The sequence below is a fragment of the Mirounga angustirostris genome, unplaced genomic scaffold (genome assembly GCF_029215605.1).
Source record: "Mirounga angustirostris isolate CCGP_5_RB_7025 unplaced genomic scaffold, mMirAng1.0.hap1 SCAF_16, whole genome shotgun sequence".
Taxonomy (NCBI): Eukaryota; Metazoa; Chordata; class Mammalia; order Carnivora; family Phocidae; genus Mirounga; species Mirounga angustirostris.
Genome location: NW_026991724.1, coordinates 59,386,935 through 59,442,007, shown reverse-complemented (window position 1 = coordinate 59,442,007; position 55,073 = coordinate 59,386,935). Strand labels below are relative to the sequence as shown.

Here is a 55,073-nt window from a genome sequence, read left to right as displayed (position 1 = left end):
CCTCGGTGTAGTTTTAATTGCATTTCCTGAAAGATTCATGATTTTGAGCATTTTTTTTTTAAAGATTTTATTTATTTGACAGAGACAGCAAGAAAGGGAACACAAGCAGGGAGAGTGGGAGAGGGAGAAGCAGGCTTCCTGCGGAGCAGGGAGTCTGATGCGGGGCTCTATCCCGGGACCCTGGGATCATGACCTGAGTCTAAGGCAGACGCTTAACTACTGAGCCATCCAGGTGCCCCGATTTTGAGCATTTTTAAAATGTCTTATTTGCCAATTGCAAATCTTTTGTATTGCTTTTCCATTAACCTCATTTGCCACTTTCTTGTGTGTAAGTTACAGTGATTTTCCTTTTCATTTACAAATAAGACAATAAAACAACAAAGACATTTTAAAAGAAAACCACAGGCCCCGAGTGGAGTCACTTTGCTACCACTGCATCACCAAATCCGGGCTTAAGAGCTAACCTGATTGTAGTTTTCACTTTCCGTCAGTCAGCCTGAAGCTTCCTGGTTACGGTGGTGATGTAATCCTCCTAATAAGTCCCTGTTGTCCCCCAAAAGGAGGTGACTTTGCCCAAATAATCCATTTTTGTTTTCACAATGTCCTTGTCCTGCTTGTCCTGCCTTTAAAACCTTTCTGCCCCTTTGAGACCCTTTCTGTTAGATGGGATGCTGTGGAGATAATCTGATGTTCAAATTTACTCAGTTGAGTATTGTTTTTTATTTTATTTATTTAATTTAAATTCACTTAGTCAACATATATCACATCATTAGTTTTAGATGTAGTGTTCAAGACTATTGTTTTTTTAGTAGACATATGTTGGAGTTGTCCTGGATTTTATATTGGTTGATCATTTTTCTATATGGAGTAATTGTTTCTAAATACTGGAAGGCTCTTTATTATTTTTCCTCAGATTTTTTTGTGTCCTATGTCATGACCCAAAACACCATACATGTTTAAGTTTAGGGTGCATTCTTACCGTCACGTCCGGACTTTAAGTGCAGAATTCAGAAATACAAAAATCCAGCCCCACTTTATAGTATTAGGCTATTTACAAACTGTAAATTCTCCCATTATGAGAGCGGGATATGCTCAGAGAAGGCGCTGAAAAACTACTTGGGTGTTAGGTGGAAAACTAAAGCTTGGCGTGTGCAGGAGCCTTTACAAGGCCAGGCAGACAGCTGTGGGGGCTGTGAGCTGGCTGGAGGTCTGCAGGAGCCTCACAGGCAGGAGACCTTAATCCTGACAGGCCAGAGGGGAGGGACGTCCCTGAACACCCTGACTGGTGACTGAAAATCTGGCTGGTCTCACGTTAGTAGTGACAAGGTTGTCATGTACAGCCACTCAGGTCAGAGTCGCCTCCTCCGATTCCACCCAGTACACTGGGAGAAATTCTCACCGTGGGACGCCAGCCTCCAAGTGATTTAATTTCTAATCTTTCTGTAATAGTTGACTGCTGGTCCCCAAACAGTCGACATTCCGTGCCTCTCACCACTGTTCTGGGATGTCTTACCGGACCGCTATCTCCGGAGAAGCCAGCGGGTCGGGGTACGGGGCGCGGGCGCGGGCGCTGGGCCACTTCCGTCCTCACCCCGGCCAGGAAGGCCAGGGAGCTAGGTGGGGCGGGGCCTCTCCCGGAAGAGAGGGATTTCCGCTCCTGGGCGGGGCCTCACCCAGAACTTCCGGGTCAGTGCTGGCCTCCCTCTCCGCCCGAAAAACGAGTCCAGAAGGAAGAGGGCCCTAGGTCAGGCCTGTGGGAACTTGCGGACGTTTTTCCCACCCTCGGGACACACGCGGGATCATGGTCTCATCTCGGAGATTATGCCAGGAAGGGGCCTGCAGGGCGGCCTGGTGCCGGGTGGGAAGGCAGGGGTGGTGCAGAGACAGAGGAGACACCTGGAAGTTGTTGAGTACATCGGCAGGGAGCCCGATGTGGGGCTCGATCCCAGGACCCTGGGATCACGACCCGAGCCGAAGGCAGACGCTCAACGACTGAGCCACCCAGGCGCCCCACACTTTAGGGTTTAAAGAGGGAAAACGTGGGGGCGCCTGGGTGGCTCAGTCGTTAAGCATCTGCCTTCGGCTCAGGTCGTGATCCCAGGGTCTTGGGATCGAGCCCCGCATCGGGCTCCTTGCTCTGCGGGAAGCCTGCTTCTCCCTCTCCCACTCTCTCTGCTTGTGTTCCCTCTCTAGCTGTGTCTCTGTCAAGAAAATAGAATCTTAAAAAAAAAAAAAAGGAAAATGTGGGGCCAAGGTGGATGGGTACGTGCAGGTAGGCAGTGAAAGTCAAATAGATCATTGTCTTGGAGTCCGTCATGGGTCGGGACTTGCTGGCTCAGGGCAATCCTTAGTACTTGAGGGGCTACTCTTGGTTCCCGTCGGTTCCCGTCAGGGGACGCTTTGCTATCGGGATCTTCCATCTGAGTCAAGAGACAAGATGAACCTGACTAGAAAGTTTGACGTCAAAATGGGGCCAGCCGAGGTCTTCTTTCAATAGTAAGAAAAACTGTATGGGTGAAGCCACCTCGGGCCCTCCAGCCAACCTAGTAATCTTGAAGGTTTAACAAGCACCCTTAGCCTACATGATCGATTCACCTTTCTGTTTTATCTATAGATCATGCATTCTCTCCTAGAAAACTGAGCACTTCTGAATGCCACAAAGCAAAACAGAGCCTCTTGCACAACCCCAGGGCACTAAGGAACCAGACCCCTTGCACAACGTCCCAGCACTGTGATAACATCTATAGCTAGCACCATCGAGTGTGCATGTAGTCAAGAAATGTTATGGTTCACTGTCCTAACCTTAAAAACCCGTGGGCAGGCAGAAACCTTGGAGTTGGCGTTTGTAATAGAGCCCACCTTCTCCCTAGGTGGCCAGCCTCCTAAATTAAGATTATGTTGCTTTCCAATCACCACTTGTCTCTTCAGTATTGACTTTTGAAGTGCTAGAAAGCCAAAACTGGGTTTTGGAAACATAGGGAGATATTTGAACACAGAGACACACACAGAGTGATCCATTCATGTGAAAAAGCAATTCTAAAAGGACACCATACTGCAAACATTGTTTTTCTGTACCAGGTAGAGTGGCTAGAAGCTTTTCACTTTCAACGTTCATAAAGGAGTAGTAATCCATTAATAACAGAAAATCAGACATTCTAGACATTACTTTTTTAATGAAGAGAATAAACGTGTGCTAATAAATTTTGCAGCATCTGTTCTGAAGTCCTGCAGCAATAGAGGAGATTAAATGACAAGAATAAGCGCCCTGTCGGGGTGCCCGGGTGGCTCAGTCGTTAAGTGCCTGCCTTCGGCTCGGGTCATGGTCCCAGAGTCCTGGGATCGAGCCCCACATCGGGCTCCCTGCTCGGCGGGAAGCCTGCTTCTCCCTCTTGCACTCCCCCTGCTTGTGTTCCCTCTCTCACTGTGTCTCTCTGTCAAATAAATAAATAAAAGCTTTAAAAAAAAAAAAAAAAAAGAATAAGTGCCCTGTCTTCAGGAACCGCAACTAGCGGATGGAATGTTTTACTCTGCATCTATTTTACCCAGACACTTCTTTAAAAACTAATTCTTGGGCTACCACCAAAGTGTCTGAGTCAAGAGGTCTCGGTTGTAGGCTGACAATGAGCATTTCTAATGAGTTGACGTGAAGCTGATGGAGAGGGTCAGTGTAGAGATGAAACTGTGAAAACAAGTTATTTAGGGAAGGCCAGGCTGCCTCCCTCTAGGCTCCAGGACAGGAGGCTGTAGATGTACAGACTGTGATGAGCTACAGAGCTAAGGGTTCTCATGCACAACTGCTGAGTGCTTCTGCAGTGAGCCAAGCAGGCCAAAGGCTTAAAGTGCTGGAGTCCCAGGGTCTCCACTGCAGAAGAGTCCACAGGAAGCCACCTAGGCACCTGCTTCTTTCGTGTGGAACTGCCAATCAACAAAGAGGCCACTAGGTGTGGGTGGCTACAATGTCCTACCACCTAGATAGGCAAACTGAAACCTAACCTGGAGCAAAATCTTCTAAATGCCTCAACCTAAAAACACCGAATCACACAAAGCTGTCTACGTTGGTCTCCATGCTGGGCATGGAGCCTACTTAAAACACACACACACACAAGTCAACTAGTTTCCCAAATAAGACACTGCCTTAACTAATAGCCAATCACATAACTTACTGCTTTGCTTCCCTTTTTTGGTCTACAAAAGCCTTTACCTAATTTGGTTTGGTGCTGTCTGAATGGATTTGGTGTTTGTACAAATAAGCTCTTTGAAATTTTCATGTAGCTCATTTCATCTTTTAAGAGAGCTAATGAAAATAAAAACCCACAGGACTCATCCTTGCTCAGTGGTGCTCTTAAAATCAACGAGGGTTCCCTTTCTGCCCAGTGGATTATTACACCTGGACCCCTCTTCTCACAAAATCACCTCTCCTTGTTTCCATTTTACCTACCTCATTCTAACATAGAATATAACTTAGTAATTCTGCTTTCCTGTTTCCTGTGTTTTCCTTGACCATAATACAAGGCATTTGAAGGCAGGGCTGCTTGTCTTGTGCCTGAGTTTCTCCCATGCATCTACCAAAGTTCCTGAGAAACCAGCATGTGCTCAATGCACATTTGTTAGGAGAGTGAATAAACATTACATTTCTTTTTTTAAAAGATTTTATTTATTTGAGAGAGAGAGAGGGAGAGAGCACAAGCAATGGGAGGGGCAGATGGAGAGGGAGAAGCAGACTGCCCACTGAGCAGGGAACCTGACAGACATAGGGCTTGGTTCCAGGACCCCAGGATCATGACCTGAGCCAAAAGCAGACACTTAACTGACTGAGCTACCCAGGCGCCCCTAAACATGACATTTCAATTTCCTTCTCATTTTAACTACTTTGGGTATCGTAAATTTCCTCAAGTCTCTCTCCAAAGTGGTGTGAAAATTAGTAAAGGAAACCACATTTAAAATGGAGCTCTAATGGGGTGCCTGGATGGCATAGTCCTTTAAGCATTTGACTCTTGATTTTGGCTCAGGTCATAAACTCAGGGTCATGAGATCTAGCCCCACATCAGGCTCTGCCCTCAGCGGGGAGTCCACTTCAGAGTCTCTCCCTCTAACCCTCCCCCACTCCTCTCTCTCATGCACAAATAAATAAAATCTATTAAAAAAATAAAATGGAGCATTCACACGGGGAGGAATGGAAAATCAGCAGGAAAAAAAGAATATTACTTTTATCTTGACAAGGAAGGACACTTTCCCAGTAGGAATTTAATCTCCTGCTTTGAACAAGAAAGGATTATCTCTCCTTACCCCAGCAACCACACACTAACCAGGGACATGCAGCCAATGAAACACTGTCACAACTAAAACCTCTTTTTCTTTTTTTTTTTTTAAGATTTTATTTATTTATTTGAGAGACAGAAAATGAGAGACAAAGAGCACGAGAGGGTAAAGGGTCAGAGGGAGAAGCAGACCCCCTGCTGAGCAGGGAGCCCGATGCGGGACTTGATCCCAGGACTCCAGGATCATGACCTGAGCCAAAGGCAGTCGCTTAACCAACTGAGCCACCCAGGCGCCCCTCAGATAACCCTTTATTTCAGGGCTCAGATTCTCCCCTTGCACACTTGCTCCAACTGAAAATGGCAACATGTGTTTGGTACCAAAAATAGCATCGATTAAGTTGCTCTATGTTTGGGATGATGTCAGATTCCTAAAAGGAATTGAGTACATAGAAGTACATGGATAAAAGTGTTCCTTGATAGGGACACCTGGGTGTCTCAGTCGGTTAAGTGTACGCCTTCAGCTCAGGTCATGATCCAGGGTCCAGGATCGAGTCCCTCATTGGGCTCCTTGCTCAGCGGGGGCCTACTTCTCCCTCTGCCTGCCGCTCACCCTGGTTGTGTGCACTCTCTCTCTGACAAATAAAATCTTTTTTTTTTTTTTAAAGATTTTATTTATTTATTTGAGAGAGAGAATGAGAGAGCACAGGAGAGAGGGGAGGGTCAGAGGGAGAAGCAGACTCCCTGCCGAGCAGGAAGCCCGATGCGGGACTCGATCCCGGGACTCCAGGATCATGACCTGAGCCGAAGGCAGTCGCTTAACCAACTGAGCCACCCAGGCGCCCTCTGACAAATAAAATCTTAAAAAAAAAAAAAAAAAAAAAGGGTCCTCGATAGATGTTACATAATCACTATACAGGCAAGAGAGGTTTAATGTGGAACCAGAGCCTGACCGCGTCTTTGACCACTTCATTGGGGGTGGCCTACCATCCCTGTCCTTCAATGTCACAGACCTGTAATGGGTGTGCAAGAGGAAACCACGGGCCCAAATGGAGTCACTTCCACTAGGCCTTGTCACCAAACCAGGGCATAATACCGAAGCTCACTGAACTTTCAACTTCCCCCAGAAATTTAGTTTCCAAGCTCAGTCAGGGATTTTCTGGTCAGTACCAAAAAGATAATCTACATGGATAGGCCCACTCCATTCCCCAAAGAAAGATGACAGAGTCTCCTAATAAGACTCTTTTGTCCTCACAATAAGGTGACCTCATGTGACATGATCCCTTTCTCTGTTAATGATGTTTTTGTCCTACCTTTAAAAACCTTTCCCTTTCCCTGCGCCTGGGTGGCTCAGTCCTTAACCATCTGCCTTCGGATCAGGTCAGGGTCCCAGGGTCCTGGAATGCAGCCCAGAATCAGGATCCCTGCTCTGCGGGAAGCCTGCTTCTTCGCCTGCCTACCGCTTCCCCTGCTTGTGTTCCCTCTCTCCCTGTGTTTCTCTCTGTCAAATAAAAATCTTAAAAAAACAAAAACAACTTTCCCTTTTCATAGCGCTTTGGAGCTGCCATCTACTTGTTAGATGCGGTGCTGCCCAATCCACGAATCCATGAATAATGCCAACAGACCTTTACAATGTACTGGGCTGAATTTTTGTTGTTAACAGGGACTTTTTTGTGTTCTTGCTAACCAAGTCCAAAACTGGCGGTAATGTTTCAGGGTGCAAGCATTTGATGAGGAACAACATCTTTCTAGCTATGCACAGACTCATTTCTTTTTGAAGTGCTGTACAAAATAATATGTCAATGAGCTCAGTAAAAGTATTTAAGAGCATCTAAAATAGTAGTTTTCTCTGGAAGCTGACTGACATTCACGGAGTCTGAAAGCATAGCTCTTCTCTGCCTTTAACGAGGAGCAAATGCCGTCCCCCCGGCGAGGAGCAGCGCTTTCCAGCGTCCCTCAGGGCGCCACGTGACCACAGCTCGGCAACTCCAGGGGGGGGCACCCCCTGCCGGAGACCGCCAGAGCTCCGGGAGCCGCCCCACCCGGAAGAGCCCGGCCCGCGGACGCGGCGAGCAGCCAATGAGGGAACAGCACACGGCGTTTCCAGGCGAGCGCAAGCCCCGGGGGCGGGACTTCCGGTCTCATCCCCCAGGAGGTCTCTCTGCCTCAGGTTGGGTCTGTTTGTCCCGTAAGCTGCCGGAGCGCGCGTCAGGCTCCGGTGACCGGCCGTGAAGACGCGAGGGGAGGCGCTGTCCTCGCCGCACGCGGTCGAGTCCGGGTGTCCGCCCACCTCCGGCCTCGCTCGGCCCAGCGAGTCCGATGGCGGCGGCCGCGCGCAGGGGCCCGGCTCCGGTAAGCGTCGTCCCCGCACCCAGACCCCCGCGGCCCAGGCCCCGGCGTCCGGGACAGGCGGGCGGCGGCGGGCGGGGGCCCCGTGCGGGAGCGGGCTCCGGGCCGAGGGCGGCCGGGGCCGAGGCGGGAGGGGGCCGCGCCAGCGGCGGGCAACAGCAGCTCGCCGTCCTTCCTGTCGGGAGCGCAGTGCCGCGCGGCCGTGAGGCCCGTCCCCTCGCTGCCCGAGAAGCCCGTCTCTCCTGGCGGGCGTGAGGTGGGCTCGGCCGGGTGTGAATAGGCGTTCTCCGGCCGCCAGAGGGGAGAGCCCGCCGCGGGGCTAAGCGAGGAGGCAATGGCAGGAGTCGGTGGCACTGTCCGCGGACTGCTGCTCGGCCCGCCTCGGATGTCGGAGGACTGGTGGACTCCTGGGGTACGTTCTGAGAAGGGCTACGGCAAAGGGTGGGTGTTGCAGGTGAGGAGAGAAGGGGGAGCGAGGGAGGCCCCGGGGCTTCGGGTCCGTGACCCTAAGAACGAAGCAAGAGCGGACAGTTATTTTACCCGCACGAACGGGTTTCTGTGGAGACGGAAGAGAAGTGCAGTTTGGAACGGAGAAGCGGAGTCCAAGCAGTAGGTCGGCGCGGAGGGCAAGAGGGGTGGTCTTTTTTCAGGGGAAAGGGGTGAAGTCGGGAAGGTGTTGTAAACGTAAGTCCCCTGGAGGCAACGGGAAGTGCTGGTACAGTGGCTTCTCATTGGCTGAGCCGTTGGGTGGGGCGCTCAGGACAGACTGTCTTTTTGGGTCTGTGCTTGTGAAGAAGTATCCCCATATAAGGTCAAGTCCGTCTCTGTGGGTTGCGTCTGCAGTTGATCACTGGCAGTGCCTGAGAGCTCCCTGTGCCTCAACCTCCCGACTCCATTTCCGTGAGGTTTCCCATCACTGATTTTCACAGGTCCTGGCAGCTGAAGGGACGGAAGCGCCCATCAGCCTGATGGAAGTTAGCAGTCGGTTGCGTATCCTTGGGGATGTCCTACCTTGTTTTGACATTGTTAAGCGACTTAGATGTTCGGAGAAGTGTGAGTGATGGTGCCAAGTGGGCAGCTGGACAAGATGTTTTGGGAAACTGGGGGAAGGTTTCAGGATGGAGGGTTTGAAAAGTGATGGCTGCTGTGTGGCCCGGGTGGAGATCTGGATCACAACTAGGAAGGGAATGCAGAGTATCATGGTAATACTGCTAGTAGGTCAGAGGGTCCTAGTAAAGTCTGCTGAAGAGTGGTTTTCTTCCTCAGCATGTGCTTGGGGTTGCTGGGCATTGTGAACACAGGTGAAGGAGAGAGAATGATCTGGCAGAAACATGGGCAAGCCTTCCCTGGGATGATGGGACAAGAGGTAGCTGAGGACAACTAGGAGTTTTGTGGGTTTTGTTTTGTTTTTTAATTTCTTTGTTTAAGTAGGCTCCATTCCCAGTGTGGAGCCCAGCATGAGTCTTGAACGCATGACTCTGAGATCAAGACCTGTGCTGAGATCAAGAGTCAGATGCTGAACCCAGTAAGCCACCCAGGCGGCCCCTCCTACGAGTATTTGAGCGGTTGGGGATTCTCTTTATTTAGTATTGTAGGGCTTCACCAGAATCTTGTGGTCAGCTCTTACGGTGTCTGCGGTATTGCAAAGTCTTGCCGCTGGGAAAGTTCTGGGGCAGATGTCATTTGTGGTTCGCTTTGCCTGGCAAGGAGACCTTTAGCGCTCGGGTTTTCACAAAGGTTCAGTGGAGAGTGGTGGGTTCTGATTGTTGAGGGACAGTATGGGTGGCACAGAAGTAGAAGAGGGTCTATGAGTACTCTAAGCTGACATGTGGTTGTGAGTGTCTCTTATTGAAGGGAAGATTACAGGCAGGTGAGGAGGGCTTCTCAGCAGCATTTGAGGCTTTCCCTCATTTGGGATCCCTGAGAGTCCTGGGGTGGGACTGGAACCTGTTTGAGTTTGTCAAACATCCTTTGGATGTCATGTGACAAGCACAAGTGTGAGTCAAGGGAGGATCCTTTGGTGTGGGGAGGAAGGTGTGGGAGTTCATCTGTGGGGCCTGAAGACGTGAGAGTGGTACAGTCTACAGAATCCTGTACACATGGAGGGGAAGTGTGAGCTAAAGGCCTCAGCGCCCAGGTACTGAAGACTTCCGGGTAAATCAGGGCCTATAATTGGCTGTCTTGAGGGCACAACTGGGAGACTCCATGGGAATATCGTGGCAGAGGGATGGGACCTTGCAGGCCAAACCCAGAGCTTAGAGTGCATCCATGTGTCCCCCTGCCTGTTACTGCTGAGGACTGAACACAGTGATTGATGGGAAGGTGAGAGGAGAGCAGCATTAAAGGTACCAGGACCTGGTATTTATTCTGAAGTGGGGAGACTGGGGTGGATGTTTGGGGGGTTGGATTATGTGTTCTCAGAGAGAGAACGTTCATGGTTTCATTTGTCCTTTTCATGAAAGTGTGGTGTGACCTTTGAGGACATTGCTGTGTACTTCTCCTGGAAGGAGTGGAAGCTTCTTGATGAGACTCAGAGACGGCTCTACCACCATGTGATGCTGGAGAACTTTACACTTATATCCTCACTGGGTAAGGCCCTCAGCCTCCCCTTTGACCTGGACTAGACTCTGTGCTCCCGAGTCCCCCCTCTGCATTTTCCAGGGTAGGTTAGTCCTTCCCTCGTGTGGACTGTGGGCACTGCTTGCTTCCCCAGCTTTCTGGTTAGTTGCTTTTGTTGCTAGCTCTGAGTTGTTGGTGTGCCCTTTTCTCTGCCCTGCAGCTCCCAGTACCCTCTGTGCTGAGCCCTGATCGGGTAAGATTGGAGGTTAGTAGTCATGCAGTGAGGCTGATGGATTGCACCTTGCTTGCCCTCTCCCTGGCTGGGTCCGTGTGTTCAGATCCGTGCCATTTCTGTGGCCCGGGTTTTGAACCCTTCCTTTAGGTGCCATTTCCTTGTGCCTGCCTGTGCCTGAAATTGCAGACATTGACATGTTTTTGTTTTTTTTTTTTAAGATTTTATTTATTTATTTGACAGAGAGAGACACAGTGAGAGAGGGAACACAAGCAGGGAGAATGGGAGAGGGAGAAGCAGGCTTCCCGCAGAGCAGGGAGCCCGATGCAGGGTTCGATCCCAGGACTGAATGCAGACGAGTAACGACTGAGCCACCCAGGTGCCCTGGCATGTTTACTGCTTATGTGGACCATGGGTTACTTCTCAAGACTGTCCTGTATGGTTCTTTTAGTAGTGTTTACATCTCTTCTTCTACCTGCCCTCCTCCCATGAGCTTTGTTGAGGTATGGTTATATTACATGATAGTTTGATATACATTATGAGATTAGTGTAATTTCTTTTTAGATTTATTTATTTGAGAGTGAGTGAGAGCGAGAGTTTGTGTGCATCCATGTGCAAGCGGAGAGGAGGGGAAAAGAAGAGAGAAACTCAAGCTGACCCCGTGCTGAGAGCAGAGTCTGGGGCAGGGCCTCGGTATCACAACCCAAACATCTGAGGTGAAACCAAGAGTTGGGTGCTTAAACCACTATGTCACCCAGGCACCCCTACCTTATAAAATTATTAACAAGGGGCGCCTGGGTGGCTCAGTCGTTAGGCGTCTGCCTTCGGCTCAGGTCATGATCCGAGGGTCCTGGGATCAAGCCCCACATTAGGCTCCGTGCTCAGTGGGAAGCCTGCTTCTCCCTCTCCCACTCCCCCTGCTTGTGTTCCCTCTCTTGCTGTCTCTCTCTGTCAAATAAATAATAAAATCTTAAAAAAAATAAAATTATTAACAACGTGAAGTTATGGGCGCCTGGGTGGCTCAGTCATTAAGCGTCTGCCTTCGGCTCAGGTCATAATCCCAGGGTCCTGGGATCGAGTCCCACATCGGGCTCCCTGCTCGGCGGGAAGCCTGCTTCTCCCTCTCCCACTCCCCCTGCTTGTGTTCCTGCTCTCGCTGTCTCTCTCTCTGTCAAATAAATAAATAAAATCTTTAAAAAAAAACAACAACAACATGAAGTTACAGCACACCATCACTTGACATAATTACCTTTTTTGTTGGTGGTGGTTCAAAAACTTAGTATCTATCCTGTTCGCAAATTTCAAGTGTAGAATACGATATTAACAACTGTAATCAACCTCCTGTACATTAGATTGTTAGAAATTACTCATCCTGTATGTGAAAGTGAGTGTGTACCCCTAACCAACATCTTCCCATTTCCCTCAACCCTGAGCTCCTGGCTTTCTACTCTCCGTATCTATGAGTTTGATTTATATCTTTTTTTAGGAATCCTCATGTAAGTGATACCGTACAAAGTTTGCATTTTGCTGTGTGGCTGATTTGACTCTACATAAGGTTTTCCAGGTTCTTCTGTGGGAAGTGGCAGTGTTGCTTTCTTTTTTTATGGCTGAATATTCCTGTATGTGTGTATGTAGTAATTGTTCTTTGTCTCTTTATTTATTTATTCATTTGACACAATTTATTTTTTTATTTTATTTTTTTTCATAGACTCCATACCCAGTGTGGGGCTTAAACTCACCACCCTGAGATCAAGAGTTGGATGCGCTACCAACTTAGCCAGTCAGGCGTCCCTTCTTTGTCATTTTAAACACTCACACACACCTACCGATGTTTCCATATATTTGCTATTGTGAATAATACTGCAGTAGATATTCGTGTTCAGATACTTTGTGGAGATACTGATTTTGTTTCCTTGTGATACATACCTAGAAATAGCAGTGGTGGACTATATGATAGTTGTATTTTCAATTTTTGGTGGGTATCCCTAATATTTTCCATAATCACTTACCTATTTACATGCCCAGCAGCAGTATTCAAATGTTATTTTTCCTGCACATCCTAATCAATGTGTTACCTCTTGTCTTTTTGGTAATAGCCATTGTGACAGGTAGGAGGTGATATCTTGTGCTTATGGGTTTTTGTTTTGTTTTGTTTTTTTAAGATTTTTATTATTTGAGAGAGATAGAGCACGAGTGGGGAGGAGGGGCAGAAGGAGAGGGAGAAGCAGATTCCCAGCTGAGCAGGGAGCCTGACATGGGACTCAATCCCAGGACCCTGAGATCATGACCTGAGCCGAACATAGACGCTTAACCCACTGAGTCACCCAGCGCCCATGGTTTGGTTTTCATTTCCCTGATGATTCGTGACTGTGACAACATGTTAGTCACTTGTACATCCTTTTCACTCTCTTGTGTGTTTCATTGGCCCTGGTGCAGCTTTTCAATTTGGTATGGTAGTACTTATAGTTTTTAGCTACTGTTGTGTATGCTTTAGATGTCATATTCAAAAAATCATTGGCAGGAATAAGGTTAAGGAGGTTTTTCCCTATGTTTTCCTAGGAGTTTTCGGGTTAAAGGTCATATGTTTAAGTATTGATTCAATTTCAACTTCATTTCCATGTGTGCTATAGGATGAGGATCAAGTTTCATTGTTTTTTCATTTGGATATTTAGATTTCACAGCAGTATTTTATTGTTATTTTTTTTTTAAGATTTATTTATTTATTTGAGAGAGAGAGCAAGCAGGGAGGGGCTGAGGGAGAGGGAAAATGAATCTAAAGCAGACTCCGCACTGAGCGTGGAGTCCGATGCTGGCTCCATCTCAGAACACTTAGTTCATGACCTGAGCTGAAACCAGAAGTCATATGCTCAACAGTCAAGCCACCCTGGCGCCCTTCACAACAGTATTTTAAACATTTAATTACTGGGTGGGGGGATGGGTTAGCCTGGTGATGGGTATTAAAGAGGGCACGTACTGCATGGAGCACTGGGTGTTATACGCAAACAATGAATTGTGGAACACTACATCAAAAACTAATGATGTAATGTAGGGTGATTAACATAACATAATAAAAAACATGTTGTAGCCAAAAAAAAAAAAGTATATCATATAGAAAAGAAAAAAACCCCATTTAATTATTTATTTTAGAGAGAGACACAGACAATGGTGGGGAGGGGCAGAGGGAGTGGGAGATAGACAGTCCCAAGCAGGCTCTAAGCTGAAAGATGTGGAGATTGCTCTCATGACCCTGAGATCACTGTCTGAGCTGAAACCAGGAGTCGAAGCTCAACCAAATGTGACCCCCGAGCTCCCCATAGATTGCACAACATTATTAAAGAGATTATTCTTCCCTAGTGTAGATTTTTGGCATAATTGTCAAATATTAGTTGACTCTATATATGAATGTTTACTTCTGGAGTTTTTATTCTGTTCCCTTGGACTGTTTTTAAGCCAGTACCCTGTTGTTTTGAATACTATAGCTTTGTAATCTAGTTTGAAATCATAAATGTGCTGCCTTCAGCTTTGATCTCTCTCACTATTGCTTTGGCTTTAGCCTTTGGTTGACTTGGTGGCAGGGGTGCCAGTGTCCCCTGTGGAGCCGGCAGCCGGAGTCTGTGCTGAGCAGGGACTGCAGGAGCACGCGCCCTGTGGCTGATGGAGGTAGCCCCAGCCCTTATTTCCCACCTACCCCACAGTCTCTGCTACAGCAGGCTCCAGTTATCTTTCCTGTGTGCTTGTGCCCTTCTTTATGCTCCACTGTGCCTACTTAGTCTTAATGGCACTGTTGAGCTCGCTGAGGTAATGCCGTGATTTTTGTTGCCGTGAAGGATGGTATCTCCTATTCTCCCATCCTGCTGCCATCAGTCACATAGGATGTTTTTCTGTGTCTGCTCTCCTGAGTAGCTCTGGGACAGTTTGGTTGTCCACGTGCCCTGTTTTCCTTCAGTATTTCTATCCTCCTGGTATCTTGTAGTTGCTCAGGAGGGCTTATAGGGAGGAGTCCTTTGTGTGTCATAGCATGGACATTCTCCACACATGACCAGGTGGGCTCACAGGGGCTCTGTTTCTGGTGAATAGAAGCTGGGGAAGGGGTGATATCAGACCTGTGTTCAGATCATACCAGGCACCTTTGTTTCTTCCACCATAGTTTGGTGTGATTGCTGATGGCCACACCCTGTCTCTCTCTTTCCTTCTTCACTGTTGACAATTTGTGAATTCTGGGTTCTGTTCCATTGGTAATTCCATGACATCCAATATAAGGGTAATCAGTGCTTCTCAGGCCTCCATATCTCACCTCTTACTGTCACTGCTCTTTCTGTCTACTCCATTCACCCCCAAACGTTTTACCATGAGATATTCACATGTCTTTTTTTTTTTTTAAGTTTTTTAAAAAGATGTTATGTATTTATTTGAGAGAGAGGGAATGAGCAAGGGGAGTGGCAGAGAGAGAGAGGGAGAATCAGACTCCCCTCTGAGCAGGGGGCCAGATAAGGGGCTCAATCCCAGGACTTTGGGATCAAGACCTGAGCTGAAGGGAGATGCTTAACCGACTGACATACCCAAGCGCCCCATTCATATGTCCTTAAACTGACATTGAACAGCAGCAAATTTATGGGGATTGGATTTTCCTACAGCCTTGTACTTAGATATCACCAGCAGAATTGGTCCTACGCTAACTTGTGGGAAGAGAAGTAAGGTTTCGACCTGGCTCTCTTCCTTCTGTCATACCCTAGTTTCCCATTCTTTTAGTGAGCTCTCCACATTACTTTGACTATCAGGGCCCAATAATGCGCAGCAACCACTCCAGCTGTTTTCCATCTCCAGTGTCTGGAAAAGCATGCCTAGGTGAGACCCATGTATATTATGTGATGGGCTCATCCCTTCACTATTGTCAACACAAATTTCACCAGCGCTTCTTTGCCTTCAGGTTGTTGCTGTGGAGCAGAGGATGAGGAGGCACCCTTTGCCCAGAGCACTTCTGTAGGCGTGTCACAGACCAGGACGCCCAAGGCAGCTCAGTCTTCCCGGAAGACCCACCCCTGTGAAATGTGTGGTCCAGTCTTGAGAGACATTTTCCATTTGGCTGCGCACCAGGGAAAAGAAAACAGCCAGAGACTGTTGAGGTGTGGGGCCTGTGGGAAACGATTTTATTTCATTACTGACTTCAGAAAACATGAGAAACAGCACATGGGAGAGAAACCCTTCAGAAGCCGTGTGGACAGGGCCTCTGTTGTGAAGAGCTGGGGATTCCATGGTGCAGGAAAGCCCCTTACCTGTGGAGAAGTTCAGAAGGATTTCCTGTCTGGCTCAGGGCATCTGCAGCAAGAGGCCACTCGTACTGGGGAGAAGCCACACACGATCACCCAGTGCAGGGCAACTTTACAAAGCAGAAAAAGTCATGACACCTGGGGAGAATGCAAGAACGCCTTTGGTCCCAAACACACACATAGTCAGGACCAGGGTGTCCACCTTGGAAGACAGTCCTTTGTGTGCAGTGAATGCGGGAAAGCATTCAGGTACAAATCCTTATTTGCCATACATCAGAGATACCATATTGGAAAAAGACATTATGAGTTTGGCAAATATGGAAAATCACTTAGGCAAAGGTCAGCCCTGAATGAACATGGTAAAACTCACAGTGGATCCAGGCAATACATGTGCAGCAAATGTGGGAAATCCGTAGGCTGCAACTCTGTCCTCATTCATCCCCAGGGATGGCACAATGGAGCGAAGAGTTATGTTTGCAGTGGATGTGCAAAACCTTTTATCCATAGATCAGTGTTGATTACTCATAGGGTTCGCCCTGGAGAAAGGTTTTATAAATGTTGTGGCTGTGCAAAATCTTTTCCCTCTATGTCTGCCCTTTGTTATCATCAGAGATCTCACACAGACTTAAGACCGTATGAGTGCAGTGATTGTGGGAAATCTTTTACCACTAGTTCTATCCTCCATGCTCACCAGAGAGTTCACACTGCAGAAAGGCCCTATGAGTGCAGTGAATGTGGCAAGTCCTTTGTCCGAAGGTATAGTCTCAAAGTACACATAAAGGTTCACTCAGGTGAAAGGCCTTATAAGTGTGATGAATGTGAGAAATCTTTTAAGTGGAAGTCCACATTGATTAAACACCAGAGAATTCACACTGGAGAAAGGCCTTATGAGTGCAGTGAATGCGGGAAATCTTTTATCTGTAGGACTCACCTCCATTATCATCACAGAATTCACACTGGAGAAAGGCCTTATGAGTGCAGTGAATGTGGCAAGTCCTTTATCCGAAGAAATATCCTCAAAGTACACGTAAAGGTTCACTCAGATGAAAAACCTTATAAGTGTAATGAATGTGGGAAATCTTTGAAGTGTAAGTCAACACTGATTAAACACCAGAGGATTCACACAGGAGAAAGGCCTTATGAGTGCAGTGAATGTGGGAAATCTTTTGCCACTAGTTCTGTCCTTCATTCTCACCAGAGAGTTCACACTGGAGAAAGGCCTTATGAATGCAGTGTATGTGGGAAATCTTTTACCACGAGGTCTGTCCTCCGTGATCACCAGAGACTTCATACTGGAGAAAGGCCTTACGAATGCAGTGAATGTGGGAAATCTTTTACTGCTAATTCAGCCCTCCATTATCACCAGAGAGTTCACACTGGAGAGAGACCTTATGAGTGCAGTGAATGTGGCAAGTCCTTTGTCCGAAGAAATAGCCTGAGTGTGCACCTAAAGGTTCACTCAGGTGAAAAGCCTTATAAGTGTAATGAATGTGGGAAATCATTGAAATGTAAGTCAACATTTGTTGAACACCAGAGAATTCACACAGGAGACCGGCCTCATGAGTGCCATGATTGTGGGAAATCTTTTGCTACTAGATCTGCCCTTCGTTCTCACCAGAGAGTTCATACTGGAGAACGGCCTTATAAATGCAGTGACTGTGGGAAGTCTTTTACCACTACTTCTCACCTTCGTTCTCACAAAAGAGTTCACAATAGTGAAAGGCCTTATGAATGCAGTGAATGTGGCAAGACCTTTTGCCGAAGGAATAGTCTCAATGTACACATCAAGGTTCACTCGGGTGAAAGGCCTTACAAATGTAATGTATGTGGGAAATCTTTGAACTATAAGTCGACGTTCATTCAACACCAGAGAATTCACACAGGAGAAAAGCCTTATCTGTGCAGTGAATGTGGGAAATCTTTTAGTTACAGCCGCGCCCTCCGGTATCATCGTCAAAGTCACCTTGCAGTAAGTCCTTACGATTGTAGTGATTGTGGGAAATCTTTTACTTGTAGTTCTTATCTCCGTGATCACCAGAGAGTTCACACTGGAGAAAGGCCTTATAAATGCAGTCACTGTGGGAAAACTTTCACTTCTCGTTCCCTCCTCCGTTCTCACCAGAGACTTCACACTGGAAAAAGGCCTTATGAGTGCAGTGAATGTGGCAAGTCCTTCTTCCAAAGAAATACCCTGAATGTACACATAAAGGTTCACTCAGGTGAAAAGCCTTATAAGTGTAATGAATGTGGGAAATTGTTGAAGTACAAGTCGACATTCATTCAACACCAGAGAATTCACACAGGAGAAAGGCCTTATGAGTGCAGTGAATGTGGGAAATCTTTTTTCAGTTATGGTGCTCTCAGTTACCATCACAGAGTTCACACTGGAAAAAGACGTTAGGAGTACCGGGGATGTGGGAAATCTTTCAGCTAAATTTGCAGTCTCATTCAAGATGAGAAAGTACGCAGTAAATTGTGTCTTTATGGGTAGTAACATGAACTAAATGGTTCTGTTCACTGATGTTGATATGTTGACTCCCTGTCCTGTAATGCAATAGGAGTAGCAGGTGATGTCTTTGGGAGGTAATTGATACTAGAATGGATCATGTGTGTGAATTCCTAATGAATGGTTTTAATGTCTTCTAAGTATTCTGAGACAGCTTGCTTCCCCTATCAATCATGTGAGGACCCTTTGGGGAGATCTATAAATCCGGAAGCTGGTCCTCACCAGACACAAAACCAGACCGTATGGGGAATGTTATGGGACATATCCAGCCTCCAGAAGTGAGAAATTTCTGTTGCTTACAAGCCACCCAGTTTATCATATTTTGTGAGAGCGGCCTCAGCTAAGACACAGGTGAAGAATGTGGGTAATGTTTTGGGCAAAGATAACCGTTTCATAAAAATCCGAATTCACCTTGGAGCATGACCACATGAGTGAGGTGAAGGACACCAGTCCTTCAGCTAGACATCTGTCTTCATTCCACACTTCAGAGTTCACACTGCAGAAAGACTTTAAAATGGTGGAGAAGGTGATAGTTCCTTCCTTAGTGTATTATGCTGAGGAGAACCTTATGAGGCAGCCACCTTCCTGAATTGAGTTTTGTTCACCTGCCTGTCCACAGTGGAGTGACTTCCCGTAAGTTCCAGCTATTTGGGAAAGTTCAGAAGTTGTATTGGGTGTTCTGATGTGTCTGAAGTCATTGCTGGAAGTCACTGTCAGATTCTGTGACAGAAATCATTTCACTTCTGCCACCTGGATGGTCCCAGTAACGAACATCTGTCACCACCCAGCTTAATGACGCTGACCACTTTGCTTTGTCGTTTGCTGATGGAAGTTATGGGTACTGGGATCTCCTCATTGCCTTCTAAGTTAGTGCATGGATGTGACCCAGTGTTGACCCTCCGTACCTCTTGAGTTCTGGATGGTGTTTTGCAGAGAAAGAGTAAATATTTTAGGGACGTTGTTAGTCTCCTGAGGATTGTGATAAATCTTTGCAGCTTCTAAGTCAGCAACACAGGAATTGGGTGCTATGTGCTGCTCTGGTTTATGCATTACTAAATGCCTTTTTTGTTTAATTACCATTAGTCTTAGGTGTTAAATTCACTTTAAGGGGTGGTGTGAAATTAGAATTGAGCTCTGCCAGACATAGGAGTGAACAGAGTTCATTGCCACCCAAACTTACTGTGTCTCAGAGTGGATGATTGCAAATAAACAATACAGAGGTCAGTTCTGCTCTCCAGCTTGGGCTTTAATTTGCATTAAAACTCAAGACCTTTGTTATGGGCTGAATTCTGTACCTAACATTCATATGTTAAAGTTGTAAGCCCCAGTACCTCACAATGTGACACTGTTAGCTACAGCATCTTTAAAGAGACCAGAAGTTGAAATGGGTTATTAGGATGGACTCTTAGGCAGTATGACTGGCTTCATGATAAGAAGAGATGAGGATACAGGCACACACAGATGACCATGTGAAGAAAGGGAATCCCCAGATCTAAGCCAAGGACAGAGGCCTCAGAAGAAACTAACCCTGCTGACCCGTTAGGTCTAATTTCTAGACTCCAGATTTGTGGGAAAATAAATTTCTCTTGTGTAATCACCCAGTGTGGGGTCCTGTGTAATACCAGTTCTAGCTAATACAGCCTCCCAGGATCCACATCTGGGTTTTGTGGTCTGGATCCTAGCAAGTTTTGTGTGCTCAGAGGTCACCATGAAAAGGGAGCAGTTGAGACCATTCCAGTGCTGTGGAAACAACAGGAATATTTTGCTTCTCCACAGCTGATAGCACAGGATGCCAGGCGCTGTTGAGTGGAATCTCTACCCCAGATCCTTCAACGGAGCCTTGTGACCTGGTGTACAGTATTCACTTGTAACACCACAGGCAGGGGAACTATAATTGGTAATCTGGATGATTGGGCAATTAGGGAGCAGAGGAGACACCAGCCACCTAGGTGGTGTGTATCTCTTAAAAAAGTGTATCCACATGGGGCGCCTGGGTGGCTCAGTTGGTTAAGCGACTGCCTTCGGCTCAGGTCATGATCCTGGAGGGAGTCCCGGGATCGAGTCCCATATCGGGCTCCTTGCTCAGCAGGGGGTCTGCTTCTCCCTCTGACCCTCCCCCCTCTCATGTGCTCTCTCTCATTCTCTCTCTCAAATAAATAAATAAAATCTTTAAAAAAAAAAAAGTGTATCCACAGATGTTGTAGTGACTGGCTGGGCTGGATCAGTGTGCACAGAAATTCTCCACTTTCAGACACACGTATCCTGTGTGACAGAGGTCCTTGTCATAAAATAATCCCAAAGTCTCTGAATTCTTCTATCCTCTGTGGTGCTAACATGTCAAGGCCGCTGTGACAAGTGAAGGCAGGAGAAAGGTAAAGACAAGGGAGAATTCATCCTCCAGGGATGTAGCTTTTGTGACCCTGCCCAGTCAGCATTCTTGTTGGTATCCTAAAGGACTGTGGCAGACACCTGTTCTGAAACATCCTCTTCCCAGGGTGTCTCCCAGGTACTCCCCAGCCTCTAGGGCTAAAAAAGCAGATCTTTCTGGAGGTGGTGGTGCGGAGTCCTACTCATGTTATGGTTGCTCAAGATAGTCTTCTGCCCCAAAGTCCATAAATAAACATTTCTCCTCTAGGTGGACTTCTCAGCCTTTTTCGTTGGCCTGAGGGCTGGAGGTGGTTTTGCACGTATGTCCCTTTCATTCAACAGTACTGTTTTCTTCTCTGGGTGTACCACTATTGATCTCTTCATCTGTTTGGAGCACTTGGGTTATTTCCAGTTTTTGACTTTTGCATATTTACCCCTCTGTATGTATTCTTAATGCAGGTAGAGGTTTCATTTCTCCTCTGTTAAAACTCAGAAGCACAGTGGCTAAGTCACTTGTATGTGAGTGTTTAACAGTTTCATGAAAGGGCCAAAGTGGGATCTGAGCTGTTCACTATTTCATTCCCACCAGGCATGTATGAGAGCTCCAGCATTTTCATTCCCTGCCAGTACTTGAGAGGGAGGGTCAGTCTTTAATGTCAGCCCTTTTTTTTTTTTCAAATTTTTTATTTTAAAGATTTTATTAATTTGACAGAGAGAGAGACAATGAGAGAGGGAACACAAGCATGGGAAGTGGGAGAGGGAGAAGCAGGCTTCCCGCTGAGCAGGGAGCCTGATGCGGGGCTTGATCCCGAGACCCTGGGATCATGACTCGATCTGAAGGCAGACCCTCACCGACTCAGCCAGCCAGACGCCCCAATGTCTGCCCTTTTAATATGTGTGTAGTGCTGTGTTGTAATTGCATTTCCTAGGGATTTTGCCTTTCAGCATTTTTTTCATGTGTTTATTTACCCCCTGTATGTCTTCTTTGGTACAATTTCTATTTGTATCATTTGCCTGTTTTCTTTGATATGAGTTATGGCTAACTCCCTTTCAATTACAAATAAGACATGCATACAACAAAGATAAATGTTAGAATTTTTCTCATTCTTACATGCTATGACATTTTCTCTATGGGTTCATGGTAATACTGGGAGGCTATTTCTTCATTATTTTTCCTGAGATTTTTTTGTGTCCTGCACAATATCATTCCCCAAAACACCTTACACATTTAAGTCTATGGTGCATTCTTACCATTACATCATCATTTTCCTAAGTCCAGGCATTCAGAAAGACAAAAAATCCATCCATGCTCTGCAGTGTTTGCTGATTTCAGAGTGTAAATTCTCCCAATGTGAGAATGGGATATGTTCAAACAAGGGGCTGAAAAACTGTACTTGGGTGTTTGGTGGAAAACTAAAGCTTGGCGTGTGCAGGACACTTTACAAGGCCAGGCAGACAGCAGCTGTGGGGGCTGTGAGCTGCCTGGAGGTCTGTAGGAGCCTCACAGGCAGGAGACCTTAATCCTGACAGGCCAGAGGGGAGGGACGTCCCTGAACACCCTGACTGGTGACTGAAAATCTGGCTGGTCTCATGTTAGTAGTGACAAGGTTGTGTACACCCACTCAGGTCAGAGTCGCCTCCTCCGATTCGATCCAGTACACTGGGAGAAATTCTCACTATGGAACGCCAGCCTCCAAGTGATTTAATTCCTTCTCTTTCTGTAATGGTTGACTGCGGGTCCCCAGAGGAGTCTACATTCTGTGCATCTCAGCAGTAGCCTGGGCTGTGTTTCCAGACCTCAGATTCAGGGAAAGACCACGGTGGGGACGGGGTTGCATTGGGGCCACTTCCCACCTCCCCTTGGACTGGAAGGGCTGGGAGTCAGGTGGGGCCCAGTATCAACCAAATAGTCAGGGATCAAGGCAGAAAGTCTCCTCTAAGATCAGGAGTCAGTGTTGTTGCAGTTTTTGTTTGTTCCCTCCCTGTGGTGATTTTGAGCCTTTGTTTGACCTTTGCCTTTGACCTTGTGCCTCTTTTTATCCACTATCAGCCTCCATGCCAAGTGGCACCCCCTCCACCTGAGGGCTTGTGTGTCAGATCCTTTGCATTTGCAGACTGGGAGATGCACAAGAAGGTCAGGTTTCCTGCTTCAACCTGCAATTGCCACCTGGGCTCTGCATCTCTTGGCTAGTCCTGCACCGTCAGCTTGGCTACAGCAGGGGACCATCTCACCTGTAGTGTACTAGTTCTCAGACTTTAGAAGTCTGGACCTGACCTCTGCCAGCTGTGCAAGAGAGTGGATAGAGGGGGAAACAGCCAGTATAAAAATCTTTAAGGGGGCGCCTGGGTGGCTCAGTCGTTAAGCGTCTGCCTTCGGCTCAGGTCATGATCCCAGCATCCTGGGATTGAGCCCCGCATCGGGCTTCCTGCTCAGCGGGGAGCCTGCTTCTCCCTCTCCCTCTGCCTCTCTCCCTGCTCATGCTCTCTCTCTCTCTCTCTGTATCTCTGTGTCTCAAATGAATAAATAAAAAAATCTTTTAAAAAAAAAATCTTTTAAGACTGCCCTTAATGCGTGGGCTGTAAAGTCAATGCCTCAAAACAAAATTTTTCATTCCCTACGGTTTTATTAAAAAAAAAAAAAGAGGAGCGCCTGGGTGGCTCATTCGGTTAAGCATCTGTCTTCAGCTCAGGTCATGATTCTGGGGTTCTGGGATGGAGCCCCACGTTGGGCTCCCAGCTCTGCGGGGAGTCTGTTTCTCCCTCTCTCTCTGCCCCTCCACCCACTTGTCCTCTCTCTCTGTCAAATAAATAAATAAATAAAATCTTTAAAAAAAAAAAAAAAGGACAGGAGACTAGGAGGAGTTCAGACTCCTCCCTAAGGAAGAGGTTATTTAGGTCGGGCGCTTTAGAATGGGAACCTGCAGAGGTCTTTAACTCCGCAGGCCCACGTGTGAACGAGGTCGCATCTTGGGGGGTCAGCCTGAAAGGGGCTGAGCATGGGGAGATCAGGGTGGTGTGTCCCGAGGACCTCAGTACCAGGCCGGAGAGCAGGGCTGGCACAGGGATAGAGGAGACACATGGAGGGAGTCAGCACCCTGGGTAGAAGATTTAGGAAGGACCCTCTGGAGGCTGAGTTCCCACCACTGATCCTCTTTTTTTTTTTTTTTTTAAGATTTTTATTTTATTTATTTATTTGTCAGAGAGAGAGACACAGCGAGAGAGGGAACACAAGCAGGGGGAGTGGGAGAGAGAGAAGCAGGCTTCCCGCGGAGCAGGGAGCCCGATGCGGGGCTCGATCCCAGGACCCTGGGATCATGACCTGAGCCGAAGGCAGACGCTTAACGACTGAGCCACCCAGGCGCCCCCCCCCCCTCCGATCCTTAAGGCAGTGCCCTGCCCAGAGCTCTGGCCGTCCTTGCTCCTCAGGGACATAGCACAGTCCACAGGCGAGTCCTCCATTCCTGCCGCGCGCACCATCGTGACTGCTCGGGCGCCCTCAGGTGGCGGTACGGTGTAGAAGTCTGGACTAAACTCAGAGGATTAGGTTGTCGATTATTTTAAGGGGAAAAACCTCAGGAGCCGGTTGGTCCACAAATTATGACTTTGTTGCACTGTTGGGGCACAGGGATGCAAGAGCACCTCACCTAAGGGTCCCAAACAGACTAGGTTTGGCTGCTCCCTAGTGAGAAAATCTAAAGGCAGAGGAAGAGATGTTGGTGAAACAGGGAAGGAATTTTTCTCAGCGAGGCCAATGCAGAGAAGACCCTGGACTAACCTCTCAAAGACTGACTCCAAAGTGACAAAAGTAACTTCAGGTTTATAGAAGGAATACGTGGGGCCAAGGTGGATGGGTACATGCAGTGAAAGTCAAGTAGATCATAGTCCTGGAGTCAGTCATGGGTGGGGACTTGCTGGCTCAGGGCAATCCTTAGTGCTCAAGGGGGTAGTTTTTTTTGTTGTTTTTTTTTTAAGATTTTATTTATTTATTCATTAGAGACAGAGAGAAAGAGAGAAGCAGAGGGAGAAGCAGGCTCCCAAGGAGCAGGGAGCCCGATGCGGCACTCGATCCCAGAACCCTGGGATCATGACCTGAGCCGAAGGCAGACGCTTAACCATCTGAGCCACCCAGGCGCCCGAGGGGTTAGTTTTTGTTCCCATCAGGGGATGCCTTGCCAGCAGGGTCTTCCATCTGAGTCCAGAGACAAGCTGGAAAGAATCCAGCTAGAAAGTTTGAAGTCAAAATGGGGGCAGCCACGGTCTTCTTTCAGTCCTACGAAAAACTGTGTGTATGGGTGAAGCCACCTTGGGCCCTTGGGCCAACCGAGTAATCTTAAGGTTAAAGAAGCATCCTTAGCCTACATGATTGATTAACATTTCTCTTTAGCTGTAGATCATGCATTCTCTCCCAGTTTAGCGCTGAGCACTTCGGCATGCCACAAAACAGAACATACCCCTTGCGCAACCTCCCAGCATTGTATGCTAACGAGGGCCTACAAAATACTGGAGGCGTTGTCATTGTCCAGTTAAGGTTGTTCTGCTTGTCTGCTTCTCCCTCTGACCCTCCCCCTTCTGGTGCTCTTTCTCTCTCTCATTCTCTCTCTCTCAAAGAAAGAAATAAAATCTTAAAAAAAAAAAAAAAAAGGATGGTCACTGTATGCTTGGTGAAAGCCTCTACTTGGAATTTTACATAAACAGGTGGCTTCTAGGGTAAATATGGCTTAGGAATAAAACCATCTTGGGACGCCTGGGTGGCTCAGTCAGTTAATCAGCTGCCTTCAGCTCAGGTCATGATCTCAGGGTCTTGAGACTGAGCCCCACATCAGGCTTTCTGCTCAGCGGGAAGTCTGCTTCTCCCTCTCCCTCTGTTGCTCCCCCTGCTTGAGCTCTCTCGCTCACCCTCTCTCTCCCAAATAAATAAATAAAATCTTTTTTTAAAAAAAGCCGTCAAGAAGCCTTCTTTGTTTGAGGTCAAGCCTTAATAATAATCCTAATTACAAGGAATCACTGGCAAGTGGGAGAAGACTTGTCTCAAGAGATAAGGGCATCCCCAAGTGCATCATCCAATCCAATCATAGGGAAAGTGGAGTCATCCATTATCTCTACAAGTCCATAGTTAACCCCATGGAGTGGGGTACACTCCAACTTTTAAGGAGAAATTGCATCATTCTAGCCACACGGAATTGGTCAAGATGAGAGCTGAGTTACAAATTTCTTGGGGGACTGAATCCCATTTTTCAGCTGTTCAAATAATCATATGCCCATGGGGTCTTGTTATTATCCCCAGAGAATAACAAGCAAGAAGATTGCCTATCATGAGCTATTGTGGCAATTTCTCTGAAGTCTACCTCAAGTTGTCTAACTCAGGTAAACAACATTCAAAAACAATGAGAACTAGGATTTAACATCCGCAAAGGTGGGTCATTGAAACATAATTTTTCTGTATAATAACCCTCATTTTTAATCAAAGATAGCCAAATCAGGACTAATTTGTTTGTAAAACAAGTCCCAATTTTATTATTATTTTTTAAAGATTTTATTTCTTTCTTTGAGAGAGAGAGAATGAGAGCACGAGAGGGAAGAGGGTCAGAGGGAGAAGCAGACCCCCTGCCAAGCAGGGAGCCCGATGCGGGACTCGATCCCGGGATTCCAGGATCATGACCTGAGCCGAAGGCAGTCGCTCAACCAACTGGGCCACCCAGGCACCCCAAAACAAGTCCAATTTTAACAAACATGGCCTAATCATTTACATAAGCTCAGCAAGAATAGTGATTAATTATAGGTCGTATAATTACAATCTGCTTTGCTGGAACTTTTTGTAAGGAATTTCTAGGTTGAACTCTTAGTAGACTCCAGGCCAGAAGCCAAGCAAATACTTGCCATCAGACATGCTTGCAGTACCTGTAGATTTGGGCAAATTCCTTTTCACGCGGTCCCCAGTATATCTTGAGGTTCCTGCACCTGCCAGGAAGTGACACTGTTTACTCCCACCTGAGAAGGCTGCTGGGAACTCTGTAAGCAAGGTATCAGGCCAACAATTCCAAGGGGCTTTATGGCTCCAGGTTTCATAAAGTCATCTTAGTTCCTTAAAGCTGTGTGGTCATATCTGAGTCTATGCACGTCTCTCTCAAATATGACATTCCGGTCAAAGCCTTGGTAAAATAACCAATGTTTCCAATGGTGTCCTGTTACAAGGAGAACAGATTGTTATTGAACTTACGCAAATGACTCTGATTGCCATGGAAGAAAGAATGCTGAGACCTTGTGAATTTCAGAGGGTTCAGGTAAAAAGTTAAATGCTTCAATTTGTTCACAAAGGAATAGTCACATTTCTCTAAGTCATAGATATCTTAAGAGAAAGTTTCCTTAATCTGGAAGAGCAAACATTAGAGAACCAGCAATGTTTCAAGCAAGAGTCACAAAACTATAATCATTTTCCCCAATTCACTTAGTCCCACATTACTATTCTTGTTCAGTTTGAATGCAGCTTTAGTTAGTTCTGGAAGTTCTTACCCATTTTAGTTTTGATCTTAAAGATATTGAATACCTGTATTTGTCCTAAAAATCCTTGAATCTCCTTGAAGATGAAAAATACTTCATAAGAATAAGAATTATAAATGACAAAAAACCCTCAAAAATGGACATGGTTAAAATTCTGATGACAGGTTACAATATAGCTGACAAAGAAATCCAGTTATTTCTGTGACAGGTAACACTTCAATAATCAGAATATCAAGTGATAATGACCTTATATCAGAGGGTAACTTACCGGGCGCCTGGGTGGCTCAGTCGTTAAGTGTCTGCCTTCAGCTCAGGTCATGATCTCAGGGTCCTGGGATCGAGTCCCACATCAAGCTCCTTGCTCGGCAGGAAGCCTGCTTCTCCCTCTCCCACTCCCCCCTGCTTGTGTTTCCTCTCTCGCTGTGTCTCTGTCAAATAAATAAAATCTTAAAAAAAAAAAAGGTAACATACCAAATAAACAAGCCTAATTAATCAGAGACTTGTTTACAATTCAAATCTTGGGAAGTTTGTTTTAAAAACCTCAGAAAGTTTTAAAGCACATGCCTAAATAGGATTACAGATTATTCAAAACTTAAAACTTATTTATTTAACAAGGTGACAATAAGAGATTCCAAAGGCAAAATGTAGGGTTATATAGTTAGCAAAACTTAGCTCCTTTAACATTTGGTAAGTTTTAACTAAACTATCAAAGACCTAATAAAGACAAGACATAGAAACTGGTTTTCTAGGCAGACAAAAGAGAAAAAAAACTGTTTACATTTTTTTTTTAATCAAGTGCAAACCAACAATTCAAGAAAACTTTTGTCTTTTGAACAGAGAGAAAAGCAGAATTTCAATCTTATGCCAGCGTACTTTTAAAATCTATTTTAGGGACGACTGGGTAGCTCAGTTAGTTAAGCGTGTGCCTTCAGTTCAGGTCAGGTCATGATCCTGGGGTCCTGGGATCGCATCCTGCATTGCGGGGTGGGGGGGTGGGGCGGTCCCTGCTCAGCAGGGAGTCTGCTTCTCCTCCCTCTGTGTGCTCACTCTCTCTCAAAGAAATGAGAGAGCGAGCACAAGCAGGGGGAGTGGCAGGCAGAGGGAGAGGGAGAAGCAGGCCCCCCGCTGAGCAGGGAGCCTGATGCAGGACTTGATCCCAGGACTTGGGATCATGACCTGAGTGGAAGGGAGACGCTTAACCAACTGAGCCAACCAGGCACCCTAAATTATTTTTTAAAAAACTAAAATCCATTTTATTTCTTAGTCCCTCCTGATCACACATAAAATTCCTTTCCAAAGATTTGCCTTCACAAACTTTCTACAACTTTCCTTTGCAGCTAGATTTTTGTCCCAAGCCATTTATTTTCAAACCACAAGTCTCATTTAGGACAAAATTACCTTCTTTTACCTTCAACAAAAATGTGTTCTCATTTCTTATTTCTTTCTTACATATCTCCTACTTTTCTTTTTTTTTTTTTTTTAAAGATTTTATTTATTTATTTGAGACAAAGAGAATGAGAGAGAGAGCACATGAGAGGGTGGAGGGTCAGAGGGAGAAGCAGGCTCCCCGCCGAGCAGGGAGCCTGATGCGGGACTCGATCCAGGGACTCCAGGATCATGACCTGAGCCGAAGGCAGTCGCTTAACCAACTGAGCCACCCAGGCGCCCCTCCTACTTTTCTACATAGAGAGTTGCTTCCCTTATTTCCATCAGTCTTAATTACATTTAGCAGAATTTTAACTTAGAAACCTTAGTGTCCAGTGAAGACTAAGCAGTAACCAAGTGTAAACTATCACACCAGAACTTTTTTTAGATGGCAGACTTAGCAATTAAGCACAAAGCATGTTTATCAACAGACCCAAATATCCTTAGTTTTTCTGCAATAACTTAAAAACACAAACCTGTGTTCAGTAATCAATGCTTTAGCACTCCATTCTATTTGGAAAAGACCTAGATGTCCAATGAATTCAATCCCAATTATCATCCAAGCAAAACAAGACTTTTTGAAAGCTATCTTATTTACCCACGAAAGCTTCGAGACAGACAAAATGAACCATTTTAGGGCACAACTCTAAAGACCTATCTATTTAATTAAACTAAACTCAAATTAGTTTACCAAATTATATACCACCTGGATCCTCCTTTATTTTATTTTTTTCAAGAATGTTTATTTTTAATTTTTTTTAGTACATCATTAGTTTTTGATGTAGTGTTCAATGATTCATTAGTTGCATATAACACCCAGTGCTCATCACATCACTTGCCCTCCTTAATACCCATCACCCAGTTACCCCTTCCCCCGCCATTCACCTCCCTTTCTGCAACCCTCAGTTTGTTTCCCAGAGTCAAGAGAGTCTGTTATGGTTTGTCTCCCTCTCTGATTTCTTCCCATTCAGTTTTCCCTCCCTTCCCCCATTATCCTCTGCTCTTATTTCTTAATGTTTCACTGGATCCCCTTTTCTAAAAGTCAATTAGTTTGTTCCCCAATGTCAATTTTTACATGAGACATGGGTGGGGAAATCTGAAGTGGGCAGTGTTAAGTCTAGGGGGTGCTGTTCTTGCTCCTTGACAGTGAGGGGAGAAGGAGCCATGGTACCATGGCACCGAAGCTGGTCTAGAAGCAAGTTATGCAGGCCACACCCAAGGTGGTGCAGAAACAGGAGGAGGGTGAATGGGAGACAGAAGAAGCAAAGTGCTGCCAGAAGTAGAGAAAAGGGGTTCCTGGTTCTAAAGCTCAGACAGTTGGACAGATGAGCAAACACCATGTTTTGTTTTGTGGGTTTTTTTTAAAAAGATTTTATTTATTTATTTATTTATTTAGACAGAGAGAGACACAGCGGGAGGGGGAGCACAAGCACGGGGAGTGGGAGAGGAAGAAGCAGGCTTCCCGCGGAGCAGGGAGCCCGATGTGGGGCTCGATCCCAGGACCCTGGGATCATGACCTGAGCCGAAGGCAGACACTTAACGACTGAGCCACCCAGGCACCCCAAACACCATGTTTTTTTACCAGCAAGTGGAAGTAAGCAGTCCATGGTCAGGCCGGAGAAGCCTTCCCCGAAAACAAAGGGAGTTTCAGCAGCTGCTTGGGAATATTCCTTAAAGTCCCCATCCTGAGGTAGACTAACCACAGCTGGCTCCAATAATAGCCATTGACCCGGGAAATGAGGGAGAAGCCCCCGCATTGGGGGGAACAGTAAGAGAGAATAAGAGTCAGCATTCCCTTTGTTAGGGATGGCCTATGTTTCCTCCAGCAACCGGGGTTTATTTGGAGGTCTACTTAGATAATTATCATCCAATAAATCAGGAGGGAGCTTACTGATCTGGTTACTGACCAAACATGTTCTGCAAGAGGCCCTTTAGGTCCAGGTCCTGATTTACAGCCCCGAAAGCCTGGATGGACCTAGGCAATCTCCATCTATTTGCCCTGTTTTCCTGCATAAGAGATCTGATAGATCCTACTGAGGCCATGCAGCGCCTTTCTTAAATTTTGGTTTTTTTTGAAGATTTTATTTATTTATTTGAGAGAATGAGAGAGAGCACATGAGAAGGGGGAGGATCAGAGGGAGAAGCAGACTCCCCGCTGAGCAGGGAGCCCGTCGCGGGACTCGATCCTGGGACTCCAGAATCATGACCTGCACCGAAGGCAGTCGCTTAACCAACTGAGCCACCCAGGCGCCCTCTTAAATTTTTCAATCTGAATTGTTTCCAGTGGGTTAAAAGACATCCCAAGGGAGAACCCTTGGGAACTGAAGAAGAGAGATGGTGCATTACCAAAAAGCACCACCACCACTACCACCCCCCTCAATGCCTGGGTGGGATCCCACGCAGGATGTGTCAGAGGTTCCGGGTGTTAAAAGCAACTAGAGGCATCCCTCAAATGAAAATCGCTGTTGATCACCATCCTGTCTTGCCAAGAAGGCAGGCCTGCCATAAAAGGCCCCATAGGAGAGTTGCTAGCATCACCCCCAAACCTTTCCCTACTGCATTCTAGGCTATAGATGGGTGCCTGGCATATGGACCAAAATACCGTGCTTTGGAGGTCATGCCTCGAAGGTCAAGCCTTATTTTACCTTGTCTTGAAAAACCCGCCGTTTTTAACCCGTGGAAAACACTAGAAAAGTTTTACAGGGGGAAATTACCCAATTTTGTAGTTTAAGTAGTTAGTAGAGGACACTGACAGAAAACAGTTAAGATAGAAATCCATCATGGCCTAAGGGACATTCCAACACACGCAGTATTTACAGCCAACTTGTCTAGGAAACGTGCTGGTTGGGTTTTAATTCAATCAGGTACTGGTTTCGGCCAGCTCCCAGTGGCGTTCTCACAGCCAGAAGCGAGTAAACCAGAGATGTGGAGGGGATCACATTAGACCAATGAAGAGGAAACCTCACATGGGAGTCAAGATTGGCAGCCGTCCTGCTGACTTAGCTAGCCGTCCCATGCCCAAGACAGACAACTTTGCATAAGGACAGGAATAAAGAGAGGGCATCAAGTTTCTGGGTCTTATTACCATTCCAGTCATGGTACTAACTTCCAGCCAAAAGACAGTCTTTCTCCTCCTTGAAGAGAGGCAGTGGGCTGGAGGATTGTAGCCTGAGCAATCGACATGACGGTGTGCCAATAAGACCGTACTCCCTGAAAAGCCCCTGAAATGAGAGTAAAGGAAGAGGAGAGAAACTACTCACCAAGTTTGCACCAAAACCCAGTCCAGATTAAAAGACTCAAAGCCCCACATTTGGGTGCCAAATGATGTAGTTTTGGAATGTTGATGAGGTCCAGAGCCGACAGCTAAGAAATAATTCCTGAGATGTCTTTGGTGCAAAAAGGTATTTTATTAAGCACGGGGACAGGACCCATGGGCAGAAAGAGCTGCTGCACAAGGCGGGGTGGGCTGGTGGGGGGCGGGGAACGGTGTATGAGGACTGGCTGGTTATATACTTGAGAGTTGGGAGAGGTAAGGAAAAAGGGAGGTGTCCAAAAGGAATTTCATATGCTAAAGAAGACCCTGAGGATCCTGGACTCCTTGCTATTATCAAGCTAATATTGTATTTTCTTCTAGCAGAGCATTAACCTTAAGATAGTTGGAAGTTTCCTGGAGGAATGTCACACATTATCATACCCTGGGGGGGGGGGGTTGTGAGGTGTTAGTTTGTGCTTTCTCCTCAGCTTGGCTTGTGCTCCCTCAAGACTAATAAGACCCTTCTGTCCCCAAAATAAGGTGACTTCACCTGACATAATCCTTTTTTTTCTGTTTATGACATACTTGTCCTTTTTTTTTTTTTTTAAGATTTTATTTATTTATTTGACAGAGAGAGAGACAGCGAGAGAGGAAACACAAGCAGGGGGAGTGGGAGAGGGAGAAGCAGGCTTCCTGTCGAGCAGGGAGTCCGATGCGGGGCTCGATCCCAGGACCCCGGGATCATGACCTGAGCCAAGGCAGACGCTTAACGACTGAGCCACCCAGCCGCCCCATACTTGTCCTATCTTTAAAAACCTTTCCCTTTCTGTAGAGCTTTGGAGCTGTGCTCTACTTGCTAGATGGATGCTGCCCAATTCACAAATCAATGAATAAAGCCAGCAAACCTTTACAACGGGATGGGTTGAATTTTTGTTGCGTGACAGGAACTAATCTATTGTTCCCACTAATCCTACTGAAACTTATGAAACTGACTGTAACACCTCAGGGCGCAAACATTTGAGGAGCAGCAACATCTTTCCACCTCCGCACAGACTCTTTTATTTCTGAAGTACTTCAAGGGATGATTTGTCATTTACCTCAGCAAAGGAATATGGGAGCATCTAAAATAGTAGTTTTCTCTGGAAGCTGACTGACATTCACGGAGTCTGAAAGCATAGCTCTTCTCTGCCTTTAACGAGGAGCAAATGCCGTCCCCCCGGCGAGGAGCAGCGCTTTCCCGCGTCCCTCAGGGCGCCACGTGACCACAGCTCGGCAACTCCAGGGGGGGGCACCCCCTGCCGGAGACCGCCAGAGCTCCGGGAGCCGCCCCACCCGGAAGAGCCCGGCCCGCGGACGCGGCGAGCAGCCAATGAGGGAACAGCACACGGCGTTTCCAGGCGAGCGCAAGCCCCGGGGGCGGGACTTCCGGTCTCATCCGCCAGGAGGTCTCTCTGCCTCAGGTTGGGTCTGTTTGTCCCGTAAGCTGCCGGAGCGCGCGTCAGGCTCCGGTGACCGGCCGTGAAGACGCGAGGGGAGGCGCTGTCCTCGCCGCACGCGGTCGAGTCCGGGTGTCCGCCCACCTCCGGCCTCGCTCGGCCCAGCGAGTCCGATGGCGGCGGCCGCGCGCAGGGGCCCGGCTCCGGTAAGCGTCGTCCCCGCACCCAGACCCCCGCGGCCCAGGCCCCGGCGTCCGGGACAGGCGGGCGGCGGCGGGCGGGGGCCCCGTGCGGGAGCGGGCTCCGGGCCGAGGGCGGCCGGGGCCGAGGCGGGAGGGGGCCGCGCCAGCGGCGGGCAACAGCAGCTCGCCGTCCTTCCTGTCGGGAGCGCAGTGCCGCGCGGCCGTGAGGCCCGTCCCCTCGCTGCCCGAGAAGCCCGTCTCTCCTGGCGGGCGTGAGGTGGGCTCGGCCGGGTGTGAATAGGCGTTCTCCGGCCGCCAGAGGGGAGAGCCCGCCGCGGGGCTAAGCGAGGAGGCAATGGCAGGAGTCGGTGGCACTGTCCGCGGACTGCTGCTCGGCCCGCCTCGGATGTCGGAGGACTGGTGGACTCCTGGGGTACGTTCTGAGAAGGGCTACGGCAAAGGGTGGGTGTTGCAGGTGAGGAGAGAAGGGGGAGCGAGGGAGGCCCCGGGGCTTCGGGTCCGTGACCCTAAGAACGAAGCAAGAGCGGACAGTTATTTTACCCGCACGAACGGGTTTCTGTGGAGACGGAAGAGAAGTGCAGTTTGGAACGGAGAAGCGGAGTCCAAGCAGTAGGTCGGCGCGGAGGGCAAGAGGGGTGGTCTTTCTTTTATTTTTTTAAAGATTTTATTTATTTATTCATGAGAGAGAGAGAGAGAGGGGCAGAGGGAGAAGCAGGCTCCCGCGGAGCACGGAGCCCGATGCGGGGCTCGATCCCAGGACCCTGGGATCATGACCTGAGCTGAAGGCAGACGCTTAACCGACTGAGCCACCCAGGCGTCCCGGGAGGTAGTCTTTCTTAAGGGGAAGGAGGCGAAGTTGGGAAGGCTGTTACAAACTGCAGGTACACTGGAGTGAAAGTGGGAGTTGCGGCTTCTCATTGGCTGAGCTGTTGGGTGGGGCGGCCAGGACAGACTCTTTTTGGGTCTGGGGTAATGAAGTAGTATCCCATATAAATAAGGTCAAGTCCCTCTTTTGCTGTTAGGTTTGCAGTCCAACAAGGAGTAGTGCCTGAGAGCTCCCCGCCCCCTCAAGCCTGCAACCTCCTGATACCATTTTAGTGAGGTTTCCCACTGTTAATATACGCAGGTCCTAGTAGCGGAAGAGATGGAAGCTTCCATCAACCTGATGAAGTCAGCAGTAGGTGAACTGTCCTTGGGGATACCCAGGGTTTTTGACGTTGTTTACGATCTCTGATGTTTCAGAGAAGTGTGATTGATGGTATCAAGTGGGCAGCTGGACAGGAAATTTTGGGAAACTGGGGGAAAGTTTCATGATGGAGGGTTTGAAAAGTGATGGCTGCTGTGTGGCCCGGGTGGAGATCTGGATCACATTTAGGAAGGGAATGCAGAGTATCATGGTAATACTGCTAGTAGGTCAGAGGGTCCTAGTAAAGTCTGCAGAAGAGTGGTTTTCTTCCTCAGCATGTGGTTGGGGTTGCTGGGCATTGTGAACACAGGTGAAGGAGAGAGAATGATCTGGCAGAAACATGGGCAAGCCTTCCATGGGATGATCGGAAAAGAGATGGCTGAGAACTTCTAAGATTAATTGAGACAAGATGACAGTGAGGCTGGGGCAGCTGTTTATTGAGTGCTGTAGGCTTCACCAGAACTTTGTGGTCAGCTTTTATGGTGTCTGGGGTATTTCAAAGTCTTGCTGCTGGAAAAGGTCTGGAGAAATGTGGTCATTTCTGCTTTGCTCTGCCTTTAGTGCTGGGGTTTTCAGAAAGGTTTGGAGGAGGGTGGTGGGTTCTGATTGTTGATGGACAATATGGGCGGCATAGAAGTAGATGGTCTGTGAGTATCCAAAGTAGACATGTGGTTGGGAGTGTTATTGAAGGGAGGATTACAGGCAGGTGAGGAGGGCTTCTCAGCAGCATTTGAGGGTTTCCCTCATTTGGGATCCCTGAGAGTCCTGGGGTGGGACTGGAACCTGTTTGAGTTTGTCAAACATCCTTTGGATGTCATGTGACAAGCACAAGTGTGAGTCAAGGGAGGATCCTTTGGTGTGGGGAGGAAGGTGTGGGAGTTCATCTGTGGGGCCTGAAGACGTGAGAGTGGTACAGTCTACAGAATCCTGTACACATGGAGGGGAAGTGTGAGCTAAAGGCCTCAGCGCCCAGGTACTGAAGACTTCCGGGTAAAGCAGGGCCTATAATTGGCTGTCTTGAGGGCACAGCATGGGAGACTCCATGGGAATATCGGGGCAGAGGGATGGGACCTTGCAGGCCAAACCCAGAGCTTAGAGTGCATCCATGTGTCCCCCTGCCTGTTACTGCTGAGGACTGAACACAGTGATTGATGGGAAGGTGAGAGGAGAGCAGCATTAAAGGTACCAGGACCTGGTATTTATTCTGAGGTGGGGAGACTGGGGTGGATGTGGCGGGGGTTGGATTATGTGTTCTCAGAGAGAGAATGTTCATGGTTTCATCTGTCCCTTTCATGGTAGGGTGGTGTGACTTTTGAGGACATTGCCGTGTACTTCTCCTGGAAGGAGTGGAGGCTTCTTGATGAGGCTCAGAGACGGCTCTACCACCATGTGATGCTGGAGAACTTTACACTTATATCCTCACTGGGTAAGGCCCTCAGCCTCCCCTTTCATCTGGACTAGACTCTGTGCTCCCGAGTCCCCCCTCTGCATTTTCCAGGGGATGGTTAGTCCTTCTCTCGTGTGGACTGTGGGCACTGCTTGCTTCCCCAGCTTTCTGGTTAGTTGCTTTTGTTGCTAGCTCTGAGTTGTTGGTGTGCCCTTTTCTCTGCCCTGCAGCTCCCAGTACCCTCTGTGCTGAGCCCTGATTGGATAAGATTAGAGGTCAGTGGTCATGCCGTGAGGCTGATGGATCGCACCTTGCTTGCCCTCTCCCTGGCTGGGTCCATGTGTTCAGATCCGTGCCATTTCTGTGGCCCAGGTTTTGAACCCTTCCTTTAGGTGCCATTTCCCTGTGCCTGCCTGTGCCTGAAATTGCAGGCATTGGCATGTTTACTACTTAAGTGGGCCATGGGTTACTTCTCAAGACTGTCCTCTGTGGTTCTTTCAGTAGTGTTTACATCTCTTCTTCTACCTGCCTCGCTTCATTCATCTTTGTGAGGTATGATTGACAAAATTATATTATTGAAATTATATTACATAATAATTTGATATATACATTATGAAATTAGTGTAATTTTTTTAGATTTGTTTATTTGAGAGAGAGTGAGAGAATGCGTGTGCACGTGTTCATGAGCAGAGAGGAAGGGAAAGGAAGAGAGAAACCCAAGCTGACTCCATGCTGAGCGGAGAGCCTGAGGCAGGGCTCAGTATCACTACCCTGAGTCTAAACCCGAGTTTAGACATCACAACCTGAGACTAAACCAAGAGTTGGACACTTAACCGATTGTGCCATCCAAGCGGCCCCAAATTATGAAGTTATCATCAAAATGAAGCTAATCACATCACCATTACTTGACAAAATTACCTTTTTTGTTGGTGGTGGTTCGAAAGCTTAATATCAACCCTGTTAACAAATGTCAAGTGTACAATGTAATATTAGCAACTGGAGTCAATATGCTGTACATTAGATCCTCAAACTTATCTTGGAAATGAAGGTGTATATCCCTGACCAACATCTCCGCATTCTTTCAGTCCTTAGGTTCTGGCATTCTACTCTCTGTTTCTATAAGTGTGATTTATTTCTTTTGTTAAAGATTATCCATATAAATGATACCATACAGGGTTTATGTTTTGCTGTGTGGCTTCGTTGACTAGCATAATGTTTTCTAGACTCATCCATGTTGTGACAAGTCGCACTACTGCCTTCTTTTTTATCGCTGAATATTCCTGTGTGTGTGTGTGTGTGTACTAAATGATCTTTGTCACTTTATTTCATTTATTTATTCATTTAAATACAATTTGTTTATTTATTTATTTATTTATTTATTTATTTAAAGATTTTATTTATTTAAGAGAGAGAGAACATATGAGAGGGGATAGGGTCAGAGGACGAAGCAGACTCCCTGCCGAGCAGGGAGCCCGATGCGGGACTCGATCCCGGGACTCCAGGATCATGACCTGAGCCGAAGGTAGTCGCTTAACCAACTGAGCCACCCAGGCGCCCTACAATTTATTTTTCTATTTTATATTTTTTACATAGACTGTGCCCAGTGTGGGATTTGAACTCATAACCCTGAGATCAAGAGTCACATGCTCTACCAACTGAGCCAGCCAGGCATCCCTTCTTTGTCACTTTATTTTTTATTGATTTATTTTTTAAAGATTTTATTTATTTATTTGAGAGAAAGAGAGAGCACAGGCAAGGGGAAGGAGCAGAGGGAGAGGCAGGCGCTTAACTGACTTAGCCACCCAGGCGCCCCCTTTCTTTGTCACTTTAAACACTCACACACACTTAATGATGTTTCCATATATTGGCTATGAGAACAATACTGCAGTGGATATGCATGTTCAGATACGTTGTGGAGATACTGATTTTGTTTCCTTGGGATACATACCTAGAAATGGCAGTGGTGGACTGACTATATGGTAGTTGTATTTTCAGTTTTTGGTGGATCTCCCTAATGTTTTCCATAATGATTTCCCTATTTACGTTCCCAGCAGCAGTATTCAAATGTTATTTTTTCTGCACATCCTGACCAAGATGTTACCTCTTGTTTTTTTGGTAATAGCCACTGTTAACACGTAGGAGGTGATATCCTGTGGTTTTGGTTTTCATTTCCCTGAAGATTTGTGATTGTGAGCACGTGTTAGTCACTTGTACATCCTTTTCACACTTGTGTTTTACTTTTTTTCTTTTTTAAAGATTTTATGTATTTATTTGACAGAGAGAGAGAATTAGCGAGAGTAGGAACACAAGCAGGGGGAGTGGGAGAGGGAGAAGCAGGCCTCCCGCCGAGCAGGTAGCCCGACGCAGGGCTCGATCCCAGGACCCTGGCATCGTGACCTGAGCCAAAGGCAGACGCTTAATGACTGAGCCACCCAGGCGCCCCAACACACTTGTGTTTTTCATTGGCTCTGGTGCAGCTTTTCAATTTGATATAGTGGTATTTGTTAGTTTTTGCTTTTGTTGTGTATGCTTTATTTTTTTTTTTTTAAGATTTTATTTATTTATTTGAGACAGAGAGAATGAGAGACAGAGCATGAGAGGGAGGAGGGTCAGAGGGAGAAGCAGACTCCCTGCCGAGCAGGGAGCCCGATGCGGGACTCAGTCCCGGGACTCCAGGATTATGACCTGAGCCGAAGGCAGTCGCTTAACCAACTGAGCCACCCAGGCGCCCTGTTGTGTATGCTTTAGATGTCATATTCAAAAAATCATTGGCAGGAATAAGGTTAAGGAGGCTTTTCCCTATTTTTTTTTCCTAGGAATTTTAGGGTTTGAGGTCATCTGTTTAAGTCTTTAATCTATTTCAATTTCATTTCCATGTGTGCTATAAGATGGCAATCCAGGATCCTTGTTTTTTCATTTGGATATTCAGATTTCACAACAGTATTTTATTTTATTATTATTATTATTTTTTAATATTTATTTATTTTATTTTATTTTATTATTATTATTTTTTAAAGATTTTATTTATTCATTTGAGACAGAGAGAATGAGAGACAGAGAGCATGAGAGGGTGGAGGGTCAGAGGGAGAAGCAGACCCCCCGCTGAGCAGGGAGCCCGATGCGGGACTCGATCCCAGGACTCCAGGATCATGACCTGAGCCGAAGGCAGTCGCTTAACCAACTGAGCCACCCAGGCGCCCTAATATTTATTTATTTTAGAGAGAATCTCAAGCAGACTCCAAGCTTAGCACAGAGCCCGATGTGGGACATGATACCACAACAATGAGATCACAACCTTAGCCAAGACTAACAGTCAGACGCTTAACCGATTGTGCCCCCCAGGTGCCCCCTCATTTTTTAAAATGAAAACATATTTTATTTATTTGAAAGAGAGAGCAGGGAGGGGCTAAGGGGGAGAGAGAGGGAGAAAGAATCTGAAGCTGACTCTGCACTGACCTGGAGCCCTATGTGGGCTTGATCACCACGACTGTGAGATCATGAACTGAGCCAAAACAAAGAGTTGGAATCAACAGACTGAGCCACCCAGGTGCCCCTCAATATATTTGAAAGGTTCATTTATTTGTTTGGGAGAGAGAGGTAAAGAGATCACCGCAGGGAGGGAGTAGGGGAGAGGGAGATAGACAATCCCAAGCAGGCTCTGACCCTGAGATCACAACCTGAGCCAAAACTAAGAGTTATAGCTCAACCAACTGTGCCCCAGGCTCCCCATAGATTTCACAGCATTTTTTTTTTTTTTAAGATTTTTTTGTTTTTTATTAGGGAGAAAGTATAAGCAGGGGGAGCGGTAGGCAGAGGGAGAGGGAGAAGAAGGCTCCCTGCTCAGCAGGGATCCCCATGTGGGGCTCGATCCCAGGACCCTGGGATCATGACCTCAGCCGAAGGTCAGGTCATGCTTAACCGACTATGCCACACAGGCGCCCCAGATTTCACAACATTATTAAAGAGATTACTCTGCCCTAGTGTAGATTTTTGGCATAATTTTCAAAGATGAGTTCACTATATATATGTGCATTTACTTTTGGGCTCTTTATTCTATTGCCCTAGGATTATTACTGGTTTATGTGCCAGTACCCTGTTGTTTTGAATACTATAGCTTTGTAATCTAGTTTGAAATCATAAATGTGCTGCCTTCAGCTTTGATCTCTCTCACTATTGCTTTGGCTTTAGCCTTTGGTTGACTTGGTGGCAGGGGTGCCAGTGTCCCCTGTGGAGCTGGCAGCCGGAGTCTGTGCTGAGCAGGGACTGCAGGAGCACGCGCCCTGTGGCTGATGGAGGTAGCCCCAGCCCTTATTTCCCACCTACCCCACAGTCTCTGCTACAGCAGGCTCCAGTTATCTTTCCTGTGTGCTTGTGCCCTTCTTTATGCTCCACTGTGCCTACTTAGTCTTAATGGCACTGTTGAGCTCGCTGAGGTAATGCCGTGATTTTTGTTGCCGTGAAGGATGGTATCTCCTATTCTCCCATCCTGCTGCCATCAGTCACATAGGATGTTTTTCTGTGTCTGCTCTCCTGAGTAGCTCTGGGACAGTTTGGTTGTCCACGTGCCCTGTTTTCCTTCAGTATTTCTATCCTCCTGGTATCTTGTAGTTGCTCAGGAGGGCTTATAGGGAGGAGTCCTTTGTGTGTCATAGCATGGACATTCTCCACACATGACCAGGTGGGCTCACAGGGGCTCTGTTTCTGGTGAATAGAAGCTGGGGAAGGGGTGATATCAGGCCTGTGTTCAGAACATACCGGGCACCTTTGTTTGTTCAACCAGAATTTGGTGTGATTGCCAATGGCCACACCCCGTTTCTGTCTTTCCTTCTTCATTGTTGACAGTTTGTGGACTTCTGAATTCTACTCTTTGGTAATTCCATGACGTCCAGTATAGGGGTAATTAATGCATCTTGGGCATTCACGTCTCACAAATTTCTCTCACTACTATTTCTGTGTAGTCTAACATTCACCCCTGAAAGTTTTACCATGACATATTCACATGCACTTAAAGTGATATTGAACAGCAGCAAATTTATTGGGATTGGATTTTCCTTCAGCCTTGTACTTAGACAGATATCACCAGCAGAATTAGTCCTACGCTAACTTGTGGGAAGAGAAGTAAGGTTTCGACCCTGGCTCTCTTCCTTCTGTCATACCCTAGTTTCCTATTCTTTTAGTGAGCTCTCCACATTACTTTGACTATCAGGACCCAATAATGCACAGCAACCACTCCAGCTGTTTTCCATCTCCAGGGTCTGGAAAAGCATGCCTAGGTGAGACCCATGCATATTATGTGATGGGCTCACCCCTTCACTATTGTCAACACAAATTTCACCAGCGCTTCTTTGCCTTCAGGTTGTTGCTGTGGAGCAGAGGATGAGGAGGCACCCTTTGCCCAGAGCACTTCTGTAGGCGTGTCACAGACCAGGACGCCCAAGGCAGCTCAGTCTTGCCGGAAGACCCACCCCTGTGAGATGTGTGGTTCAATCTTGAGAGACATTTTCCACTTGGCTGCGCACCAGGGAAAAGAAAACAGCCAGAGACTGTTGAGGTGTGGGGCCTGTGGGAAACGATTTTATTTCAGTGTAAAGTCTCAGCAGCAGCAGGAGCAGCACGTGGGAGCAGAATCCTTCAGAAGCCGTGTGGACAGGGCCTCTGTTGTGAAGAGCTGGGGATTCCATGGTTCAGGAAAGCCCCTTACCTGTGGAGAAGTTCAGAAGGACTTCCTGTCTGGCTCGGGGCATCTGCAGCAAGAGGCCACTCGTACTGGGGAGAAGCCACACACGATCACCCAGTGCAGGGCAACTTTACAAAGCAGAAAAAGTCATGATACTTGGGGAGAATGCAAGAATGCGTTTGGTCCCACACATTCGCACGTTCAGGACCAGGGTGTCCACCTTGGAAGATGGTCCTTTGTGTGCAGTAAATGTGGGAAAACATTCAGGTATAAATCTTTATTTGCTATACACCAGACGTTCCATACTGGAGAAAGAGGTTATAAGTTTAGCAAATACGGAAAATTCCTTAGGCATTGGTCAGCTTGCAGTCAACATGAAAAGACTCATACTCTGCTCAAGCAGTACATGTGCAGCAAATGTGGGAAATCCTTAAGCCAGAAATCTGGCCTCATTCATCCCCAGAGATGGCACAATGGAGAAAAGAGTTATGTTTGCAGTGGATGTGCAAAATCTTTTATCCACAGATCAGTGTTGATTACTCATAGGGTTCACCCTGGAGAAAGGTTTTATAAGTGTCGTGGCTGTGCAAAATCTTTTTCTACTATGTCTGCCCTTGCTTATCATCAGAGATCTCACACTAGGGAAAGACCTTATGAGTGCAGTGAATGTGGGAAATCTTTTACCACTTGTTCTAACCTCCGTTGTCACCAGAGAGTTCACACTGGAGAAAGGCCCTATGAGTGCAGTGAATGTGGCAAGTCCTTTGTCCGAAGAAATATCCTCAAACTACACATAAAGATTCACTCAGGTGAAAGGCCTTACAAGTGTAACGAATGTGGGAAATCTTTTAAGTGGAAGTCAGCATTGATTAAACACCAGAGAATTCACACAGGAGAAAGGCCTTATGAGTGCAGTGAATGTGGGAAATCTTTTAGCACTAAGTCTGTCCTCCATGATCACCAAAGAGTTCACACTGGAGAAAGGCCTTATGAGTGCAATGACTGTGAGAAATCTTTTACCACCAAATCGGCCCTCCATTATCACCAAAGAGTTCACACCAGAGAGCAGCCTTATGTGTGCAGTGAATGTGGCAAGTCGTTTGTCCAAAGAAGTAGCCTCAATATACACATAAAGGTTCATTCAGGTGAAAAGCCTTATAAGTGTAATGAATGTGGGAAATTTTTGAAGTGTAAGTCAACACTGATTAAACACCAGAGAATTCACACAGGAGAAAGGCCTTATGAGTGCAGTGAATGTGGGAAATCCTTTGCCACTAGTTCTGTCCTTCATTCTCACCAGAGAGTTCACACTGGAGAAAGGCCTTATGAATGCAGTGAATGTGAGAAATCTTTTACTGGCATTTCAGGACTCCACTATCATCAGAGAGTCCACACTGGAGAGAAACCTTATGAATGCAGTGAATGTGGCAAGTCCTTCGTCCAAAAAAGTAGCCTCAATGTACACAAAAAGGTCCACTCAGGTGAAAAGCCTTACAAGTGTAATGAATGTGGGAAATCATTGAAATGTAAGTCAACATTTGTTGAACACCAGAGAATTCACACAGGAGACCGGCCTCATGAGTGCCATGATTGTGGGAAATCTTTTACGTCTAGGTCTACCCTTCGTTCTCACCAGAGAGTTCACACTGGAGAACGGCCTTATGAATGCAGTGACTGTGGGAAGTCTTTTACCACTACTTCTCACCTTCGTTCTCACAAGAGAGTTCACAATAGTGAAAGGCCTTATGAATGCAGTGAATGTGGCAAGTCCTTTTGCCGAAGGAATAGTCTCAATGTACACATCAAGATTCATTCGGGTGAAAGGCCTTACAAATGTAATGTATGTGGGAAATCTTTGAACTATAAGTCGACGTTCATACAACACCAGAGAATTCACACAGGAGAAAAGCCTTATCTGTGCAGTGAATGTGGGAAATCTTTTAGTTACAGCCGCGCCCTCCGGTATCATCGTCAAAGTCACCTTGCAGTAAGTCCTTATGATTGTAGTGATTGTGGGAAATCTTTTACTTGTAGTTCTTACCTCCGTGATCACCAGAGAGTTCACACTGGAGAAAGGCCTTATAAATGCAGTCACTGTGGGAAAACTTTCACTTCTCGTTCCCTCCTCCGTTCTCACCAGAGATTTCACACTGGAAAAAGGCCTTATGAGTGCAGAGAATGTGGCAAGTCCTTCTTCCAAAGAAGTGCCCTGAATGTACACATAAAGGTTCACTCACGTGAAAAGCCTTATAAGTGTAATGAATGTGGGAAATTGTTGAAGTACAAGTCGACATTCATAATACACCAGAGAATTCACACAGGAGAAAGACCTTACGCTTGCAGTGAATGTGAGAAATCTTTTATCAGTTATGGTGCTCTCAGTTACCATCACAGAGTTCACATTGGAGAAAGACATTAAGAGTACCGGGGATGTGGGAAATCTTTCAGCTAAATTTCCAGTCTCATTCAAGATGAGAAAGTACGCAGTAAATAGTGTCTTTATGGGTAGTAACATGAACTAAATGGTTCTGTTCACTGATGTTAATATGTTGACTCCCTGTCCTGTAATGCAATAGGAGTAGCAGGTGATGTCTTTGGGAGGTAATTGATACTAGAATGGATCATGTGTGTGAATTCCTAATGAATGGTTTTAATGTCTTCTAAGTATTCTGAGACAGCTTGCTTCCCCTATCAATCATGTGAGGACCCTTTGGGGAGATCTATAAATCCGGAAGCTGGTCCTCACCAGACACAAAACCAGACCGTATGGGGAATGTTATGGGACATATCCAGTCTCCAGAAGTGAGAAATTTCTGTTGCTTACAAGCCACCCAGTTTATCATATTTTGTGAGAGCGGCCTCAGCTAAGACACAGGTGAAGAATGTGGGTAATGTTTTGGGCAAAGATAACCGTTTCATAAAAATCCGAATTCACCTTGGAGCATGACCACATGAGTGAGGTGAAGGACACCAGTCCTTCAGCTAGACATCTGTCTTCATTCCACACTTCAGAGTTCACACTGCAGAAAGACTTTAAAATGGTGGAGAATGTGATAGTTCCTTCCTTAGTGTATTATGCTGAGGAGAACCTTATGAGGCAGCCACCTTCCTGAATTGAGTTTTGTTCACCTGCCTGTCCACAGTGGAGTGACTTCCCGTAAGTTCCAGCTATTTGGGAAAGTTCAGAAGTTGTATTGGGTGTTCTGATGTGTCTGAAGTCATTGCTGGAAGTCACTGTCAGATTCTGTGACAGAAATCATTTCACTTCTGCCACCTGGATGGTCCCAGTAACGAACATCTGTCACCACCCAGCTTAATGACGCTGACCACTTTGCTTTGTCGTTTGCTGATGGAAGTTATGGGTACTGGGATCTCCTCATTGCCTTCTAAGTTACCAGTCAGTCACCAGTCAGGGTGTTCAGGGACGTCCCTCCCCTCTGGCCTGTCAGGATTAAGGTCTCCTGCCTGTGAGGCTCCTACAGACCTCCAGGCAGCTCACAGCCCCCACAGCTGCTGTCTGCCTGGCCTTGTAAAGTGTCCTGCACACGCCAAGCTTTAGTTTTCCACCAAACACCCAAGTACAGTTTTTCAGCCCCTTGTTGACCCTCCGTACCTCTTGAGTTCTGGATGGTGTTTTGCAGAGAAAGAGTAAATATTTTAGGGACGTTGTTAGTCTCCTGAGGATTGTGATAAATCTTTGCAGCTTCTAAGTCAGCAACACAGGAATTGGGTGCTATGTGCTGCTCTGGTTTATGCATTACTAAATGCCTTTTTTGTTTAATTACCATTAGTCTTAGGTGTTAAATTCACTTTAAGGGGTGGTGTGAAATTAGAATTGAGCTCTGCCAGACATAGGAGTGAACAGAGTTCATTGCCACCCAAACTTACTGTGTCTCAGAGTGGATGATTGCAAATAAACAATACAGAGGTCAGTTCTGCTCTCCAGCTTGGGCTTTAATTTGCATTAAAACTCAAGACCTTTGTTATGGGCTGAATTCTGTACCTAACATTCATATGTTAAAGTTGTAAGCCCCAGTACCTCACAATGTGACACTGTTAGCTACAGCATCTTTAAAGAGACCAGAAGTTGAAATGGGTTATTAGGATGGACTCTTAGGCAGTATGACTGGCTTCATGATAAGAAGAGATGAGGATACAGGCACACACAGATGACCATGTGAAGAAAGGGAATCCCCAGATCTAAGCCAAGGACAGAGGCCTCAGAAGAAACTAACCCTGCTGACCCGTTAGGTCTAATTTCTAGACTCCAGATTTGTGGGAAAATAAATTTCTCTTGTGTAATCACCCAGTGTGGGGTCCTGTGTAATACCAGTTGTAGCTAATACAGCCTCCCGGGATCCACATCTGGGTTTTGTGGTCTGGATCCTAGCAAGTTTTGTGTGCTCAGAGGTCACCATGAAAAGGGAGCAGTTGAGACCATTCCAGTGGTGTGGAAACAACAGGAATATTTTGCTTCTCCACAGCTGATAGCACAGGATGCCAGGCGCTGTTGAGTGGAATCTCTACCCCAGATCCTTCAACGGAGCCTTGTGACCTGGTGTACAGTATTCACTTGTAACACCACAGGCAGGGGAACTATAATTGGTAATCTGGATGATTGGGCAATTAGGGAGCAGAGGAGACACCAGCCACCTAGGTGGTGTGTATCTCTTAAAAAAGTATCCACATGGGGCGCCTGGGTGGCTCAGTTGGTTAAGCGACTGCCTTCGGCTCAGGTCATGATCCTGGAGTCCCGGGATCGAGTCCTGCGTTGGGCTCCCTGCTCAGCAGGGGGTCTGCTTCTCCCTCTGACCCTCCCCCCTCTCATGTGCTCTCTCTCATTCTCTCTCTCAAATAAATAAATAAAATCTTTAAAAAAAAAAAGTGTATCCACAGATGTTGTAGTGACTGGCTGGGCAGGATCAGTGTGCACAGAAATTCTCCACTTTCAGACACACGTATCCTGTGTGACAGAGGTCCTTGTCATAAAATAATCCCAAAGTCTCTGAATTCTTCTATCCCCTGTGGTGCTAACATGTCAAGGCCGTTGTGACAAGTGAAGGCAGGAGAAAGGTAAAGACAAGGGAGAATTCATCCTCCAGGGATGTAGCTTTTGTGACGCTGCCCAGTCAGCATTCTTGTTGGTATCCTAAAGGACTGTGGCAGACACCTGTTCTGAAACATCCTCTTCCCAGGGTGTCTCCCAGGTACTCCCCAGCCTCTAGGGCTAAAAAAGCAGATCTTTCTGGAGGTGGTGGTGCGGAGTCCTACTCATGTTATGGTTGCTCAAGATAGTCTTCTGCCCCAAAGTCCATAAATAAACATTTCTCCTCTAGGTGGACTTCTCAGCCTTTTTCGTTGGCCTGAGGGCTGGAGGTGGTTTTGCACGTATGTCCCTTTCATTCAACAGTACTGTTTTCTTCTCTGGGTGTACCACTATTGATCTCTTCATCTGTTTGGAGGATGTGGGTTATTTCCAGTGTTTCCCTTTCACAAACAAATCCCTCTATATATTTTCATTATAATTCATTTCATTTCTGTTAAAACTCAAAGCACAATGGCTAAGTCACAGGTAGGTGAGTGTTAACATTTTCATGAAAGGGTCAAAATGGGATGTGAAGTGTTCACTATTGCATTCCCACCAGGCATGTATGAGAGCTCCAGTGTGTCCAGTCCCTGCCAGTACTTCATAGGGCGTCTAATGACAGTCCTTTTAGTAGGTGTGTAGTGCTATGTTGTAATTGTATTTCCTAAGGATTCACTTTCAGCATTTTTTTCTTGTGTTTATTTACCACCTGTATGTGTTCTTTGGTACAATTTCTGTTTGTACCATTTGCCTGTTTTCTTTGATGTGATTATGGCTAGTTCCCTTTTCAATTACAAATTAGCCATGCACACAACAAAGGTAAATGTTAAAATTTTTCTCATTCTTACATGGTGTGACATTTTTCTTTATGTTTTCATGGTACTACTAAAGGCTATTTCTCCCATTAACTACTTCAGATTTTTGTGGCCTACTCACTGTCATGGACCAAAACACTTCACGTGTTTAAGTCTAGGGTACATTCATTCCATTTATCATCATTTTCTTAAGTCCAGGCCTTTAGAAGAACAAAAATCCATCCCTGCTCTGTAGTGTTTGCCAATTTCCAGAGTGTAAATTCTCCCATTGTGAGAGTGGGATATTCTCAGAGAAGGTGCTGAATAACTATGTGGGTGTTTGGTGGAAAACCACTCACTGTGGGGGCTGTGAGCTGGCTGGAGGTCTGCAGGAACCTCACAGGCAGGGGACCTTAATCCTGACAGGCCAGAGGGGAGGGACGTCCCTGAACACCCTGACTGGTGACTGAAAATTTGGCTGGTCTCACGTTAGTAGTGACAAGGTTGTCATGTACACCCACTCAGGTCAGAGTCGCCTCCTCCGATTCCACCCAGTACACTGGGAGAAATTCTCACCGTGGGACGCCAGCCTCCAAGTGATTTAATTTCTCCTTTTTCTGTAATAGTTGACTGCTGGTCCCGAAAGAGTCGACATTCATCTGAGCATCTCACCACTGCTCTGGGCTGTGTTCCCAGGCAGCTGTCTCAGAGGAAGTCCGCTGGGCCCGGGGAGGTGATCGGTCACTGGGCACTTCCGGCCTTCCCCTGGCCTGGAAGGACTGGGAGCCAGGTGGGGCGTGGCCTCTCCCAGAAAAGACGGGGATTCCCTCCTGTTTGGGGCCTTGCCCAGAAGATCAAGAGTCAGTCCAGGCCTCCCTCTTCACCCGAAGGAGGTTCCCTACCAGAAGGAAGAGGGTCCCTGGGTCAGGTGTGTGGCAACCTGTGGAGGCCTTACCCCCCCACACACAGACACATATGTGGGATCAGGGTCTCATTTCAGAGGACATACCAGGAAGGGGCCTGCAGGGGGCCCTGGTGCCTGGTGGGAGGGCAGGGCAGAGACAGAGGAGTCACTTGGAAGTTGTTGGAAGAACCCTCTGCGTTAAGTACCTGTACTTTACTGGAGAGGAAGTTCCCACCATCAGTCCTTAAGGCAGTGCCCTGCCCAGAGCTCTGGCCATTCTTGCCCCTCAGGGACACAGCACAGTCCACAGGTGAGTCCTCCATTCTTCCCACCAGCACTATCATTACCTCTCTGGTGCTGATGGGTGTAGAAGTCTGGACTACACTCAGCGGATTAGGTTGTCCACAGTTATCTTAAGGGGAAAAAAAAAAAACCTCAGGTGCAGATTTTTCAACAAATTACGACTTTGGGGCGCCTGAATGGCTCAGTCAGTTAAGCCCTTAGGCTCGGGTCACAATCTCGGTGTCCTGGGATTGAGCCCTGCTTTGGGCTCCCTGCTTAGTCGGGAGTTTACTTCTCCCTCTTCCACTGGCCCTCCCCCTGCTTGTGCTCTCTCTCTCTCTCTGAAATAAATAAAATATTAAAAAAAAAAAAACCCGGGCGCCTCGGTGGCTCAGTCATTAAGCGTCTGCCTTCGGCTCAGGTCATGATCCCAGGGTCCTGGGATCGAACCCCGCATCGGGCTCCCTGCTCAACGGAAAGCCTGCTTCTCCCTCCCACTCCCCCTGCTTGTGTTCCCTCTCTTGCTATGTCTCTCTCTGTCAAATAAATAAAATCTTTAAAAAAAAAAAAAAAAAAAACCCAAAAACAAATTATGACTTGAGCACCTAGCCTGGGGTTCCCAAACAGACTAGGTTTGGCCACTCCCTGGTGACAAAATCCAAAGTCAGAGAAAGCATTGGTGGTAAACAAGAAAGGAATCTCAGGGAGCCCAACACAGAGAAGACCATGGCCGAACCTCTTAATGATTGTCTCCAAAGGGCTGAGAAACACTTCCAGGTTTATAGAAGGAAAACGTGGGGCCAAGGTGGATGGGTACATGCAGGTAGGCAGTGAAAGTCAAATAGATCATAGTCCTGGAGTCAGTCATGGGTGGGGACTTGCTGGCTCAGGGCAATCCTTAGTGCTCGAGGGGGTAGTTTTTGTTCCCATCAGGGGATGCCTTGCCAGCAGGGTCTTCCATCTGAGTCTAGAGACAAGCTGGAAAGAAGAACCCGACTAGAAAGTTTGAGGTCAAAATGGGGGCAGCCAAGGTCTTCTCAGTTCTAAGAAAAACGGTATGTATGGGTAAAGCCAACTCAGGTCCTCGGGTGACCTAGTAATCTTAAGGTTAAACAAGTACCCTTAGCCTACATGACTGATTTACTTTTCTGTTTATCTATAGACCATGCATTCTCTCCTAGAAAGAGCTGGGAACTTCTGAATGCCACAAAGCAAAACAGACCCTCTTGTACAAACCCCAGGTTCTAAGGAACCAGACCCCCTTGTACAACCTCCCAGCACCGTGACAATATCTATAGCTAGCACATCGAGTCTGCATATAGTCAAGAAGTGTTAAAGACTGCTGTTATCCCTTTACTGGTTAGCTGCCCTAAACTCCTTTAAAAACCCCTGGGTGAGGCAGAAACCTTGGAGGTGGCCTTTATACAAGAGTCCACCTTCTCCGCAGGTGGCCAGCCTTCCAAATAAAGCTCATTTTCCTTTCCAGTCAATACTTCTCTGTTGAGTATTGACTTTTGGAGTGCTAGGCAACCGAAATTGGGATTTGGTAAAACGTATTTGAACACAGACACAGAGCAATCCATCCATTTGCCAAAGCAATTCTAAAAGGATATCATGGGGCGTCTGGGTGGCTCTGTTGGTTACACGTTTGCTTTTGGCTCAGGTCATGATCTCAGGGTCCTGGGATCAAGCCCCACGTCTGGCTCCCTGCTCATGGGGGAGTCTACTTCTCCCTCTGCCCCGCCCCCCACTCATGTTCTCTCTCCAGTAAATAAAATCTTCTTTAAAAAATAAAAGGATATTATATGGGGCGCCTGTGTGTCTCAGTCAGATAACAGTCCACCTCTTGATTTTGGCTCAGCTGGTGATCTGGGGATTATGAGATCAAGCCCAGCATTGGGCTCCATCCTCACTGTGGTGTCTGCTTGAGTTTCTCTCACTTCCTGTCCATCTGCCCGTCCTACTGCTCACGCTCGCTCTCTTTAAATAAATAAATTAATTAATTTTAAAAAATCTTAGAAAAAGTATACCATACTGCAAATATTGTTTCTCTGGACCAGGCACAGTGGTTAAAGGTTTTTCACTTTTTATGTTCATAAAGGAGCACTTACCCACTAATAAAGTACAGTAAATCAGACATTCTAGACATTACCTTTTTCAAAAAAGATTTTATGTATTTATTTCAGAGAGAGAGAAAAAGAGAGCAAGCACAGAGAACGGAGGTCAGAGGAAGATGGACAAGCAGACTCCCCGCTGAGTAGGGAGCCCCAATGCAGGGCTCAATCCCAGGACCCCAAGATCATGCATGACCTGAGCTGAAGTTGGACACTTAACCAACTGAGTCATCCAGGCCCTCCTTTACACATCAGTTTTTAAATGAAGGAAACAAATGTGTACTGATAAATTTTAGAGCCTGTATTCTGGAATCCTGTAGCTATAGAGGAGATTCGTGTCAGTCACAAGAATATCAGGTCCCGGTCTTCAGGAACACAAGGAGAACATGGAACATTCAACTGTGTGTCTATCTTACCCAGAGACATCTTAAAAACTGACTCCTGGGCTACCACTATAGTGTCTGAGTCAGTAGGTGTGGGATGTGGGCTGAGAATGAACATTTTTAATGAGCTGAGGTAAAGCTAATGGAGAGGGTCAGTGCAGAGATGAAACTGTGAAAACAGGTTTTTTAGGGAAGGCCAGGCTGCCTCCCTCCAGGCTCCAGGACAGGAGGCTGTAGATGTACAGACTGTTATGAGCAGCACAGCAAAGGGTTTCTCATGCACAACTGCCGAGTGTCTCTGCAGTGAGCCAAGCAGGGTAAAAGCTTAAAGGGCTGGAGTCCCAGGGTCTCCACTGCAGAAGAGTCCACAGGAAGCCACCTAGGCACCTGCTTCTTTCGTGTGGAACTGCAAATCAACAAAGAGGCCACTAGGTGCAGGTGGCGCCAATGCCCTTCCACCTAGAGAGGCAAACTGAAACCTAACATTTATAAATGCCTCAATGTTAGGAAGTCAAAACCTAAAAACATCCAATCACACACAGCGAACTATGTTGGGCTTCACAGTGAGCATGGAGCCTAGTTAAAATTTTAAAAAGCAAGGGGCCCACGGGTGGCTAATTTGATTAAGTGTATGACACTTGATTTTGGTTGGGGTCATGACCTCAGGGTCTTGAGATCCAGTCCTGCATTAGGCACGGAGACTGGTTAAGAATCTCTCTCCCTCTGCCTTTGCTCCTCTCCCTCTGCTTCATGGACTCGCACTCTAAAAACAAAAACAAAACAAAAAACAAAACCAGAGACAATTTGTGTTTCCCAAGTAAGACAATTCCTTAAACTATAGCCAATCATATAACTTCTTTGTTGCTTCCCTTTTTGGTATTCCCCCCTTTTAAGATTTTATTTATTTATTTGAGAGAGAGAAAGAGAGCAAGCAGAAGCAGGGAGAGTGGCAGGTAGAGGGAGAGAGAAACAGGCTTCCCACTGAGCAGTGAGCCCACTGCAATGCGGGACTCCTTCCCAGGCCCCTGGGATCATGACCTGAGCCAAAAACAGCCCCTTAACCAACTGAGCCATCCAGGCACCCCTTTTTAGATTAGTCTTCTCCCGGGTGCCTGGGTGGCTCAGTTGGTTAAGCGACTGCCTTCGGCTCAGGTCATGATCCTGGAGTCCCGGGATCGAGTCCCGCATCGGGCTCCCTGCTCCGCAGGGAGTCTGCTTCTCCCTCTGACCCTCCTCCTTCTCATGCTCTCTGTCTCTCATTCTCTCTCTCTCTCAAATAAATAAAGAAAATCTTTAAAAAAAAAAAAAAAAAAAGATTAGTCTTCTCCCTAGTTTGGTTTGGTGTTGCCTGAATGGTTTTGGTGTTTGCTCAAATAAGCTCTTTGAAATTTTCTATGTAGTTCACTTCATCTTTTAACAGAGCTAATAAAAATAAAAACCCATAGGACTCATCCTTGCTCAGTGGTGCTCTTATTAATGAGGGCTTCCTTTCTGCCCAGTGGATTATTACACCAACTACTCTCTTCTCACAAAATCACCTCTCGTTTCCATCCCACCTGCCACATTTTAACACTGAATGTAAACTTGAATTTCTGTTTTCATGTTTCCTATGTTTTCCTTGAACATAATACAAGGCATTTGAAGGCAGGACTACTTGTCTTGTGCCTGCATTTCTCCCATGCATCTACCAAAATTTCCTACAAACCCAGTATATGCTCAGTGCACATTTGTGAGACCAGTGAATACACATGACATCGATTTCTGTTCATTTTAATTCTTACGGGCACTGTAAATGTCCTCTTCCCTCTCCAAGGTAGTCTGAAAATTAGTAAAAGAAACCACGTTTAAAATGAAGCTCTCCGGGGTGGGGGATAGGGTAGCTGGGTGATGGACATTAAGGAGAGCACGTGTTGTTAGGAGCTCTGGGTATTATATAAGACTGATGTATCACTGAACTCTAATTCTGAAACTAATAATACATTACATGTTAACTATATTTAAATTTAAAAAATTAAAGTAAAATGAAGCTCTCACAAAGGTAGGAATGGTTAATTAGCAGGAAAAAGGAAGATTATTTTTATCTTGACAAGGGAGGAAACTTTCACAGTAGGAATTTGATCTCCTGCTTTTAACAAAAAGAAGAATGAATGCTCCTTGCCCCAGCAACTACACACTAACCAGGGCATACAGCCAATGAATAATTGTGACAACTGGAAACTCTTGTTCTTCAATGAACTTTTATTGAAAGCAAACCTCCCCAGTCTCCTCCTAAAACCTAATAAAAGCTGACTTTCCTTCTGTTTCTTCAGACTTTCCTGTGGTTTGCCCTACCGTGCTTATCCCCAGTTGAAATTCCTCTGTTAATTCCTAAATAAACTCAGTTTGCTAGTAAAATAAGTGGCTATTTATTTATTTATTTATATATTTATTTATTTTTAAATATTTTATTTATTTATTTGACAGAGAGAGAGACAGCGAGAGAGGGAACACAAGCAGGGGGAGTGGGAGAGGGAGAAGCAGGCTTCCCGCGGAACAGGGAGCCTGATGCGGGGCTCGATCCCAGGACCTGGAATCATGACCTGAGCCGAAGTCAGACGCTTAACGACTGAGCCACCCAGGCGCCCCTGTGGCTATTTATTTTTAAGGATGACAGTAGCATTGCTCAATGTTTTCAGGAATGAAAAAGTTACATTTTGGAGATAAAAGCCCTCACAATGACCAGGCATATTGGTCTAGCAGAGTCACGTCTTCAATTTCATTCCATCTTTTCTCAGGCTTCTTAGAGCCTTCTCTAAAAGTTCTTTCAGGTCATAATGTTTTTGTAGCCTTTAATGATGTGTAGGGAGATGGAATGTGGGTTTCGCCATAGCCATTTCTACCATTGTCTTTAAACAACCTGATAAAGGTTAGAAACTGCTTTCCGAAATGTGCATTTTTCAGCACTCTATTCTAACTTCAATTCCTAAAGTGACACTACCGCCAGTGCCTGAAGAAAGAAGAATCACTTCCCAGCAAGAAGGTGAGATCAGGGCGCCTGGGTGGCTCAGTTGGTTAAGCGACTGCCTTTGGCTCAGGTCATGATCCTGGAGTCCCAGGATCGAGTCCCGCATCAGGCTTCCTGCTCAGCAGGGAGTCTGCTTCTCCCTCTGACCCTCCTCCCTCTCATATGCTCTCTCTCTCTCATTCTTGTTCTCTCAAATAAATAAAGAAAATTTAAAAAAAAAAAAAAAAGAAGGTGAGATCATTGGGTTCAGATAACCCTTTATTTCAGGGCTCAGATTCTCGCGTTGCACACACGCTCCAAATGAAAATGGCAGTATGTGTTCAGTACCCAAAATAGCATGGGTTATGTTGAGCTGTTTGGGATGATGTCAGACTTCTAAAAGGAATTGAGTACATCTGAGAATATGGAGTAAGAATTATATGCATAAAAGTGTCCCTTCATAGATGGGCGCAATCATCACACAGGTAAGAGAGGCTTAGTGTGGAACCAGAGGCTGACCGCGTCATTGACCACATCATTCGGGGTGGCCTACCCTCCCTTGTCCTTCTTCCCTGTCATAGACCTGTATGGGGTGTAAAAAGGAAACCGCAGGCCCCAAATGGAGTCACTTCTGCTAGGCTGTGTCACCAAACCAGGGCATAATACCGAAGCTCACTGCACTTTCAACCTTCCCAGAAATTCAGTTTCCACCGCACAGTCAGGAATCTGCTGGTCAGCACCAAAAAGGTAACGTACGTGGATGCGCCCTCTCCATTCCCCAAAGAAAGATGACGGATTCTCCTAATGAGCCTTTTGTCCCCACAATCTGTCCCCACAATCTCCAACTGACATATTCCTTCTTTCTGTTTATGATACTCTTTTCCTACCTTTAAAAACCGTCCCCTTTCTGTAGCGCTTTGGAGCTGC

General features: G+C 46.5%; 1 protein-coding gene across 14 annotated transcripts; it reads left to right on the top strand.

Annotated features, from left to right (window-relative positions):
- The first annotated feature begins 7,213 nt into the window (after positions 1 to 7,213).
- On the top strand, positions 7,214 to 52,214 carry LOC123842382 (zinc finger protein 418-like). Of its 14 annotated transcripts, none has more exons than XM_064580183.1 (6): positions 7,224 to 8,016; positions 10,067 to 10,193; positions 15,323 to 17,631; positions 35,836 to 35,962; positions 41,279 to 43,587; positions 48,107 to 50,842. In XM_064580183.1, exons 1-6 carry the CDS (start codon positions 7,939 to 7,941, stop codon positions 48,215 to 48,217), a joined length of 5,061 nt encoding a protein of 1,686 aa, XP_064436253.1. In that variant the 5' UTR covers positions 7,224 to 7,938; the 3' UTR covers positions 48,218 to 50,842. The 14 variants fall into 14 exon arrangements, with proteins under 14 accessions (XP_064436254.1, XP_064436253.1, XP_064436250.1 ...); XM_064580180.1 differs by adding an exon at positions 8,534 to 8,657 and having other exon boundaries at positions 7,227 to 7,607; positions 41,279 to 50,837; XM_064580179.1 differs by adding an exon at positions 8,534 to 8,657 and having other exon boundaries at positions 7,227 to 8,016; positions 41,279 to 50,837.
- The last annotated feature ends 2,859 nt before the right edge of the window (positions 52,215 to 55,073 follow it).

Excerpts from the sequence above, each read along its gene's own strand:
- LOC123842382 (XM_064580178.1), top strand. The coding sequence starts at position 7,939 with ATGGCAGGAGTCGGTGGCACTGTCCGCGGACTGCTGCTCGGCCCGCCT. Across the intron at positions 8,017-10,066 it reads AGGACTGGTGGACTCCTGGG|TGTGGTGTGACCTTTGAGGA; the intron begins GTACGTTCTGAG and ends TTTTCATGAAAG. Across the intron at positions 35,963-41,278 it reads TACACTTATATCCTCACTGG|GTTGTTGCTGTGGAGCAGAG; the intron begins GTAAGGCCCTCA and ends CTTTGCCTTCAG.